The following is a 72,089-nucleotide window of genomic DNA, read 5'->3' as shown; positions in this document are numbered from 1 at the left end:
ATACAAGAGCAGTCAAATCGAGCCTCGAAGCTCACGTTCCTTAGTAATAAATACAACAATTATATATCTTAGTTTTTAATCCATAACAATCTTCACTAACCCACACTCTGAAAATTCCCACACACGCTCTATATATTTTATCTAAACAAATTTCTTAAAACAATGATATGTGATTATATAAATGTCTCATATGTTAACTATAAAATATGGTTGTAATTGAACATATATAAAGGACAATGGTGGATGTGACTAATGATGAATGTATATTACTCTTTAAAGTTGGTTTCTTTTAAAAATCGTGGAATTTGTCTCAAATGAATGGTTGTAATTCTGAATGAACAATTAATTGGTAGTAACACAATTTTAAAATAACATGTAATTAGAAACAACATAACTCTTATCACTTGACATAGTCTTTACTATAAAAATTGAACTGCAAACATAAATATATATTAGTACATGTATGAACTTAGTTATTCTGGAAACGCTATGTTAATTTGGAGCATTTATAATTGTTTATGGAGAATCCATGTTTCAACCATCTATTTCATCAAGTATCCTGTATAAAAATTTTTTGCAAAGTTCAAAGCCTACCACAACTAATAGTTCTTCAGGCTGGGATACACTTGTAAAAAAGGTAAAAAGTCTCGCAAACGGGGAATGTGTAAAAATTGTAGATCGAACTTCGAATGAAAGAACTATTATGACCTCTTTAGAATAAGTTTATTTATATAACATTTTTTAAAACATAAGAGAATGTCTAAATCTTCCGAGATATAAATCTATACCTTCTCCTAAGATCATTAACATCAACATAATCAATGTTGATAAAAGTTGAGCTAGAATAAAGAATAAAAGTGAGAAAGTAATTCTTTTCAAAAATTTATAAATTAAGTTGCGAAAATGAAAGACTTACTTGTAAACTGTTAAGGAAAAAAATTTTAATTACGAAGATTAGGTCCAACCACATCAACATATAAAAAATTTATAAATTAAATTGCGAAAATGAAAGACTTACTTGTAAACTACTAGGGAAAAAATATAATTACGAAGATTAGGTTCAACCACATGAACATATAAAAAATTAAAAAAATAGAAGAAGATAAGTTTTAGATTTAAAGGTAAACTTGTTAGATGACTAATGTAATATCTCATATTTTCAGATATTATTATTATTATTTGAAGTTGTTTATGTGATTTTTATGTGAATTTTAGTGAATTATATGATAATTGGAGTTGATGTTTTGGAGGTTTATATATGATATTCTTTGAGTATACTAATTTTTATACGTTCAGAATAAAGTATAGATAATTATGATATTTTTCTGGTAATTTTTGGGCTATTATATGAATTTGCAATGATTTATGGATTTATTAATTATTTTCTGAGTAGTTACAAAATTATTTTGTGAAGCCGGGAATCGTCCAACTTCAACCGTTTTTGCGTTTTTATAACTTGAATTTCTTCAGAGAACTCCTTCCTAACCTAATCTGCATATTCTGAACATTTTCTGTGTTTTAACTTTTTTGATCCGGATTACAATTTGAACCGTACGCGTCCCGGCGCAAAATTTTCGATTCGATAATCGTTTTGATAAAACAACAAAACTCGTATTATCGAAAGACGGGATATTATTATATTATTTTCGTATAAGTGTTTTATAAGAAATCCGGTTTTGATAATTATCCAAATCTGATATTAAATCGTATCGTTTTATAGTTACTTAGCGGGTAAGTAATCTATTTTCGAATCCGATATGATTCAATAGGATACTTGTTACGTGTTTAAGATGCATTTATGTGAATCGATCCGTAATTTGGACGCTTGTATATTTCAGTCTTTATCGAGTTACTCGTTTTATCTCGTTTTATGTGTGTTGAATGTATTTTATATGTTTTCGAGACTTTCTGTTTATTTAGGAAGCGTTTCTGTTTTTTCAAAAATCAACGGTCCGGGACCCCACCGGGACGTCAAAGCCATAAATTTCATGTTTGTATTTTTTATAGAATCATTCGTATTTCAAATACCCGTTATTTTTTTATTTTTGAATTATTCGCAATTTTTGGGGAATTTTGGGGCCTAGTTATTTTAATTATGGGAATAAAAATACCCTTATTTAATTTTGGGTAATTATTTTCCAGATATTAAAAATAGCAGAATTTATTATTTTACTTTATTTTATTTCATTTTATTTTCAGAAAATAGAAAAATTCAAGGACAGGGGTTGGGGGTGTTTTGAACTGCAAGAATTAATCCATTGATTCTTAGTGATTCTGATTTCGATTTTTGAAGTTTGAGCATCCAAGTCGAAGCCTGAATCATCAACATCCTATTCGTACCATCAGATTCAACAAACGATAATCAAATCGAAACTTCGATTTTTGATTGGAATCGCCTGAATTTGGGATTTTAATTTTTACTGATTGTTGGTTGTTTAAAGTGTTATAGTTAGCTTTATCTTGTCTTTTAGGATCGATTTCATAAATTTCTCGAAATGTTTAAGTCCCAGATTAATAGGTTGAGTTCTTATATTTTCTCAATTTTGATTTTAATTTATTCTAAGTTTATTGTTAATGGGTTGTTGATTATAAGGATAACATGAAATTCTACATATGGTGAGCAATGTTTTAGTATATAGAACGTCAAATTTGGGTTAGAATTCTGAAGGTTGCTAGTTTGGTCGGAAGAACACTCGAAGTTGGCCGGAATTAATGGCGAATATCGTCGGAGAAGACGAACCATGTTTCATTTGTAGTTAATAATGATCGATTTGTGTTCTTGGAAGTGTGTAGGGTGTTAGGTCACACTTTCACTGTAGAGGGGGTGAATACAGTGTTTATTACAATCAAATCAAACTTCAAGAACTTATGTAACAGAAAACAAACTTTATTGAAACAATAAACTCTGTTACAATCTGGAACTGTTATCTCTCAGTGATGAACAAAATATCACGAGAGCTGCTAGGGTTACAGTAAATAATATTCTCGATAATGATAACACTTATAGTGTAAACCCTATGTCTGTGTTTATATATTACACAGTTACAAGATAATCGCTAATTGATATGGAATATAATTCTGCTTCCTAATATATATCAATCAGATATCTTTCCTTCCAAGTATTCCATTCTTTACGGAATTCCTTCTTCATGCATATCTCTTCTTATGTTTATCTTGATCTTCTTAACTTTAATCAGCTACTGTCCTTATCTGATCGTCCTTCAGCACTTAAGTTCTGATATCTATCTCCTGATGCTTATCTCCTGATAACATAAGTACTGATATCCCTTAAGTTCTGACGTCCAGTATAAGTACTGATCAGTTAAGTACTGATTTGTTCTGTTCAAATAAGATCTGAAATCTAAACATAAAACATATTAGCCATGACATTATCAAATATATCTAACAATCTCCCCCAACTTGTAAATTAGCAAAATATACAAGTTTAACAGATATTTGATGATGTCAAAAACATTAAGTTCAAATGCATGAGAAATAGACAAGATAACTACAACTTACAGTCCTTAAAGCTTTTACCAATTCGACTTCTGATAACAACTTTAGTCTGTATACACATCAGAATTTAAGTAGTTGTAGATCTTTGACTTGGCTTCATCATTTTCTGATCTCTCTGATGTCAGGAGTTGTTCTGAGATAATTCTTCAACAAACATTTCTCAGCATATCTGAGTTCCTCAATCATTCTCCGTTTGACATCTTTAAGCTCTGCAGTATCTTCACCAGTTTGAAATATTGCAGCTCTGAGATCATTAATCTTTGCTCTTCTCAACTCCCGATCTAGTCTTATGACATAAGCTTTGTTAGACTCTAGATTGAATTCAAGCCCCTTAATACCAAGATATGTTTTGATCTGTGCAGTATTAGGCTTCATATCAACAATATCACCATTGTGATTTCTGTACTTTGGAACATATATGCTGTCAGACTTAACAGAATAAAGTCTTTTCTGCCTCTGAATCTGTTCTTTCAAATAATTTGCAGCAGTCCCTGTCAATCTGTCATCCACTTGAAGTAAGAATAATACATGCTCCAATTCTTCAAAATACTTCAATGGAATGGCATTTTGTCTTATATGATAAACCCTACCATCTGTCATGAAATACAACAAGATGTGTTCCTTCAAGTAGGTATGGTAAACCATTTGTACAGATTCCAATTGATTCAATCTTTCAGGAGTTGCTCCAATTCCTGGTTCACACAAGGAAGTTGGATCATTGGTAGTGTTGTGTACTCTTCTTTCATCAGCACTTCCCAATCTAGTTTTATCTCTTGCTTCCTTTCCAGTAACTACTCTAGCTTCAAAACGACTTGCAGTAGTCTTCAAAGGTTGAGTTTGTTTTGCTTTAGTGAATCCTGGTAGGAGTGTATTTGATCTTCCTTCTGATATCAAGTTAACTTGAGCTGTGTCAGAGGTTACTTGCTTCTTTTGAATATCAGAACTTTTAATTTCTTCACTCTGAACAACTTGAGCTGTGTCAGAGGTTGTTTTAAGAACTTTTCTTGAAGTCAGAGCAAGATTATCTTTGTCATCAGTAATTTCTTCATCTTCAGGAGGTACATAGACTTTAACAGGTTCACCAACCTTTTCTTTACCCTTGGATCTTGGATCTATCTTTGGTTGTGATTTAGCAAATGTTGCTTCAGTTTGTGCCTTTTCTTTAATCACAATACCTTTCAGTTTTGGAAGTGACTTTTTACCAGAAGCTTCGGATTTAGATGTGACTTTCTCTGATTTAAGTCTAGCTTCTTCTTCCTTTAAACTTTCCAAGTCCATTCCTGGATTTTCTTGAAGAAATAACTGTCTTGACATTTCTTCATCAAGATCTAGAAGTTCATCAGAATTTATTCTTTTACCAGTATCAGAACTTAATCTCTTCCCAGTATCAGAACTTATCCTGTGACTTGCAATTTCAGCATTTCTTGATGAGAATCTTTTACTTTGACTATGACCTCCACCCATTCCAGAGTTTCCTTGGTCATCTTTTTCATCATCCTTTCCTTGCAGTGTCTTGTCATCCTTGCATTTGGACTTAATCACTTTCTCCCCCTTTTTGGCATCAGCAGGAAGTAGAAGAGAGATAAGCAATTCCACTGAAGATTGGATTTCTGTCAGTTGTGATTGCTGAGAAGCTTGATTTTGCAGAATTTTATCAATCTGTGCTTGTTGGCGATCTTGAGTCTTCTCAATATAAGCAATCCTGTCCATAGATGGTTGAAAGAACTTTTTCTTATCAAGTTTCCAAACTTGTTCTTGTTTGGTAAAGTTCTCCTGAATCTTGTGTATTTCGGCATGAGTAGTTGAATGAAGACCTTGTAGATGTTTAGTACTCAATGCAGTGACACGAAGCTGAGCTTTGAAATCATCAGAATTTAACATTTCATCAGCTTTAGTAAAGTGCTCAGTAAGATGTAACGCAGATGGAATACATGAGACTGAGTTCCATTCCTTAGTCCACTCCTGTCCTGCAGGAGTTTCACTCCAAGGCACTGGTGGTTCCTCTGTAACATACTTCTTTACTAGTTCAGACTTTGAAAGAGGAATGTGTCCTGAAGGACCTGCTGCATCAGTATTTGCAGTTGGAGCAGTATCACCAGTATCTCCAGCATGTGCAGCATCAGAACTTATAGAATCAGCATCATCTGATATAATAGCAGTGTGAGTAGCAGTGGAGGCGTCAGCATCCTCTAATTGCTGATCTGATGCTAAGTTCTGATCAACAGCCAAATCCTGATGCTCACCTAAAGTCTGATCATCAGTGTCTAGATGCAGAGAAGGTGACTTAGATAATTCCGGAGTTTTAATAGCATCAGTAACAGTTGTTGGCAAAAGATTTATTGCTGTTGGAGCTTCTAAGAAAATTACTCCTGGCACAACTAAGTGTTGATCAGCATTATCAGCACTTGTACCTTGATGACCAAGAGACACAGATGGGAAATTAGCCTTGTCAGATACAGTTTCCTGAGATGGAGTGGATGGAGAAGAAGTAACTGGAGCAAATTCTTTTTCTTGTGAGATCAGAGATTCCTGATCCCCTTCCTTAGCTGCTTCCTCATCATTATCTGAAACTGGCCTTTTTGCCCTCTGTTTCTTGTATGTCCTTGGTAATTTAGAGTCCTTGGAAGTGTCAGGAATTGTCATTTTTCTAAGCCTCTTGAGAAGCTTAGATCCTCCAAGTTCAGAATCCTTCTGAGAAATCTTTTTCTCAGCTGCAGTTACCACAGGTTCTGAAGAAGGAATCGGTTCCTCAGAATCTGAGTCATCTCTCAAAGTGATCCTCCTCTTCTTCTGAGGTGTGTGAGAAACAGTCTTTGTTCTCTTTGGCTTGGAAGATGTAGGTTTCACATAGGACTTGAGATATGTTCTGAGAGATGGTTGAGAGGTTTGAGGTGGCTGAGTAGAGATGGTAGGTGCTGATGAACCAGGTTCTGATGTTTGAACATCAGGATAAAGTGCAGTGTACTTAACAGGATCATAGGTGATTAAGGCTTGTTTGACAGATAAAGGTATTAAGAGGGGTCTTAACACAGCCTTTTTATTATCAGAAGATAATAAATCAGTAAAAGCTCTCTTAGCTATTCTGAAAGATGGAATGAGATCACCAAAATTTTGGGGGGAATTACAACAAAAATTATAAATAAGCTGACAAAATCTTGCAAAATATACAGTATTGCGATCTTCTGTCATCCTATCCCCAATAGAACCCAAAACTGCACGTGCATAATCAAAATCAGTGTGATTTAGAAGTGCATACCCGATTTGTTGGCTGAATATGGGAATTGCATCAAAATTTGAACATTTGTTGGCGAAAGCTTTGGTAATGCAATCAAAGAAGAAACTCCATTCCCTCCGTATGAAGGATCTCTTCAACTGTCCAAGCTTGGTCAATGTCCCTTCATATCCCAGACTAACCATCATATTTTGAAGAACTGAGTCATCAACAGTAGAATAAACACAGTCCTCAGGAAGCTGTAATGCCTGTCTAACCGTAGACAGAGTCACAACATACTCATTTTCCCCTGATGAAAATATTAAACTTGGGGACCCGTGAGCACCACCATTGTCATATACTCCACTCCTCCAAAACTCCAGTACTTGAACCCCAGAAATTGATGTAGGCTCAGTTAGAGCAAACCCAATATCAGAACTTGTGAGAAAGTCTTGAATAAAATGAAATTCAGAGGGTGCCTCTGTAGTGTGTAGTATAGCAGAGAAGTTATTAGGAACAAACTTTGCTCCATCAAAGAGAATGTCCTTGGGTGCCATTATGTTTTGATAAGAGAACGGTAACCTGTAATGTGTTTGAGAAAATGCCTCTGAAAAGAAAATCGTCAGGAGATGAGAGAGATTAAAAGTAAAGAGAGAGATAAAATATAATGGTAAATAAAAGATTTGACAATCTTTGCTCTCTTTTACTTATACACAAAAAGTAACCGTTGAGGACACATGGCAGACATGCATTTAAAAGTAGTGGGAAATACCTTGACACCTGTTTTACATAGAGAAAGCAAAAAGTAATGGGCACGGTAAATAAGGAATAATTACCACCCACTTGCAGTTTTTCAAGGAAAAACAAACCGTTTCACTTACCTAGATTCCATTAATCAAGGTGAATCAGTTTTAATTTAAAATTGAAACTGTTCCCACTAATTCAAATATTTTACTCTGCAAAAAAATGTGTGTGAGAATGAGTAAAATCAATCAGTTAAGTAAGTACTGATAAAACAGTATCAGAACTTAAAATCAGACACAATTTATACGATCATCAGAATATTTATCAGAATTTATCAATGCGTATCAAAATTTCTCAGAGACAAGATCATAAGACTTAAAACAAATTCCATTAATATATCAAAATAATACATTGATGAAATTGAAATTACATCAGAACTTTTACATTCTTGTCCTAAGCTTCTAAATCTAACATCAACAGCCTTAGTCCTAGCTAAGAAGCCTGACAAAGCTGAGGATGAAGAAGAACAGGAAGAAGACGAGATTAAGTCATCTTCCTCTTCCTATCTTCGACAAACAAGATAGCGAGTCGAATGATTCGCTCTTGCTGACGGATAGCTTCCCGCCGTTCCGCCTCCAATCGATCAAGATGAAGCTGGTAGTCCATCTCGAAGAACAGAAGTTGGTTCAGCACCTCCTGTGGGACAGAGCCCCATATCTCTTCAGGAATGGAAGTTACATGCCACTCCTGCTGCCAGTCGGCGCAGCTAAGCTCCATATGAAAATTTTGGTAATTCAAAAACATGTTGTATCGAACCATGATGCTTTTGAAAAAGAATATGAAGTTACGATTGTGAGAAAAATTGATGAAAGGGCTAAAGTGAAGTGGCTGATTATATAGGCAAGAGAATGCCAGGAGACGCGAAGATATTTAATGCTGACAGATAGAGTTAAGTCTACCTCGTCTCCCTAGACTTGAAAAAGAATAATAGTCATTGGAAAGGAATGTGCACATGTAACAAGAGTGAACTGTTCAAGGAAGAGTGCCATTATATTTTAACCATAGACTATTAATCTTCCACTTCAACATTTCGAAATTAATCTGAGACTGTTACCAAATTTTACTCACAGATAAGTCAAGTAAAGGGTTAGACTGAAAAATCAGAACTTAGACCTATACCAGAACTTAACAGTCATCAGAACATAATGTCTTAACTCGAACAAGGAATATCTATCTTAGTAAGTTTTCATACAAGTTCTGAGTTATAGTCTTCAGGACTTAATCATCAGACCATATAACTAGAACGTGTCCTCAGAATTTGTGCAAAGGGACACAGTGACTGTTTGTCTAAAAGAACATAGACCACCACAAAAATTTCATCATTCATATGGAGTGATTTGTGTGTGCATTAAGCTAAATAACTAATAAAGAGTAAAGTCTGATTTACTTCAGTACATCTTAGAAATAAGTCAGAATTAAAATTTTGCTAAAGAGCTGTCATTATCCTGAAACCTACTGATAAATGAGTTCATGCATGAGTCCACCTCAACTGTTTTTGTGCTAATTTTATGCATCTTTAAAATTCTCTTTTACAGTGGCTTCTCAGTGTAAGTGAGTCACGACTGCTTATCAGAATTTATGCTATTATCAGAGTATTTCTCCAGTAATCATAGAGTGTGAACAGTCACCAAGAAAAATATTTTGCTTTTCTAATGCATATTTACTTAATACCAGCTATGCACTTGGGTCGTCCCATTCACATTTTTACTCTAGATCTCAAAGGAGTACCTGATATTATTCTTTGATTTTTTTTTCTTTTGATAAGTGAGGTTGATCAGCACTTAGTACATTCAGCAGTTTTACTAGAATCAGAATTTAAACAGATGAGTAGCATTATTCTAATTTGGGACTTAGTAATAAGATGAACAAAGTAAACTAAACTAAGCTCAAGTATCAGAATTTGCTTGTGTCATAAGATTTCCACAGAAATAATTACTTCTTTCATGGGATCATTTGTTTATTGAAGACTAGTAGGTCAGTATCTAGCACAATTATCCTCATAGGATAGAATGATTACTTAAACAGATATATCACTTATTAGAGTTAAGAGATATGTATCCGACAACAGTCAGTACTTAAAAACATTTATCAATTAATGCACAGAATATACAAAGAGATTAATTCTGTAAATACTGATCATAAAGTCTGATAACATAGAACAAGTTTAAGCAGATTTAGAGAAAGAACCTGAAATCATTCCAAGTTCATTTACCAATTTTGTAAAGGTAGCTTCACACAGTGGTTTTGTGAAGATATCTGCTACTTGTTGATCTGTGGGAACAAAATGCAATTCCACTGTACCTTCATCCACATGTTCCCTGATGAAATGGTACCTGATGCTGATGTGCTTTGTCATAGAGTGTTGAACTGGATTACCTGTCATAGCAATAGCACTTTGATTATCACAGTAAATAGGGATTTGGAAATATGTTAACCCATAATCCAGTAACTGATTCTTCATCCAAAGAATCTGTGCACAGCAGCTTCCTGCAGCAATATACTCTGCTTCTGCAGTTGATGTGGAAATTGACTTTTGTTTCTTGCTATACCAAGAAACCAACCTGCCTCCAAGAAATTGGCAGCTACCACTTGTGCTTTTCCTGTCAATTTTGCAACCTGCAAAATCTGCATCTGAGTAACCTATTAATTTAAAATCTGATTCTCTAGGATACCATAATCCTAGATCAGCTGTTCCTTTAAGATACTTAAAGATTCTTTTTACAGCTGTTAAGTGAGGTTCTCTTGGATCTGCTTGAAATCTTGCACAAAGACAGGTAGCAAACATGATATCTGGTCTACTAGCAGTTAGATAGAGAAGTGAGCCAATCATACCTCTGTAATCAGTAATATCTACTGAATTACCAGTATCCTTATCCAGTTTTGTTGCAGTGGCCATGGGAGTGGATGCACTTGAACAGTCTTGCATTCCAAATTTCTTCAGCAAGTTTCTGGTGTACTTAGATTGACAAATAAAAGTTCCTTCTTCACTCTGCTTGACTTGAAGGCCCAGAAAATAACTAAGTTCTCCCATCATACTCATCTGATATCTTGACTGCATTAGTTTGGCAAACTTTTTGCAAAGTTTGTCATTTGGAGACCCAAAAATAATATCATCAACATAAATCTGGATCAAAAGTAAGTCCTTGCCATGGTTGAGATAGAACAGTGTTTTGTCAATAGTTCCTCTGTTGAATCCACTTTCCAGAAGAAACTGAGCTAAAGTCTCATACCATGCTCTAGGAGCTTGCTTAAGTCCATAAAGTGCTTTATCAAGCCTGTAGACATAATCTGGATGTTTGGAATCTACAAAGCCTGGAGGTTGTTCAACATATACTTCCTCTTCCAATTCTCCATTGAGAAAAGCACTTTTCACATCCATTTGAAAGACAGTAAACTTTTTGTGAGCAGCATAAGCCATGAATATCCTTATGGCTTCTAACCTAGCAACTGGCGCAAATGTTTCATCATAGTCAATTCCCTCCTGTTGAGAATATCCTTTTGCAACCAGCCTTGCCTTGTTCCTTACAATTATGCCATCACTGTCAGTTTTGTTTCTGAATACCCACTTTGTACCAACAACCGATCTATTCTTAGGTCTTGGCACTAAGGTCCAGACTTTGTTTCTTTCAAATTGATTCAACTCTTCCTGCATTGCTTGCACCCAATCAGCATCTTGAAGAGCTTCTTCCACTTTCTTTGGCTCAGACTGAGAGAGAAAAGAATTGTAAAGACATTCATTCGAAGTACCTGTTCTAGTTCTGACACCTGCCTCAGGATTTCCAATTATCAAATCAGGTGTATGTGATTTTGTCCACTTCCTTGCAGATGGAAGATTTTCTCTAGAACTGGATGCTCCCCCATGATTCATGCTGTCTTCGGTTTCATTTTCTGATGCTCCTCCTGAAACTATGCTCTCTGAGTTGGATCCTTCAGTATTTAGATTTTCAGTACTGTCAGTACTTGGCTTATCAGAACTTGACGAATCAGAATTTGAAGAGTCAGATGTATGTTCTGATGCTTCTTGAGATGTGATAATATCTTGAGTATGCTCCCCCTGCATTGGTGCATCTTCCTTTGACGTAGTCACCACAGTTTCAATAACATCAGAGTTTAATCCATCAGAATTTACAGTATCAGGGCTTAGACTGTCAGGACTTGAGGTATCAGAATATGAATCTTCATTTTCAAATCTCAGCTGATCATGATCAATGCAATCTTCAAGTCCAGTGATCTTCTTGTCATCAAAAGAGACATTGATAGATTCCATGACCACTTTTGTTCTCAAATTATAGACTCTGAAGGCTTTTGTAGAAAGTGGATATCCAACAAAGATTCCTTCATCAGCTTTTAGATCAAACTTGGATAGCTGTTCAGGATGAGTCTTGAGAACAAAACACTTACATCCAAATACATGAAAGTATTTGAGATTTGGCTTCTTGTTTTTCACCATCTCATATGGTGTTTTTCCATGCTTGTTAATGAGTGTTGCATTTTGAGTAAAACAAGCAGTCTGTACAGCTTCAGCCCAGAAATAGGTTGGAAGCTTTGCTTCTTCAAGCATTGTTCGTGCAGCTTCAATGAGAGTTCTATTCTTCCTTTCAACAACTCCATTTTGCTGTGGAGTTCCAGGAGCAGAAAATTCCTGCTTTATTTCATGATTTTTGCAGAACTCTTCCATTATCAGATTCTTGAATTCAGTGCCATTATCACTCCTCAAAATTTTCACAGAATCTTTGATCAATTTATCCAGATGTTTGACATGATCAATCAGGATAGATGCAGTTTCACTTTTTGTGTGCAAGAAATACACCCATGTGTATCTGGTGAACTCATCTACTATGACCAACGCATATTTCTTCTTTGCAATAGACATGACATTCACTGGACCAAATAGATCAACATGAACTAGATAATAAGGCTCAAGAATTGATGATTCAGTCTTGCTCTTGAATGAAGATTTTCTTTGTTTAGCCTTCTGACATGAGTCACAAAGACCATCAGGAACAAACACTGATTTTGGCAGTCCTCTCACAAGATCTTTCTTGATCAGTTCATTTATCTTGTTGAAGTTTAAATGAGAGAGTTTCTTGTGCCAATTCCAGCTTTCTTCAGTTGAGGCTCTACTCACTAAACAGATTGCAGAACCATCAGAACTTGTTGAAAGCTTAGCTTCATAAATGTTACCACGCCTGAATCCCTTCAGAACAATTTTTTCTTTAGATTTACTAACTATTTCACAATGTTCTGCAAAGAAATTAACATGATAACCTCTGTCACAGATTTGACTTATACTCAGTAAGTTGTGTTTAAGTCCTGAGACCAGAGCTACATCTTTAATGATGACATTCCCAAGATTGATATTGCCATATCCCAAAGTTTTTCCAATGTTGCCATCTCCATAAGAAACACTTGGGCCAGCTTTCTCCACAAAGTCTGATAGCAGGGCCTTATTTCTAGTCATATGTCCTGAACATCCACTGTCCAGAACTAAAATATTTTTCCTGTTGCCCTGCAATCAAAAAGACCACTAATTATTAGTTTTAAGGACCCAGACTTGCTTGGATCCTTTGGCCTTTTTAGGTTTGTTAACATTTGCAGCGGATTTAGCATCAGATTTTATGTTAACAGTGTTCTTATCAGAACTTATACTACCAGACTTTGAATCAGAACTTACACTAGAAGGAACAACAGAAACTTTCTTTAAAGAAGGTTTTATTTGATAATAATCATAGTACAAACTATGATATTCCTTACAAGTATAAATGGAATGCCATAAACTACCACAATGAAAACAAGGATCTTGTGGTTTGTATCTAACAGACTGACTCTTAACTCCTGATTTTGTAGATAAGGAGTTAATATTCTTATTTTTCCTGCAAAAAGAAGCCAGATGGTTAGAACTTCCACAGTTATGACATGCTTTCCTAGGAGCATCAGGAACAGATTTATAGTTATTGCTTTTATTCACACCTTCCTTTCCATTCCTGTTTTTCCTAGGTGATTTTACCTTGTTTGCATTCTTAACATCTTTCAGCTTATGCTTAAGCTGCTTCTTTGTTATTAAGCCTATGTTAACTTCAGCTGTCTTTTCCTGTTTTAGTTTGTCAGAAGCTAATTCCTTTTTAACTTCTGATTTCTCATTTTCAGATTTTTCAGTTACAAACTTAACAGGTTTTAACTTTGGCTTTTGCTTATCAACAGGCTTAATTTCTACAGTTCCTTTTTCATTTTTATTTTCTCCATAACCTAAGCCCTCTTTCCAGTTTCCACTGCTTAGCAAATTTTGAGTTGTTTTGCCAGAGTTAGTCCAAGTTCTGATAATCTCTCTCTCCTTTTCTAACTCAGTTTTTAGAGATTCATTCATTTTTAGCACTTCATCCCTAACATAAAAAGCATCATCTCTATCCTTCTGAGTTTGATGGAACATGACTAACTCTTTTTCTAAGAAATCATTTCTTTTCCTAAAAGCAAGATTTTCAGAAGTTAATCTTTCACATGTTAAAGTTTGATCTCTATAACTAACAAACATGGTTTTAAGATATCTTCTCAACTCATTAATATCATCAGTATGAAAAGCATAAGTAGTCTGAGGTACCTTTGTTTCAGCAGCTTCAGAACTGCTCTCAGAACTTGATTTATCAGCATTTGCCATCAATGCATAGTTCTCCTCACTTTCAGAGTCTGAGGTGTCTGTCCAGCTTTTCTGCTTTGTGACAAGAGCTTTTCCTTTGTCACTCTTGGTCTTCTTGCAATCAGGAGATATGTGGCCTTTCTCACCACAATTATAACATTTAACATTAGCGTAATCTCCTCTGTCAGACTTTCCTCCTCTTCCTTCAGATCTTCTGAAATTCTTCTTATCAGAACTTATGCCTTTCCTGGAAAACTTCTTTCCCTTCCTGAACTTCCTGTATGCAATCTTTGTGATTCCTTTCACCATAAGAGCACACAGCTTCATCATCTCCTCATCAGCATCAGTTTCAGGCAAGCTTTCAGAATCTGAGTCATCATCACTCTCAGAACCTGATGACTCAGTATCAGACTTTATGATAAGAGCTTTACCCTTGTCTTTCTTTGAGGAAGGTGGTTTGGGGGATTCCTCTTCAGCCTTGAGAGCAACTGTCCTTGACTTTCCTCCTTTCCTCTTGCTTCTTTGTTCCATCTCAAGTTCATGAGTCTTGAGCATTCCATAGATTTCATCAAGAGTTGTTTCATCAAGATTGTAGTTGTCTCTTATTGTTGTTGCCTTCAAATCCCAACATTCAGGAAGAGCTAACAGGAATTTAAGGTTTGTATCTTCAAGATCATACTCCTTATTAACCAATGACAAGTCATTCAAGAGTTTGACAAATCTATCATATACATCAGTCAATGACTCATTAGTCCTAGAGTCAAAGTGTTCATACTCTTGAGTGAGTATTGTCTTCCTGTTCTTCTTAACTGTTTCAGTTCCTTGACACCTTGTCTCCAGTGCATCCCATATCTCCTTAGCAGTCTTGCAGTTGATTACCCTGTTTGACATTACATTATCAATGGCACTATGCAATAAGTGTCGTACCTTGGCATCCTTAGCAATAGATGCTATATCTTCAGCAGTGTAATCACTCTTTTCCTTTGGTACGGTCTTTGCTGCTTCACCTGCAACTACAACAGCGAGCTTGGTAGGTTTGTGAGGCCCTTCCTTGATTCTATCAAGGTATTCTGGATCTGTTGCTTCCAGAAACATGGTCATCCTTACCTTCCATATGGGATATTCAGATGGTCTCAATATGGGAACTCTGATAGTCTCATATCGACTCTGAGTTGATGTCTTTGATGATTCCTCAGTTTTGGTAGGCTTAGTTGGAGTTTCTGTGTCAGACATGATTGTGTTTGGATCTTTAACTGTATGTGTGTTAACAGAAGGCTCTGATACCACTTGTTAGGTCACACTTTCACTGTAGAGGGGGTGAATACAGTGTTTATTACAATCAAATCAAACTTCAAGAACTTATGTAACAGAAAACAAACTTTATTGAAACAATAAACTCTGTTACAATCTGGAACTGTTATCTCTCAGTGATGAACAAAATATCACGAGAGCTGCTAGGGTTACAGTAAATAATATTCTCGATAATGATAACACTTATAGTGTAAACCCTATGTCTGTGTTTATATATTACACAGTTACAAGATAATCGCTAATTGATATGGAATATAATTCTGCTTCCTAATATATATCAATCAGATATCTTTCCTTCCAAGTATTCCATTCTTTACGGAATTCCTTCTTCATGCATATCTCTTCTTATGTTTATCTTGATCTTCTTAACTTTAATCAGCTACTGTCCTTATCTGATCGTCCTTCAGCACTTAAGTTCTGATATCTATCTCCTGATGCTTATCTCCTGATAACATAAGTACTGATATCCCTTAAGTTCTGACGTCTAGTATAAGTACTGATCAGTTAAGTACTGATTTGTTATGTTCAAATAAGATCTGAAATCTAAACATAAAACATATTAGCCATGACATTATCAAATATATCTAACATAGGGTGATTATGGTGCAAGAATCAGTTGGAACAAACCCGTTTTAGCCCTGGTCAGTGTCGGCCATAACTTTTTCCTGTGCCAGTAACCTTGCCGGAAACTGGGTTCTTCGCAACCCGTTTCCGTTCTTGGTGACCCGGAGTTCGACCCGGTTGCGACCCAGGTTCGATCTTCCTAAACCCTAGCCCCAATTTCAAATCTATTTTTGCAGATTTTCCTTTTAAATATAAATCAAAATTCAGTTTTTAATTCTAAAAATCATTTTAATTTCCAAAAAAAATAAATGAATTTGGTTAATTATTTAATAATTGATTGAATTATTTTAAATTCCAAAAATCATTTTCTTTTATTATTTTTAAAATCCAATTTGATGTAATTATTTATGATTCGTTTTAGTTAATTATTTATGAATCTAATTAATTGATTAAATTATTTGTTTAATTGATTTTATTTATAAATAGTTAAATAAAATATAAATTATTTATAATTAATTTAAATAATTCCTAAAAATTAATTTTAAGCTTTTTAAAATTATATTTTGGTATTTAAAAATTAATTAATGTTATTAATTAATTTATTCTCATTTATTCTTATTTTATTCGTAACAAATAGACCATTTGTCCGTTTAATACGAAACGAGCGCGTCTAGACTCAGAAAAATATTCCGCTTTCATTAAAAATACTTTTGAGACCCAAATTCTTTTGTTTAAAAAGATCACTTGCTTTACGAGTCATTTTGAGTCGATAATTGATCGATAAATCATATTTTTGATCCTATTTCTGTTTTAAACGTACCGAGTCGGACCTTTTGACGAACCAATCCATGTGTTATATGAATGGTATGATATGTGAGTTATGTGCATACATGCTATGTGAATTATGTGTGTACGTGGGTCAAGAGTCCTGTATTTGACTGTTATAATTATGTGTGGGCTATCCAGTTTTTTTGTTTTGAATAAAAGGTGAAATGCAGTTTTAATTCAGTTGCTGATTGATGTTGATATTTAAGCTGTTGTTAAATATCAAAGGTGGTATTTATACAGATGATTGATGTTGACTTCCATATTTTAGCGCGGGTAGGTTGTGAGCATCAAAGTTCATATTGATATCTAATTTGATATGACATCAAAATGAATATTAAGATCAAGAGTTGAGTTTTGAATGAGTTTATGATCCACTCCATAATCATTGTTTCATGTTATTGTTGTTTACGATATTTCCGTAAATACTGTTTTACGAGTTTTATTCTCGTCAAGATTCAAAGTATTGCTGAATCATTTCGCTCGAAATTATCCAAAGGGTTTTGAATATAGTGAGAAACAATTATCTGATTTTAACTAAATTTTTTGATTCATCAATTATGATATTAAATGTTCTGCCCTAGTGCAGATGTCGGTTTTATATCAAAAGACCATCTATATGCTATACTGAACTTGCTGAGCATTTCTTCCGCTCATACTTGCGTGTTTTTAAAATTAACCTCCAGTGAGGATTAGCTTGCGCTGTTTAGCCGCGTAATTCGAGAAAGCGAAGGAAGAAGTTTTTGGAAGGTGGTTGCTCCAGGGTTTGCGGAACTAGTGTAAGTTCTATTATGTAAAGCTTTTTATATATATTATATTACAATTGTGTATTGTATATTTGGGCCTAGTATACTTCTTTTCAAAGTTATACTAGCGGGTTAAGTTTTGAGTTTTGGAATCTGTTGGAAAGAGTTTTAAGAGAAAGTAAAAGAAAGTGAAATTTTTTTGTGGAATTTGTAATTCTTATTTCTAGAACTGTAACCTTAAAAGATCTTGGATTAGTTTGGGGTCATAGATGCTAAATATCTTCCGCTGGCATTTGCATTTTATTTAAACAGGTTAATTTGGATTGAGGTTTCATCGTGACAACCAAATCCTCTGACCCCGGATTTGGGGGCGTTACAGGTTGGTATCAGAGCTGAGGTTATAGTAAACTAGAAACGAGAGTGTGTATAGATATGTGAGGACGCTTGAGCTCATATCGAGTTCCTGTTGGATTATTGGATATAGTACCAACAAGTAAGTTAAGATTGGCGCATTCGTTTGAGATGATTGTGCTGAGCTAGATGGAACTCCGGGAAGCTATAAACTTCTATCATGGAATCTTCCGAGGCTACTACGATTCAACGATGATGAAGATTATCGATATCCTTAGAACATGAAGAAGTGTCTAGAATTGAATGACGAGTCAACAGAAGAGTTCAAATAGAAGATAAGAATTAAGACTTTGGCAATACCTTCTCCTTCTATAAATTCTTTTGACATCTCTCAAAAAGAGATATTGGTTAAATGATATATTCCCTAACATCCGTTTTCAATCACGTACCGTGTAGAGGTTGTCGTGAAACCTATTTATAGGTTTTGATAACTCCGCCAAATTATGATAATTTAACTTCCACTTTTCTTATACGGTGGACAGTTTCTTGGTGATGTGACTTCACTTGCTCATTTTGTGCCAAGATTTTGTTATCTGGATTTCATTTCCTTCAGAAATATCATCTTTTAAATCTTATCAGTTTTATTCATTTGATTTTGGATTCCGTTGATATTCTTTCATTCTGACTGAGATGAACAACCCTAATTATATGGGACACAAGGTATACCTGTCTGTGTGATAGAAGTTGGATGGGACGCCATCACTTGTGTGTGTTGTGACTACAAGAAGGTTAACAACCTTTAGTAGTGTCTTAATTTAGGTACACAATACCAAGTTCATTTGATCATATTGATCTCTCAGTTATTCTTTTATTTCAATAATAAATTTTTCACAAATTCAGATTTTGGCCCTGTTATGATATGAAATTCTTTTCTCTTTGAAATTCCATAATTTTACCATCTGAAATATTCGAAGGTATGCCAATCAAGTTGGGTTGAGTTACCTTGGTCAAGTCAAAGCAAGGCTATGTGTTGGGATTACCAACAACAACAGTGGATTGCAATGTGATTAAAATATTAGTGGCGTATAGCGAAGTCAGTCTATTTCTTTATTTCTCTATCTATTTATTTATATTTCTCTTTCTTTTTCTTTTTCTTTATCTTTCTCTCCATTCTTCTTTCTCGCAATCAGTAAAAGTAATTCCATTGAGAAATTGGTCAAAGGATGTGAATTGAACAATGGTGCAGAGTGAAGATTCCGTGATAAATATGTGACATAAGAAATTTCAGTGTTATTTGAAATTTTGAGAAAAGTTACATATGCAAGATTGGGAAGTGGTAACAAAACCCTTAGTGCTTTCTTCTACTGATTCCGAGGACGGAATCCTTATAAAGGGGTAGATTGTAATATCCCATATTTTCAGATATTATTATTATTTGAAGTTATTTATGTAATTCTTATGTGAATTTTAATGAATTATATGATAATTGGAGTTTATGTTTTGGAGGTTTATATATGATATTCTTTGAGTATACTAATTTTGATATGTCCAGAATAAAATATAGATAATTGTGATATTTTTCTGGTAATTTTTGGGCTATTATATGAATTTACAATGATATATGGATTTATTAATTATTTTCTGAGTAGTTACAAAACTATTTTGTGAAGCCGGGAATCGTCTAACTTCAACCGATTTTGTGTTTTTATAACCCGAATTTCTTCGGAGAACTCCTTCCTAACCTAATCTGGATATTCTGAACATTTTTCGTGTTTTAACTTTTTTGATCCGGATTACGGTTTGACCCGTACGCATCCCGGCGCAAATTTTCAATTCGATAATCGTTTTAATAAAATAACAAAACCCGTATTATCGAAAGACGGGATAATATTACATTATTTTCGTATAAAATGTTTTATAAGAAACCCGGTTTTGATAATTATCTAAATCTGATATTAAATTGTATCATTTTATAGTTACTTAGCGGCTAAGTAATCTATTTTTGGATCCGACATGATCCAATAGAATACTTGTTACGTGTTTAAGATGCATTTATGTGAATCGATCTGTAATTTGGACGCATGTTTATTTGCGCCTTTATCGAGTTACTCGTTTTATCTCGTTTTATGTGTGTTGAATGTATTTTATGTGTTTTCGGGACTTTCTGTTTATTTAGGAAGCATTTTTTATTTTTCAAAAATCAACGGACCGGGAATCCACCGGGACGTCAAATCCATAAATTTCACGTTTGTATTTTTTATAGAATCATTCGTATTTCAAATACTCGTTATTTTTGTATTTTTGAATTATTCACAATTTTTGGGGAATTTTGATATAAATTCTATGTCTTATTACTTTTAAAATTATTCCCCGTAATCATTATTTGGGGCCTAATTATTTTAATTATGGGAATAAAAAACCCTTATTTGATTTTGGGTATTTATTTTCCAGATATTAAAAATAGAAAATTTTATTATTTTACTTTACTTTATTTTATTTCATTTTATTTTCAGTAAATAGAAAAATTCAAGAACAGGGGTTGGGGGTGTTCTTGAACTGCAAGAATTAATCCACTGATTCCTAGTGATTTTGATTTCGGTTTTGAAGTTTTAGTATCCAAGTCGAAGCCTGAATCATCAGCTTCTTATTCGTACCATCAGATTCAACAAACGGTAATCAAATCGAAACTTCGATTTTTGATTGGAATCGCCTGAATTTGGGATTTCAATTTCTACTAATTGTTGGTTGTTTAAAGTGTTATAGTTAGCTTTATCTTGTGTTTTAGGTTCGATTTCATAAATTTCTCGAATTGTTTAAGTCCCAGATTAATAGGTCGAGTTCTTATATTTTCTCGATTTTGATTTTAATCTTTCTGAGTTTATTGTTATTGGGGTTGTTGATTATAAGGATAGCATGAAATTGTACAGATCCTGAGCAATGTGTTAGTATATAGAACGTCGAATTTGGGTTAGAATTCTGAAGGTTGCTAGTTTGGTCGGAAGAACACTCGAAGTTGGCCGGAATTAATGGTGAATATCGCCGGAGAAGACGAACCATGTTTCATTCGTAGTTGATAATGATCGATTTGTGTTCCTGGAAGTGTGTAGGGTGATTATGGTGCAAGAATCCCTTGGAACGAACCCATTTTAGCCCTGGTCAGTTTCGGCCGGAACTTTTTCCGGTGCCGGGAACCTTGCCGGAAACTGGGTTCTTCGCAACCCGTTTCCGTTCTTGGTGACCCGGAGTTCGACCCGGTTGCGACCTGGGTTCGATCTTCCTAAACCCTAGCCCCAATTTCAAATCTATTTTTGCAGATTTTCCTTTTAAATATAAATCAAAATTCAGTTTTTAATTCTAAAAATCATTTTAATTTCCAAAAAAAAATGAATTTGGTTAATTATTTAATAATTGACTAAATTATTTTAAAAATCCAATTTGATGTAATTATTTATGATTCGTTTTAGTTAATTATTTATGAATCCAATTAATTGATTAAATTATTTGATCAATTGATTTTATTTATAAATAATTAAATAAAATGTAAATTATTTATAATTAATTCAAATAATTCCTAAAAATTACTTTTAAGCTTTTAAAAATTATATTTTGGTATTTTAAAATCAATTAATATTATTATTAATTGATTTATTCTCATTTATTCTTATTTTATTCGTAACAAATAGACCGTTTGTCCGTTTAATACGAAACGAGCACGTCTAGACTCAGAAAAATATTCCGCTTTCATTAAAAATACTTTCGGGACCCAAATTCTTTTGTTTAAAAAGGTCCCTTGCTTTACGAGTCATTTTGAGTCGATTATTGATCGATAAATCATATTTTTGACCCGATTTTAGTTTTAAACGTACCGAGTCGGACCTTTTGACGAACCAAGCCATGTGTTATATGAATGGTGTGATATGTGAGTTATGTGCTTACATGCTATGTGAATTACGTGTGTATGTGGGTCAAGTGTCCTGTATTTGACTGTTATAGTTATGTGTGGGCTATCATATGGGTAGACAATAGGGTTTTGACGCGCAGTTATTTGAGTAATTATCGTTTAGACGATTAAAGTGTATCTCTTAATTACAGATGCCGATTGCTCGAGTTAATCAGGACCAGATGGAATGGATGAAGACTAGGGTTGAATAGTATGAAATATTGGGTTGCAACACTGCATGACCAGCATATCAGAAATTTAGCGAAGTAAAAGACGGCGATGCCTTGAGATGCCAGACTGAGATAATTGTGTTTTACGAGGGTAACTAACCGCTAAAAACTCTACGGCAAGTATCCCTATCATCATTTATTGTTCAAGTGATATTTATTTTGAATCTTATTATGCAAGTATTCCTCTCTATTTCCACTTCAGAATAGATAAATATTTTACATATCGCTGAAATAAATGATTCTGTTTATGCAAGTACTCATCTGTTATTCTATGTTCACAATAGTCAAGTGTTTTTACTTAACCAACTATCAGATTTAAAAATGTTTACTTTGAGAAAGATGATATTGTTTTGAGTTTAAGTGAATGGGCGAATAAAATTTATAAGGGTGTCGATTATTATGACCCCTCTCAATAAAAGGTTTTAAAATTGGATCAATGCTTAAGTGACCGGGGCGGACGGTCCAGCGGAGGGCTATGCATCATATGAAATATTATGATAAAACTTCTGCCACAGGCATATATATTGCCTTTTTATTTGAGTACTCGTGTTTTTGGGACATGTTTCTATGAATCATGACCTTGTGCTATCACACGGGCTGATCAGCATGTTATAGTATGTTCGTCGGTGAAAGATCCCAATCTAAAATTATTACATTATTTTTGACAATCATATACTAAATGATTAATCCAGTGTTTCTGTTTTGAATAAAAGGTGAAATGCAGTTTTAATTTAGTTGCTAGTTGATGTTGATATTTAAGTTATTATTAAATATAAAAGGTGGTATTAATGCAGATGATTGATGTTGACTTCCATATTTTAGCGCGTGTAGGTTGTGAGCATCAAAGTTCGTATTGATATCTAATTTGATATGACATCAAAATGTATATTAATATCAAGAGTTGAGTTTTGAATGAAATTATGATCACTCCATAATCATTGTTTCATGTTATTGTTGTTTACGATATTTCCGTAAACACTGTTTTACGAGTTTTATTCTCGTCAAGATTCAAAGTATTGCTGAATCATTTCGCTCGAAATTATCCAAGGGTTTTAAATATAGTGAGAAATAATTATCTGATTCCTAACTAAATTTTCTGATTCAACAATTATGATTTTAAATGTTCAGCCCTAGTGCAGATGTCGGTTTTATATCAAATGACCATCTATATGCTATACTGAACTTGTTGAGCATTTCTTCCGCTCATACTTGCCTGCTTTTAAATTTAACCTCCAGTGAGGATTAGCTGTCGCTGTTTAGCCGCGTAATTCGAGAAAGCGAAGGAAATTTTTTTTGGAAGGTGGTTGGTCCAGGGTTTGCGGAACTAGTGTAAGTTCTATTATGTAAAGCTTTTTTTTATATATTATATTACAGTTGTGTATTATATATTTGGGCCTAGTATACTTCTTTTCAAAGTTATACTAGCGGGTTAAATTTTGAATTTTCGAATCTGTTGGAAAGAGTTTTAAGAGAAAGTAAAAGAAAGTGAAAAATTATTTGTGGAATTTGGAATTCTTATTTCTAGAACTGTAACCTTAAAAGATCTTGGATTAGTTTGGGGTCATAGAAGCTAAATATCTTCCGCTGACATTTGCATTTTGTTTAAACAGGTTAATTTGGATTGAGGTTTCATCGTGATGACCAAATCCTCTGACCCCGGATTTGGGGGCATTACAACTAAAGACGACACCTTACTCGAATAATAATTAAAAATATTTAGAAAATAAAATTAGTAAAATTTAAGAATGAGATAGGACGTGTGTCTAATAACCTATTTTTATAACTTACAAAAATTAGTTTATAAAAAAGTTAATCAATTTATTATATTAGTAACTGCTTCGAACCTGGATAATAAATGTCACGGAGTAGTATGTTTATGATGAAACATTGATTGTATGTTGTTTATACTTATTTGTAAGGATCTTATTAATATTTATGGCTTATCCTAACCTAATTTTACAATATTTTCTCAGTCAATTTCCCGAAATATACATTCAAGAAAATGATAGTGAAATAAAAGAAGACGAGGTGACTGCAATCAAAGCAAAAGGAGATGAAAGTTGGGATTGCCGATAAATGATGGTAAAGCAAGGTTGCCTGCTGGTTGGAGTAAGTTTGTAAAAAATAACGGAGTAAGGCTATAGAATAACATACTATTCAATAAGAATTTGTAGACAGAGCAGATGGAGTGGATTTCAAAGAATAATTACTTAAGAAACCACATGACATCAACAACGAATGAGATCGAATCAATGTTTAGATATCTATCTTGTGAAAAAATTCTTCATGTATTAATCTGGATTAAGTTTAACTGTTTGTTATATAATTATTATGGCGAAAGCAATTTCGCATGCTTATTATTGATCAAATTATTAATAATGAGAAATGTACTATTCCACATGAATATCGAATGTCCTATTCATACAATATTAATTTTGATCGTCCAAGTCAGCTAAGTTTCAATTAGATATGAATCATTCTTTTACAGTTATTTAGAATTATATATTTGCATTGATTTACTGGTATACTTAGAATCATGATAGTAATATTGCTCGTGCTTCGCACACGGGATTTATTTAACATCCTATATTTAGTTTAATTATTTGTTTACATTTTTACATATTATTTAATTTTGATACTTTGTATTTATATACAATGTTTAGAACACATAATGCGTGTAATTTAAAGTTGTACGTGTTCACTTGGGTCTAATACAATGAAACTTTTATAAATCATATTTCCTTATCGATAAATTTTCACATTTTATTTTAATTGTCGATGATTTTATAGCAAACTCTATGACTCTATAATCTTCACTCACAATGTCTGAGAGGCCAAACATAAAATTTAGTAAAAATTTATATTTTTTATTTTTTATATAATTTGAGATTTAAAGATGATTTTCGTAAATTTGTACTTAATTTTCCCCTCAATTTGACTCTTACTCAATATAACAATATAATTAAATCTTAAAGCATTACTGAACGTTATCTCTCGGCATCATCTCGTATTATGTGAAATTAACTTTACAGAAATATTAGTTGAGCATATTTTTTTTGAATGAAAAATATTCATTTGTACATCAATTGTTAATGTAAAATAATTTTAATAAAGAATGTAATATGAACATATTTTTATTAAGTAAAAAACTTCATCATAAAATAATTGATGTCTTTTTTAATAATCATCATGATATTTATTAATTACTAAATATTTGTTAATAATTTTTAATCCCTTTGTTGTACAAGACATGCATGTACTATAACAAGACTAAGTCAAATTGACAGTCCTAAGAATTAGTTGTATGATAATCTAAATTTATATTTTGTACTTTCATTGAAATCCATAGGTTAAGACTTATTACAAGCCCAAAATGATTACTTAATAAGTTTAAAGTTTCTTTCCATCATCCAACACAAGTTATGCCTGGTCTACAGATAGATCTACCTCTGCAGTAATGGCGGCTAAGAACCCAACAGATAGACACAGGATGCTTCCCACGCTCTTGCGTGGGATCTTCTTGAGTCTGTCTATCATTCCTAACTATTTTTGTATGATGAAGAAATGAAGTAAGAGTGAGCATTACAGCTCGCAGAATAATATATAGTTTAATCAATAGTGCAAGTATCTGAAATGATAACTTACTGACAACTTAATCAAGTGTAAGATAATTACTTACTGAATATAAGTTTTTAAAAAGATGAAGTTTACAAAATACTTCAATATACTTATCCTCTCTTACAAAAAAACTACTTGAATTACCACTGTTCAAAATATAAAAGTTCTCTGGAGCTCATCATATAGATGGAGCTACAAGATAAAACTTGTATAAAATCAATCTTTGAGATATCATTTAAAAGAAATGAAGTTACGAGATATTACATTAAGTTTCGATATATATATATATACCTATATATATCTCTCATACACACCTCTGTTATGAAAATTATAAACAGAGTTGTCATTCCCAAGAATTTTAAAAAGAAGAAGTTTTGGCATAAACCTGATATATTGCTGAACAGGCAAATATATCAATCAAGTCACCATTTCTAATAGTAGATGGATGATTTACCCACTGGTCATCACCCTGGCCGCATTTGGACCTTATGTTGGACTGCCACTCAACCACTTATGCTTTGATGGACTCCCACTGAGCCCATGTCACCTATGTTGACGCATTCTGATTGGACTTACTTCCTGAACGTTGGGAAAATAATCAAACTCTTTTATCAATCAGCAACTTCATTGCAACAAAAATACACCACGGAGCCAGATCCCTTAGGTTTTGAGCGACTATTTATATCTAGACCTGGCAATTCGGATAACCGGTTCGATTTCGGATCGGATCTACTTTCAGATTATGATATATTACAAGATCATTCGGATCGGATCGGATTTGATTCAGTTCAGGTCTAATTCGGATTAAAATCGGATAAAATTCAGATTAAAATCGGACAAAATTCTGTTCGGATTAAATTCGGTTCGGATATTTTCGAATCCTAACTTATTTATTTTTTCAATTTTTGAGATTTAAAAAATTTCTTTTTTATTTATTTAGTATTTTTAATATAATACAATGTACTTTTACAAAAGAATATGATTAAATAAATATGTTATCATAACCATAAAATTGTTTAAAGTATAAATTTTGCATATTTCGGGTCATATTCAGTTTGAGTAATATATTATTCGGTTTTAATCGGTTCTAAATTATAATCGGATCTTGTATTTCGAATCATTTTCGGTTAAATTTTCGGTTCGGGTATTTTTCGGATCGGTTTAAATCGGTTTTCGGATAATTATCAGATTGTATGATTCAGATCTCGGATCGGATCTCGGTTTCATAATTTTCGGTTCGGCTCTTCGGATCCGGACCCATTTTGCCAGGTCTATTTATATCCCCTTCGAAAGGAAGATATTAAATTAAATTGAGTTTTGGGTTCCGCTCTAATTTTTAAAATCATTTTGAAGATTCAAAAATATTTTTGAAAATGTTTGGAGTAAGGATGATTTAATAAAATAAATCAGTTTCGAAATACTAAAAAAAATATCTGAATATTATAATTTAAATAATATTCCCATAAAGAATAGTTTTTATAAAAAATAAATCAAGTACATGTTTCGAAACTAATACTTGAAACGAATACTAAATAACAAAAGATATACTTATATGAAAGTAAGATCTTTATTTGAATAATCGAAAATAATGTTTAATTATTATTCAAAGTTATCGAATATACCTTATTCGATTAATAGGTATGGAAAACTATATTTATATACATATATAATTTATACACGGGGGTAGCGCCTCCCGGTTTGGGAAAATATTCAACAGGTCCCCTATACTAAGGGTATATGCAAATAATGCATAACTCTAGCTGATAGGGATAAATAAGTCCTGGTTTTATAATTAATGGGCTGCTAGGCCCAATAAGAAGATGTATGATATTCAGACCAGAAAGGTTAAGCCTGACGGACCAGATCAGGCCTGGTGGAATAAAAAAAAGGCCAAAAAGCCCTGATTATTAATTAATTTCGTAATTAATTAATAAGGGAGAAATCAGATGTTGAAAAGAGTCCCGATGAGGATATAAGTCCTTAGAGATTAGCCTCAAGGGGACCTAAAAGGATAAGGAATCAGCTTCCTACTTCCTAGGACTCCTAAGTCTATCCTAATTCAGAGGCTTATCCACCAAGTCTCCTATACCAAGTCCAATTCAAGGACTCCCACATCTATATAAGGGGTCTCACCCCCACCAACCAAGAACTACGTTTTTTGACTTGATCCTTGGCAATCAGCAAGGTACGTAGGCATCTTGTTAAGGCAGATTGAGTCACGAAACACAAGAGCAGTCAAATCGAGCCTCGAAGCTCACGTTCCTTAGTATTAAATACAGCAATTATATATAGTAGTTTTAATCCATAACATTTGGCGCCGTCTGTGGGAAAATACGCAACAACAACCATGGCGAGAACACGGAGAACAACCAGCACTCTGGAGGAGGGAACACCATCAGGGACAACCCAGGTGATTTCATCAACCGTGGAGGTTCCTCCCCATTCAACTTATGCATCTACTCAGGGGGAAGCCCAGACAGGGGCAACTCATCCTCAGCCACAAGGGACAACTCCCCCGACTGTTCAAGGTACGAATCCTCAAGTTCAACAAATACATATACCTGTGAATTCTCGACCCGTCGGGTATGAATACTCAACTATTGTTACTACTAACCCCCCTTATGGGATGCCCCTTCACCCTGAGGTTGGAGGAAGTGGATATGCTGGGCGAAGCGAAGCACGAGGGCGGTCGCCCCCCTATATACGAGGTTTGGATCCTATCCCTGAGGATCGGGAATTTTCTGGTCCATACACTGAGAGAGACTCCGAATCTTCGGATGATGAAGTGGCCCCGAGAAGGAGGCGTCCTGGAAAAGAGCCAATAGCCGATGGAAGGCAACGCCCCCAAAGCACCCCAGGGGCGAATCCCCAAGAAGTGCAGGAAAAGATCAGGGCTCATGAGGCTGAAATCCAAAGGCTGAGACGGGACTTGGAGGCTCACCAAGCCACCAGAACCCACATATCTCCTAGGGGGAGAAATCCTCCTCCCATCATAGACCTGGATGGTCCGGTAAGAAGAAGGGCTGCTGTCCCAAGAACTGATCCAAGCAATCTCCTTCCCCTTGGAGATCCTGATGATCCAACTCCACCCTTCACAGAAGAAATAATGAATGCCCATATCTCAAGGAAATTCAAGATGCCCACTATCAAAGCCTATGACGGCACGGGAGACCCCGCTAATCATGTTAGGACATTCTCTAATGCACTGCTGCTGCAACCCGTGAACGATGCTATAAAATGTAGGGCCTTTCCTCAAACCCTGTCGGGTATGGCTCAAAGATGGTACAGTCGCCTACCCCCAAATTCTATTGGATCATTCAGAGAATTAAGTCAGGCTTTTATTAAGCAATTCATCAGTGGAAGAGTCCATGAGAAAAGTTCAGCATCTCTTATGAGTCTTGTGCAGGGAGCTAAGGAATCCTTAAGAGATTACCTGAATCGTTTTACAAAGGAGGCTTTAAAAGTCCCAGACCTTGATGATAAGGTAGCCATGATAGCGCTGCAACAAGGAACTAGGGATGAGTTTTTCAAGATGTCTTTGGCCAAACGACCCCCTGAGAGCATGTTGCAGCTCCAAGAGAGGGCAGGGAAGTATATCAAGGTTGAAGAGAGTATGAGGAAGACCGTAGTAAGTAATGAGCCCACTGGAGGCAAGAAACGAAAGACTGATTTGGAGTACATCGCTAAGGATAAGTATCCTAGAACTGAACAAAACCCTGATTCAACCCCCAAGAAGGGAGGACCTGGGCAAAAGTTCACTGAATACGCTAAGCTGAATGCCCCCAGAAGTCAGATTTTGATGGAGATTGAGAAAGACAGAGATATTCGCTGGCCTAAGCCCTTGAAGGCTGATCCCGCCAAGCTAGATAAGGGCAAGTATTGCAGGTTTCACAAAGATGTTGGTCATGACACCGATGAGTGTAGGCAGTTGAAAGATGAAATTGAGTTTTTGATTCGAAAAGGAAGGCTGAACAAGTATACTGGAGATGGAGGAGACAGAAACAATAATGGAAGGAAGAACTTTGAAGATCGTAGGAGAGACCAAGATGATCAGGGGCGGAATCCCCAACCTAGAGGACCAGTTATAAACACCATTTATGGAGGGCCGAGACCTCGAGGGCCTGTGATAAACACGATCTTTGGAGGTCCAACTGCTGCTGGATTGTCCAAAAATTCCAGAAAGGCATATACTAGAGAGGTTATGCATATTGTTGGAGAAGCCCCGAAGAGGGCCAGGACAGAAGTAACACTGGCTTTTGATGATTCCGACCTAGAGGGTGTGAAGTTTCCCCATGACGACCCGCTGGTCATAACGCCGATAATAGGAAATAGTCCGGTTAAGAGGGTCCTTGTGGATAATGGTGCTTCTGTGGATATCTTGCTCCACGACACCTTTCTAAGGATGGGGTATAACGACTCCCAGTTGACACCAACCGACATGCCGATATATGGATTTGCTGGAGTAGAATGTCCTGTGGAAGGGATAATTAAATTACCAACCACCATAGGTACGGAGCCAAGGCAAGCAACGCAGATGCTGGATTTTGTGGTGGTAAAGGCTAGTTCAACTTATAATGCTATAATGGGGAGAACAGGGATACATGCCTTCAAGGCAGTCCCCTCTTCCTACCATTCAGTCATGAAGTTTCCCACCCGAAACGGGATTGGAGAAGAGAGGGGAGATCAAAAAATGGCTAGAAGCTGTTATGTGGCCTCTTTGAGGGCAGATGGAGTCGGGGGGCAGGTTCTTCCTATTGAAGATATGGATGTTCGAGAAAATGATGAGAATAGAGGAAGGCCAGCAGAAGAATTGGATTCGGTTCCTTTAGATCCCAAGAATCCTGAGAGGATGACTTTCATTGGAGCTACATTAGAGGAGCCCCTTAGAGGGAAGTTAGTGAAATTTTTGCAAGAAAATAGTGATGTGTTTGCATGGTCAGCAGCTGATATGCCAGGCATAGACCCGGGGTTAATTACCCACAAGTTAAACGTGGATCCAAGCCGGAAGACAGTGAAACAAAAGAAAAGAAATTTTGCCCCGGAAAGACAAGAGGCTATAAAGCAGGAAGTGGAAAAGCTCTTAGAGGCTGGTTTCATTGAGGAGATTCAATTTCCGGAGTGGTTAGCAAACCCTGTAATGGTGAAGAAGGCTAATGGAAAGTGGAGGATGTGTATAGACTTCACCGATCTGAATGATGCATGTCCCAAAGACTGTTTTCCGCTGCCTAGAATTGATACTTTGATTGATGCTACCGCTGGACATGAGATGCTGAGTTTCATGGATGGATTTAGCGGATACAACCAGATCAAAATGCATAAGGATGACATTCCAAAGGTATCATTTATCACTGACTTTGGTGTTTATTGTTATCTTGTTATGGCGTTTGGTCTCAAGAATGCAGGAGCCACCTATCAAAGGTTGGTGAATAAAATTTTTAAGGATCTTATTGGGAAGACTATGGAAGTCTATGTTGATGACATGCTAGTCAAGAGTCTAGTAAAGATTGATCATATAACCCATTTGAGGGAAGCTTTTGAGGTCCTGAGGTACCACAAGATGATGTTGAATCCCACGAAGTGTGCCTTCGGAGTAGGATCTGGAAAATTCTTGGGATTGATGGTCTCAAAGAGGGGAATTGAGGCTAACCCCGATAAAATAAAGGCAATCCTGGACATGGAACCCCCAAAAACTGTCAAGGATGTTCAGAAACTCACAGGAAGGGTTGCTGCGCTAGGGCGATTCATCTCCAAGTCAGGAGACAAGTGTTTGTCATTCTTCAAGTCATTAAAGAACATTAAAGACTTTGTATGGAGTGAGGAAAATCAGAAGGCATTTGAAGAGTTAAAGAAGTATATGGGCCAGGCCCCGTTGTTGGCCAAGCCAGTTCTGGGTGAAGTTTTATTCTTGTACTTGGCTGTTTCAGAAAGCGCCTTGAGCGCGGTGTTGGTTAAGGAGGAACTGAAAGTCCAGAAACCCGTATACTATGTCAGCAAAATTTTGCGTGGTGCTGAGTTGAATTATTCAGCCATTGAGAAATTCGCTTTAGCCTTGGTGATGGCTTCAAGAAAGCTGCGTCCTTATTTTCAAGCTCACCAAATTGAAGTGCTAACAAATCAGCCACTGAGAAATATCATTCACAGTCCCAAGGCAAGTGGGAGACTAATTAAGTGGGCAATAGAATTGGGAGAGTTCGATCTCAAGTATAAGCCACGTATGGCCATAAAAGCCCAGGCACTAGCTGACTTCGTGGTGGAATGTACCATACCCAACCAAGAAGTCGGGGGGCAGGAAGATACCACACCTCAAGACAAGGGAGTCGACAATGGGGACAAGGAGAAAGAATATTGGGTTCTCTATTTTGATGGAGCATCAAAAACAAATTCCAGTGGAGCAGGGTTGGTTTTGCAAAGCCCTGATGGATTCTTAATTGAGTATGCCATGAAGCTAGACTTCCCAACCACAAACAATGAGGCAGAGTATGAAGCCCTGATTGCTGGCCTTGGTCTAGCTGGGACACTTAGAGTCAAAAACTTAAAGGTCCGTGGAGACTCGAAGTTGATCATATCCCAGGTAAAGGGAGAATTTGAAGCAAGGGATGATACGATGGCAAAGTATGTTCGCCTAGTAAGGGCTGTGATGACCCAATTTAATGAATGCCATGTTGAACACATTCCAAGGGAAGAAAATGCTAAAGCAGATGCGCTATCAAAGTTTGCTTCATCTGAGATTGAAGAAAGTTCAGGAAGTGTGTACTTCCGTGTTTTGAAGACACGAAGCATAGATGTTAAACTTGTGGCTCCCGTAGGCTTGGGGACGTCATGGATTGATCCCATCAAGGCTCACATTCAGACCGGTTGGTTGCCAAGCGATACAATTGAGGCACGGAAGTTAACTGTTCGAGCACTAAGGTACTCTTTGATAGATGGGATTCTATATAAAAGATCTTTTGTGGTTCCTTACTTGAGGTGTCTCAGGCCCGATGAGGCACGCTTGGCTCTTGAGGAAGTGCATGAAGGCATTTGTGGGCAACACTTGGGGGGCAGGGCCTTGGCTCATAAGATAACTCGTTTAGGCTTCTATTGGCCAGAAATGATGGCTGATGCCAAAGAATATGTAAAGAAGTGTGATCGTTGTCAGAAGCATGCACCAGTCGCCAGACAACCCCCCGAGATGCTAACCTCTATCAACTCGCCTATTCCCTTTGCAATGTGGGGAATGGATATTCTAGGTCCTTTTCCTATGGCCACGGCACAAAGGAAGTTTCTGATTGTAGCCATTGATTATTTCACCAAGTGGATCGAAGCCAAACCTTTGGCCAAAATCACAACTAAGCAAGTTGCACAATTCCTGTGGGAAAATATTATGTGCCGATATGGAATTCCCCGTATCCTCGTCACTGACAATGGAACGCAATTCAACAATGAGGAATTCAAGAAGTATTGTGAAGAAAATGAAATTGAGTTACGATTCACCTCTGTGGCTCACCCGCAAGCCAATGGGCAAGCGGAAGTAGCAAATCGGATAATCCTGGATGGACTAAAGAAGAGGATCGAAAAGTCGAGAAATAATTGGGTAGATGAGATACTTCCCATATTATGGGCTTATAGGACTACCTGTAGAGTCACGACAGATGCAACTCCTTTCATGTTGGCATATGGGGCGGAAGCAGTAGTTCCCGTGGAGATATCACATTCTTCTCCAAGGATTCAGGCTTTTGATGAAAAAGAAAATGAGGAAGGGCAGAAGTTAGCCCTGGATTTAATCGATGAAGTATGAGATAAAGCACACGCAAAGATAGTAGAATATCAGAAAAAGGCTTCATTCTACTACAACCTAAGGGTTAAAGAGAGGTTTTTCAAACAAGGTGACCTAGTCTTGAGAAAAATAGAGGCTTCTGGTGTCGGACAGAAAGGAAAGCTTGCCCCAAATTTGGAAGGGCCGTATAGAGTCAAGAGCGTTCAGGGTAGAGGAACCTACAAGCTGGAGACTATGGATGGTTTTGAAGTCCCGAGAACCTGGCACGCACAAAACCTGAAGGTTTACTACGTGTAAGATGGTCGAAGTACGATTCTCACTCGTCAGGATGGCGAGTAGGTTGAAAAGCACCTTGAAGCTTTGCTTGCTTAGGATTTATATGTTTTAGTTTTATTACGAAATTTATTAAGACTTGTGTAAGGGACGAATCCCAGACAATTTTATGAAATTCATAAGTTCTTCAAAGTATGATTGTGGCCTAACAAATAAAAATCAAATGCATGGATGCAAAGCATAAAAGGTGATAAATGAGATAGATCTGATAGATGTTACAAAAGTTTGATAAATAAAGTCTCGAAAATAAAAAAAGCCACGCAGGGCTGAAAAAGCTCTAAGGAGCTGAGGTGCCCTCGGCGTCCATATCATCGTCTTCTCCGCTCTCGCTAGATGTCTCCGTCGTCTCGGAGGAGGAAGAGCTGTCATCCTCAGCAGGTCTGGAAAAAGACTCGGGAGGAGGAAGAAGTGGATCCTGAGGAACATGATCCGAGACAACTACTCGGGTACGAAACCTCTGTAGCAAAGCCTCATCGTCAGGGCAGATGTAGTCCGCCGGGTTAATATCAGGACAAGCCTCGTTCACGGTCCCAAGGGCCGTGTCCCAGCCAGTCCTAAAAAACTCGGGAAAGACTGAATCATCCCTAATCCTCATGGATTGGGCAAACTCCTCCGAGTCCAGATAATTGTCTATAGCTTTATCCTTCTCCGCCCGAAGTACCACCAGCTCGGCGTTAGACTCTCCGAGTTCTTCCTCCTTGCGCTTGAGCTTCTTCTCCAGGGTAGCATACTTCTTCTGCTGCCTCCTGAGGGCATTATCGGCCTTATCAGAAGCCCGCTTCCATGATTCGGCTTGCCTCACAGCGCCTTGAAAGTAGGCGTTAGACTGAAACAAAACAATTAACAAAGTATAAGGCAAGAAAGTGCTACAAGAACGAGAAATAAGTTTAAAAAAGAGAAGGCATACCGAAGCCAGAGACTGGGCTCCCATGAGCTTAATCCTCTCAAGGTCAGGGGTGGCCACCACATCAGTAAAGTCCTTTGGGGTCACGCTATGGTAGGACCAATCCCAAGCATGCTTCGTGGAACCAACCACGGTATCCCCTCGGCGGAATCCCCAGAGAGGCTGAAAGGCGCCTGTAGCAGCAGCAGCAGGGGCAGCAGCAGTGATAGGAGCATTATGGCCCTCAGCTCCTTCAGTTGAAGCCTCCCCCATAGGCTCCTTGTGCTTTCTCAAGAAGATAGGCTCTGTCGCCTTTCCTCTGGTGTCTAGGCCTGCTAACCGAGCTTTCTTCATCCTAGCTGTTTCCTCGACCAAGGGGACATTGTCCTCGTTAATCTCCTTAGCAGCTGAAACAAAGCAAAGGACAAAATAAGTGATGTTAATAATGCGTGAAATAAAGAAAAATTGAGAAGGGAAGAGAAATACCCTGTTGAGAAACAGAGGATAGTCCCACATGAATCAGGGAAAACTCTTCTAAAAGAGTCCAGCTGGTGGTGGTGCCATCATCCTGAGTGAGCCCATTATAAATGATAGTTTCTTCAGGAGTTAAGTGAATGGATTTGAGGCTACCATCACTGACCTTCCCGAAGGAAGATCGAAAGAGCGTGCCCCAATCGCCATTCTCCCAACGTAACCCGACGAAACTATTCCTCCAATTTGGATTATTATCCGGAATAGAGGCGCTGTTAAAGATATGTTTGCTTTTGGGCCTTTGTTTGACATAAACCCAGCCACAAATATTGGAAGAACTATTGTAACATTGAAAGACTTTCCTAAAAACGGCTACAGAAAGAGGAAAGCCCTCCCTAAGACAACAAACCATAAAACATAGAATATTCCTCCAGGCGTTTGGAGGAAGCTGACACGGGTTAATTTGTAAGTCAGCCAAAAGATGAGGGATAAAAGGATGAAAAGGGAACCTGAGCCCAGCATTAAGGGCGTCGGTGTAGATGAAGAGAGTATCAGGCCTCCAGTGGCAAGTACGGTCACCACCAGAGACTGGAACTAGTCTAAAGGGAGGAGGGACGTTATAACGAGCATTTAGTTTATTGAAATCTATGTTATGCCAAGTATTACAGTGATTAAAGGAGTCGAGATGTGCAGTGGAAGGATATTCATCCCCCCTAGTATTAATCATATCAATTAAAGACATATATGAAGAGCGGATCTCGATATCCTTACCTCGTTTTGAAGCCGAGGCTATCTTGGCCGCCCTCTCGGAACTCTTGTCGGCCATCTAGTAAAGACTGGAAAAGACTTGGGAGGAAGAAGGAGTGGATTTGAGAGAGGAGAAGATTAGAAAGTTGTAGGTGAAGAGAAATGAAATGAGAGGTGTGAAGAATCACACTCTCATCCCACCTATATATAGGAGAAATAAATGGGTAATGGACCTTAAAAAGCCCATTTGGGCCCAAAAGTTGGAAGGTTCTGGAAGTTCCTGGAAAATTCAAGAGAATTCTAGTAAAAAAAAAATCAAAAGAAAAACTTGAGTTTTTTCAAGATTTTGGAAGAATCCAGAAAGATATTAGAAGAGTTTGGAATTTGGGCTTAGAAATGAGGCCCAATTCTAAAAAAAAAAACCTTAAAAAAAATAATAAAGCCCAGCTAAGGGCCCAAGTGTTTAAAAAGCCCAGAAAAGGGCCCAGATATTTAAGGTTAACAGCCCATAACCCAAAATCCAGTCATAATGGGCCAAAAGAATGAAGGCCCAGCTAAGTGAAGGTGGCCCAAAAATAAAGTCCAGGGAGAAATGGATAAAAAGATCAGGAATATGACCCAATTCGACCAGGAATCATGTGGAAATCCTGGTCGAAATACAGGAGGTCGAAATTGCTTCGACCTGGGCAACAAATGAAGGTTAATTCGGTCAAAAAGCAGGACTCCTGACCGAAAGGAACAAAATTTCTGGTCGAAAATTTTCTGGTCGAAAATTGTAAAAAAAAAAAAAAAAAAAAAAAAAAAAAAAAAAAAAGGAGGAAGGGGTGAAAATCCTGGCCGAAATTCGACCAGGATTCCTGATCGAATGAGCCCTGCCCGAATTTGCATCGACCTGGGCAACAAATGAAGGTTAATTCGGTCAAAAAGCAGGACTCCTGACCGAAAGGAACAAAATTCCTAGTCGAAAATTTTCTGCTCGAAAAATTCCTAGTCGAAAATTTTCTGCTCGAAAAATTCCTAGTCGAAAATTTTCTGCTAAAAAAAAAAAAAAAAAAAAAAAAAAAGGGGGGGAAGGGATGAAAATCCTGGCCGAAAATCGACCAGGATTCCTGATCGAATAGACCCTGCTCGAAATTCAGTCGACCAAGGCACACTGAAGGGTAATTCGACCAGGATCCTGGCCGAATGGATTCCTGGTCGAATTTTATATTAAAAAAAAAAAAAAAGAGAAAAGAAAATCTCTGAAAAATTACAGAAAAATAAGGAAATTCCTTAAATATTTTCTGAAAAATTCTCAGAAATAAGGAATAAATCCAGAAAAATTAGGATAAATCCCAGAAATTAAGGGAAAAATCCAGAAAAATTGGATAAATCCCAGAAATTAAGGGAAAAATCCAGAAAATTAGGATAAAACCCAGAAATTAAGGGAAAAATCCAGAAAATTAAGGATAAATCCCAGAAATTAAGGGAAAAATCCAGAAAAATAAGGAAATTCCTTAAATATTTTCTGAAAAATGTTAATATTCTCAGAAATAAGGAATAAATCCAGAAAAATTAGGATAAATCCCAGAAATTAAGGGAAAAATCCAGAAAAATTGGATAAATCCCAGAAATTAAGGGAAAAATCCAGAAAATTAGGATAAATCCCAGAAATTAAGGGAAAAATCCAGAAAAATTGGATAAATCCCAGAAATTAAGGGAAAAATCCAGAAAATTAAGGATAAATCCCAGAAATTAGGGAAAAATCCCAGAAAATTAGGGAAAAATTCCTGGAAATTAAGATAATTTCTGAATAAAAGGAAGATTCGTTGTAAATGTGTAGGTCGCTCCACACTTTACGCAAAAACGAAACCCTATAAGGGAACGAATAGATTTAACTTCTGCGAAACCTAATCAATGTTTCCCAAAAGTTGGGGGGCAAATGATAGGGATAAATAAGTCCTGGTTTTATAATTAATGGGCTGCTAGGCCCAATAAGAAGATGTATGATATTCAGACCAGAAAGGTTAAGCCTGACGGACCAGATCAGGCCTGGTGGAATAAAAAAAAGGCCAAAAAGCCCTGATTATTAATTAATTTCGTAATTAATTAATAAGGGAGAAATCAGATGTTGAAAAGAGTCCCGATGAGGATATAAGTCCTTAGAGATTAGCCTCAAGGGGACCTAAAAGGATAAGGAATCAGCTTCCTACTTCCTAGGACTCCTAAGTCTATCCTAATTCAGAGGCTTATCCACCAAGTCTCCTATACCAAGTCCAATTCAAGGACTCCCACATCTATATAAGGGGTCTCACCCCCACCAACCAAGAACTACGTTTTTTGACTTGATCCTTGGCAATCAGCAAGGTACGTAGGCATCTTGTTAAGGCAGATTGAGTCACGAAACACAAGAGCAGTCAAATCGAGCCTCGAAGCTCACGTTCCTTAGTATTAAATACAGCAATTATATATAGTAGTTTTAATCCATAACACTAGCATAGGTATTATGCAGTTTATAAGTAACCGAATCAACAATGAGATATCAAGATTACGAAACAGGCATGCATATATATATATATATATATATATCAACATGCTCCAATATATCGCAAGACTTGCTAATAACAACCATGCACTTATCTCAAGATAATGCATAAATAAATTTACATCACAACAACAGTATATGGGTAGAAAACTTGCCTGAGCGACTGGGGGTGGAAAAAGGCTTGGGATGAGTCTGGTAACCTATAAACAACATATAAGTTGGAATAAACCACGATCGCTTAAGAAACTAGGCTATAACCATTTAGACCCTGGCGTTCGCTTTTACGCTTAACGATTCACATGAGTCGCTCGAGTACCCTCAGCTCCACCATTTTTATAAAATTAACCGTTTAAGTTTTTAAGGTGAATCTTTCACGATAATCTACCCACTGACTAATTAACCTTACATAATTATTTCGTACTCCAATTAGTCAATTAAAGGCTTTAAACAAGGTTTCAAAGTAAAATGAGGGGTAATGGTTCGTTCGCAAAACACAGTTACTTAAAATGGTCGTTTATCCTAAACCGTACATCGGATCTAAGCGAACCACAGATCAAAATGAAGCATACGACACGATCTAGCTAAATTGGCAAAGTTGCACATTGGTCAGTGAGCTTTCTGTCCCGAACACTAAGTACAAACAGTTAAAAGAAAATGGGCATTACGACGGCTATGTTTACGCAGTTTTCAATTTTTATACTACTCCAACTAATCACCAAACAACCCACAATCACCAACACATCAAAACCTCAACTAAATAATGCTATAAAAGTCCATATTCTCGGAATGTTTCAACCAAAACAATCAAGTAATATTAACTATAAACAAGATCCATTCACCAAATCACTCCAAATTTAAAGCAAACTACTAATAATCATAGCTCATGCCTCTCATTCATAAAACCAATCATCAAACTCACTAATAATCAAAGTAAAGACTAGGGTTTGAAGTTTATACCTTCCTTGGTGTGTGATAAGTTACTAAGAAGCCTTAGGGAGCCTTGATCTAACCTCCTACAAGCTTGATCTTTCCAAAGAATTCAAGATCACAAAGTTAATTTTCAAAAAGTACTATTTATCATCTTTTTCGATGATTTAATAGAAAATAAAGGGAAGGAATTGGAAGCTAAAATTCACAGGATATGTTTATTTAAACATGAGAAAGCTTACATAATTACCTTGGAATTGTTTATGAAGTGAAGCTTGAATCTTGAATTTTTCTCCTTTGTTTTTCATGAAAGGGCCGGGAGTTTTGCGAGGAAAATGAGAGATGAAAATGCTTCTTGTTAACTTGATGAGTTTGTGTGGTGATTTTGTTGTTTGGTTAACCACTAACCATGATTTAACTAAGGTCTAAATACTTGGCTATAATTCATTTCCAGCTAAATATCTTTTAATCATGCTTACGTCATCAAGAACATGTCATCTTACCTCCACTTGTTCACACCTTGTGGTTTGATGACTCACTTGGTGATAATCTCTTGATTAGTGCTTAATTGCTTGGCTAATGGTCACTAATATGTTTTATGGTTCACTTAACTTTTGTTCTCGTTATCCGTTTGAGGGATCATATCCGGATCTCATTATTTGAGCTTCCCTAAACCTTTCCTAATATTTTATATTCCTTTAATAATCCTCTCATATAATTCTTGAATTTAAATCCTTTTAATCATGTTACCTTATACTCAATTCTTTCGGTATCTGGTCGATTTTCGGGAAAAAATCAAAGTGGTCGAATTCAAATTCTTTATATACACTTATTTACTTAATGGAATACTAATACGATCTCAGAATTCCCATATCAGTACTTTTCTATAGTGTGGCATGAAAATTTCCTTAATCGGCATGATTAGCAAACAGTTACTATTCATAAGTGTTATACAAATTTCAAACATTTGGGGTTATGACAATCACCATAATTGATTGTTTGAGAGTAATAGTTTTTGTTGACTGTTATTGGTGTTGGTTGTTGGTACAGTACTTGTTTCTGTACGAGAAGGGCTAATTATAGTAAAAAAATCACAGAGAATTTTGACCGCACTACATATATAACCGCCAAAATTATCCATTTCTGGGCAACAAAAAGTCACCGGATTCAACAAATATCGATCATGTTCACGAGAAAAATGACAACCTCAATAAGAAGCAGTCAATATTGGTTTCGTGTTATTAGGTTAACCAAAAAAATTAAATACTAACTCGATAATAATCGATTCGATCGCTTATTATACCGACCAACTATATCGAATAAATATCAGTCATAATACATTTACGTTAGATATATTTGATAATGCCATGGCTAATATGATTTATGTTTAGTTTTCAGATCTTACTTAACAGGACAAATCAGTACTTAACTGGGAATCAGTACTTATACTGGAAGTCAGGACTTAAGGATATCAGTACTTATATTATCAGGAGATAATCATCAGAAGTTAGATATCAGAACTTAAGTGCTGAAGGACGTTCAGATAAGGACATCAGCTGTTTAAAGGAAAGAAGATCGAGATAAACATAAGAAGAGATATGCATGAAGAAGGAGTTCCGTGAAGAATGGAATACTTGGAAGAAAAGATATCTGATTGATATATTTTAGGAAGCAGAATTATATTCCATATCAATTAGCGATTATCTTGTAACGGTGTAGTAATAAACACAGATATAGGGTTTACACTATAGGTGTTATCATATTCGAGAAGATTATTCATTGTAACCCTAGCATCTCTCGTGATATTTGTTCATCACTGAGAGGTAACAGTTCCATACTGTAACAGAGTTTATTGATTCAATAAAGTTTGTTTTCTGTTACTTAAGTTCTTAAAGTTCGATTTGATTGTACTATACACTGTATTCACCCCCTCTGCAGTGTGTGTGTGACCTAACAATTGGTATCAGAGCCTATATGTTAACATATATACAGTTAAAGATCCAAACACAATCATGTCGGACACAGAAACTCCAACTAAGCCTACCAAAACTGAGGAACCACCAAAGACACAAATTCAGAGTCGGTATGAGACCATCAGAGTTCCCATACTGAGACCATCTGAATATCCCATATGGAAGGTAAGGATGACCATGTTCCTGGAAGCAACAGATCCAGAATACCTTGATAGAATCAAGGAAGGCCCTCACAAACCAACCAAACTCGTTGTTGCAGTTGCAGGTGAAGCAGCAAAGACCGTACCAAAGGAGAAGAGTGATTATACTGCTGAAGACATAGCATCAATTGCTAAGGATGCTAAGGTATGACACTTACTGCATAGTGCCATTGATAATGTAATGTCAAACAGGGTAATCAACTGCAAGATTGCTAAGGAGATATGGGATGCTCTGGAAACAAGGTGTCAGGGAACTGACACAATTAAGAAGAACAGGAAGACAATACTCACTCAAGAGTATGAACACTTTGACTCAAAGACTAATGAGTCATTGAATGATTTATATGATAGATTTGTCAAACTTTTGAATGATTTGTCATTGGTTGATAAAGAGTATGATATTGAAGATTCAAACCTTAAGTTCCTGTTAGCTCTTCCTGAATGCTGGGATTTGAAGGCAACGACAATAAGAGACAACTACAATCTTGATGAAACAACTCTTGACGAAATTTATGGAATGCTCAAGACTCATGAGCTGGAGATGGAACAAAGAAGCAAGAGGAAAGGAGGAAAGTCAAGGACAGTTGCTCTTAAGGCTGAAGAAGAATTCCCCAAAGCAGCTTCCTCAAAGAAAGACAAGGGTAAAGCTCTTTTCATAAAGTCTGATACTGAGTCATCAAGTCCTGAGAGTGATGATGACTCAGATTCTGAAAGCTTGCCTGAGACTGATGCTGATGAGGAGATGATGAAGCTGTGTGCTCTTATGGTGAAAGGAATCACAAAGATTGCATACAGGAAGTTCAGGAAGGGAAAGAAGTTTTCCAGGAAAGGCATAAGTTCTGATAAGAAGAATTTCAGAAGATCTGAAGGCAGAGGAGGAAAGTCTGACAGAGGAGATTACACCAATGTTAAATGCTATAACTGTGGTGAGAAAGGCCACATATCTCCTGACTGCAAGAAGGTAAAGGGTGACAAAGGCAAGGCTCTTGTCACAAAGCAGAAAAGCTGGACAGACACCTCAGACTCTGAAAGTGAGGAAAACTATGCATTGATGGCAAATGCTGATAAAGAAAAAGCTGAGAGCAGTTCTGAAGCTGCTGAAACAAAGGTACCTCAGACTACTTATGCTTTTCATACTGATGATATTAATGAGTTGAGAAGATATCTTAAAACCATGTTTGTTAGTTATAGAGATCAAACCTTAACATGTGAAAGATTAACTTCTGAAAATCTTGCTTTTAAGAAAAGAAATGATTTCTTAGAAAAAGAGTTAGTTATATTCCATCAAACTCAGAAGGATAGTGATGATGCTTTTTATGTTAGGGATGAAGTGCTAAAAATGAATGAATCTCTAAAAACTGAGTTAGAAAAGGAAAGAGAGATAATCAGGACTTGGACTAACTCTAGCAGAACAACTCAAAATTTGCTAAGTAGTGAAAATTGGAAAGAGGGCTTAGGTTATGGAGAGGATAAGAATGATAAAGGAACTGAAGAAATTAAGCCTGTTGTTAAGCAAAAGCCAAAGTTAAAACCTGTTAAGTTTGTTATGGCATTCCATTTATACTTGTAAGGAATATCATAGTTTGTACTATGATTATTATCAATTAAAACCTTCTTTGAAGAAAGTTTCCATTGTTCCTTCTAGTGTAAATTCTGATTCAAAGTCTGACAGTATAAGTTCTGATAAGAAAAATGTTAACATAAACTCTGATGCTAAATCCGCTGTAAATGTTAACAAACTTAATAAGGCCAAGGGATCCAAGCAAATCTGGGTCCTTAAAACTAATCATTAGTGGTCTTTAAGATTGCAGGGCAACAGGAAAAATATCCTAGTTCTGGAAAGTGGATGTTCAGGACATATGACTGGAAATAAGGCCCTGCTATCAGACTTTGTGGAGAAAGCTGGCCCAAGTGTTTCTTATGGAGATGGCAACATTGGAAAAACATTGGGATATGGCAATATCAATCTTGGGAATGTGATCATTAAAGAAGTAGCTCTGGTCTCAGGACTTAAACACAATCTGCTGAGTATAAGTCAAATCTGTGACAGAGGTTATCATGTTGATTTCTTTGAAGAACACTGTGAAATTGTGAGTAAATCTAAAGGAAAAGTTGTTCTGAAAGGATACAGGCGTGGTAACATTTATGAAGCTAAGCTTTCAACAAGTACTGATGGTTCTGCAATCTGTCTGATGAGTAGAGCATCAATTGAAGAAAGCTGGAATTGGCACAAGAAACTCTCTCATTTAAATTTCAACAATATTAATGAACTGGTCAAGAAAGATCTTGTGAGAGGACTGCCAAAGTCAGTATTTGCTCCTGATGGTCTTTGTGATTCTTGTCAGAAGGCCAAACAAAGAAAATCTTCATTCAAGAGCAAAACTGAATCATCAATTCTTGAGCCTTATCATCTACTACATGTTGATCTATTTGGTCCAGTAAATGTCATGTCAATTGCAAAAAAGAAATATGCATTGGTCATAGTGGATGAGTTCACCAGATACACATGGGTGTATTTCTTGCACACAAAAAGTGAAACTGCATCTATCTTGATTGATCATGTTAAACATCTGGATAAATTGGTCAAAGATTCTGTGAAAACCTTAAGGAGTGATAATGGCACTGAGTTCAAGAATTTGATAATGGAAGAGTTCTGCAAAAACCATGGAATTAAGCAGGAATTTTCTGCCCCTGGAACTTCACAGCAAAATGGAGTTGTTGAAAGGAAGAATAGAACTCTCATTGAAGCTGCACGTACAATGCTTGAAGAAGCAAAGCTTCCAACCTATTTCTGGGCTAAAGCTGTGTAGACTGCTTGTTTTACTCAAAATGCAACACTCATTAACAAGCATGGAAAAACACCATATGAGATGGTGAAGAAAAAGAAGCCAAATCTGAAGTACTTTCATGTATTTGGATGCAAGTGTTTTGTTCTCAAGGCTCATCCTGAACAGCTATCCAAGTTTGATCTAAAAGCTGATGAAGGAATCTTTGTTGGATATCCACTTTCCACAAAAGCCTTCAGAGTCTATAATTTGAGAACAAAAGTGGTCATGGAATCTATCAATGTCTCCTTTGATGACAAGAAGATTACGGGTCTTGAAGATTTCATTGATCATGATCAGCTGAGATTTGAAAATGAAGACTCAAATTCTGATACTGAAAATCCTGACAGTCTAAGTCCTGATACTGTAAGCTCTGATGGATTAAACTCTGATGTTATTGAAACTGTGGTGACTACGCCAAAGGAAGATGCACCTATGCAGGGGGAGCATACTCAAGATCTTACCACATCTCAAGAAACATCAGAACATACATCTGGCTCTTCAAGTTCTGATTCGTCAAGTTCTGATAAGCCAAGTTCTGATAGTGCTGAAAATCTAAATTCTGAAGAATCCAACTCAGAGAGCATAGTTTCAGGGGGAGCATCATAAAATGAAAATGAAGACAACATGGAACATGGGGGAGCATCTAGTTCTAGAGAAAACCTTCCATCTGCAAGGAAGTGGACAAAATCACATACACCTGATTTGATAATTGGAAATCCTGATGCAGGTGTCAGAACTAGAACAGGTACTTCAAACGAATGTCTTTACAATTCTTTTCTCTCTCAGACTGAGCCAAAGAAAGTGGAAGAAGCTCTTCAAGATGCTGATTGGGTGCAAGCAATGCAGGAAGAGTTAAATGAATTTGAAAGAAACAAAGTCTGGACCCTAGTGCCAAGACCAAAGAATAGATCTGTTGTTGGTACAAAGTGGGTATTCAGAAACAAAACTGACAGTGATGGCATAATTACAAGGAATAAGGCAAGGCTGGTTGCAAAAGGATATTCTCAATATGAGGGAATTGATTATGATGAAACATTTGCACCAGTTGCTAGGTTAGAAGTCATAAGGATATTTTTGGCTTATGCTGCTCACAAAAAGTTTACTGTCTTTCAAATGGATGTTAAAAGTGCTTTTCTCAATGGAGAATTGGAGGAGGAAGTATATGTTGAACAACCTCCAGGCTTTGTAGACTCCAAACATCCAGATTATGTCTACAGGCTTGATAAAGCACTTTATGGACTTAAGCAAGCTCCTAGAGCATGGTATGAGACTTTAGCTCAGTTTCTTCTGGAAAGTGGATTCAACAGAGGAACAATAGACAAAACACTGTTCTACCTCAACCATGGAAAGGACTTACTTCTGGTCCAGATTTATGTTGATGATATCATTTTTGGGTCTATAAATGATAGACTTTGCAAGAAGTTTGCCAAACTGATGCAGTCAAGGTATCAGATGAGTATGGTGGGGGAACTTAGCTATTTTTTGGGCCTTCAAGTCAAGAAGAATGAAGAAGGCACTTTTATTTGTCAAACTAAGTACACCAGAAACTTGCTGAAGAAATTTGGAATGCAAGATTGTTCAAGTACATCCACTCCCATGGCCACTGTAACAAAACTGGATAAGGATACTGGTAAATCAGTAGATATTACTGATTATAGAGGTATGATTGGCTCTCTACTCTATCTAACTGCTAATAGACCTGATATCATGTATGCTACCTGTCTTTGTGCAAGATTTCAAGCAGATCCAAGAGAACCTCACTTAACAGCTGTGAAAAGAATTTTCAAGTATCTTAAAGGAACAGCTGATCTGGGATTGTGGTATCCTAGAGAATCAGATTTTAAACTAATAGGTTACTCAGATGCAGATTTTGCAGGTTGCAAAATTGACAGGAAAAGTACAAGTGGAAGCTGCCAATTTCTTGGAGGCAGATTGGTTTCTTGGTTCAGCAAGAAACAAAAGTCAATTTCCACATCAACTGCAGAAGCAGAGTACATTGCTGCAGGAAGCTGTTGTGCACAAATTCTTTGGATGAAGAATCAGTTACTGGATTATGGGTTAACATATTTCAAAATCTCTATTTACTGTGATAATCAAAGTGCTATTGCTATGACAGGTAATCCAGTTCAACACTCTATGACAAAGCACATCAGCATCAGGTACCACTTCATAAGGGAACATGTGGATGAAGGTACAGTGGAATGGCACTTTGTTCCAACAGATCAACAACTAGCAGATATCTTCACAAAACCATTGTGTGAAGCCACTTTTACAAGATTGGTAAATGAAATTGGAATGGTTTCAGGTTTTTTCTCTAAATCTGCCTAGTCTTGTTCTGTTTTATCAGACTTTATGATCAGTATTTACAGAATTTAATCTCTTTATGTATTCTGTGATTAATTGATAAATGTGTTTAAGTACTGACTGTTGTCTGATATATGTTTCTAAACTCTGATAAGTGATATGTCTGTTAAAGTAACTATTCTATTCAATCCTATGAGGATAACTGTGCTAGATGCTGACCTAGTAGTCTTCAATAATCAAATGATCCCATGTAAGAAGTAATTAATTCTGTGGAAATCTATTGACATAAGCAAATTCTGATAATAGAGCTAAGTTGAGTTTACTTTGTTTGTCTTATTACTAAGTCACAAATTAGAATAATGCTACTCATCTGTTAAGTTCTGATACTAGTAAATCTGTTGAATGCACTAAGTGCTGATAAACCTCTCCTATCAAAAAAAAGAGAAAAAGCAAAAGGATCAAAGAATAAAATCAGGTACTCCTTTGAGATCTAGAGTAAAAATGTGGAAGGGACGACCCAAGTGCATTGCTGGTATTAAGTAAATATGCATTAGAAAAGCAAAATATTTTCTTGGTGACTTTTCACACTCTATGATTAATGGAGAAATACTCTGATAATAGCATAAATTCTGATCAGCAGTCGTGACTCACTTACACTGAGAAGCCACTGTAAAATGGAATTCAAAAAGATGCATAAAATTAGCACACAATAGTTGAGGTAGACTCAAGCATGAACTCATTCAACAGTAGGTTACTGAATAATGACAGCTCTTTAGCAAAGTTTTAGTTATGCCTTATTTCTAAGATATACTGAAGTGAATTAGACTTTACTCTTTGTCTGACATTTAGCTTAATGCACACACTACTCACTCCATATGAATGATGAAAATTACTGTGGTGGTCTATGTTGTTTTAGATAAACAGTCATTGTGTCACTTTGCATAAACTCTGAGGACAAGTTCTGATTGCATGTTCTGCTGATTAAGTTCTGCAGAATATAACTCAGAACTTGTATGAGGACTTACTCAGATAGGCATTCCTTTTTCGAGTTAAGAAATTATGTTCTGATGACTGTTAAGTTCTGATATAAGTCTAAGTTCTGATATTAAAGTCTAATTCTTTACTTGACTTATCTATGGATAAAATTTGATAACAGTCTCAGTTCAAACTAGAATATGTTGAAGTGGAAGATTAATAGTCACTATGGTTAGGGTTAATGGTATTCGTACTTGAACAGTCAACTTTTACTTGCTTCTTGTGCGCATTAAACCATGTTTTCTCTTTCTAATGAATGTTTTTCTTTTTCCAAGTCTGGGGAGACGAGGTAGAATTCATTCTACCTGTCAACATTAAATTCCTTTGCGTCTCCTGGCATTCTCTTGCCTATATAAGTAACCACTTCACATCAGCCTTCCCATCAAATCTTTTCTCTCAACATCACCTTACCTTCATACTTTTTCTTTCAAAAACACCATGGTCAGATACAACATGTTTTTGAACTACGAAACTTTCAATATGGAGCTAAGCTGTGCCGATTGGCAGCAGGAATGGCACGTCACTGCCATTCCTGATGAGATATGGGACTCTGTCCAACAGGAGGTACTCACCCACCTCCTGTTCTTCTATATGGACTACCATCGCCATCTGGAGCGATTGGAGGAGGAAAGGCTGGAAGCTCTCCGCCAGTAAGAGCGAATCATTCGACTCGCCATTCTGTTTGTCGAGAGTAGGAAGAAGAAATGATTTATTTTCTTCTTCCTATTTTTCTTCATCATCAGCCTTGCCCTGCTTCTTGAGCTAGGACAAAGGCTATTGACGTTAGGTTTAGCAGCTTAGGGAAATCTTGTACAAGTACTGATGTAATTTCAATTTCATGAATGTATTCACTTGATATATTAATGAAATTTGTTTTTGTTTCAAGATTTTGTCTCTAAGTTATTTTGTAATGCATTGATAAATCCTGATAAAGATTCATATTCTGATGACCATATAAATTCTGTTTTAATTTAAGTTCTGATTTTCCTTTATCAGTACTTACTCATCTGATTTATCTTGGTCATTTTCACTTGATTTTTTTTCAGAATATTAATGATGCATTGAAAAATAATTAAATCAGTGGGAACAGTTTCAATTTTGAATTAAAACTGTTTCACCTTGATTAATGGAATATCTGGGTAAGTGGAATGGTTTTTCCTTGAAAAAAGGCCAGTGGGCAGGCAATGATTACTATTTTCTCGCGCCCAGTAACTATCCGTTATTACTGAGGAACAGGTTCCTTCTTCAGAACCTGTTATTGATGAAGCTGAGAAAGAGACTTCTCAGAAGGATTCTGGAATTGGGGGATCTAGGCTTCTCAAGAGGCATAGAAGAATGACAGTTCCTGAAACTCCCAAGGAATCCAAATCTACAAAGAGATACAAGAAACAGAGGGCAAATAGGCCAGTTTCAGATGATGAAGAGGAAGCAGTTAAGGAAGGGGATCAGGAATCTCTGATCTCACAAGAAAAGGAATTTGCTAAAGTCACTTCTTCTCCATCAACTCCATCTCAGGAAGCTGTTTCTGAAAAGGCCAACACACCATCTGTATCTCCTGTTGATCCAGGCACAAGTGCTGATATTGATGTTCAAAACTTGGTTGTGCCTGAAGTAATTTTCCTAGAAGCTCCAACATCAAATAATCTATCAACAACACCTGTTACTGATGCTGTTCAAACTCCAGAGTTATCTACTACACCTTCTCTGCATCTAAATGCTGATGATCAGAATATAGGTGAGCATCAGGAAATGGCTGATGATCAGACCTTAGAACCAGATCAGCAATTAGAGGATGCTGAAGCCTCCATTGCTACTCACACTGTTGTTTTATCAGAGGATACTGATTCTGTAAGTTCTGATGCTGCAAATGCTGGAGATACTGGTGATGCTACTCCAACTGCAGATGCTGCTGAAGCAGGTCCTTCAGGACATGCTCCTCAACAGACTATTCTTAAGTCTGAACTGGTTAAGAAGTTTGTTACCAGAGAAGCACCAGTGCCTTGGAGTGAAACTCCTGCAGGACATGAGTGGACTAAGGAATGGAACTCAGTTTCCTGTGTTCCAAATGCAATGCATCATGCTGAGCACTTGACTAAAGCTGATGAAATGTTAAATTCTGATGATTTCAAAATCCAGCTTCGAGTCACTGCATTGAGTACTAAACATCTACAAGGTCTTCATTCAACTACTCATGCAGAGCTACACAAGATTCAGGAAGAATTTATTAAGCAAGGAGAAGTTTGGAAACTTGACAAGAAAAGGTTCTTCCAACCTACCTTTGACAGGATTGCTGATATTGAGAAGACTCAAGAAAAACAACAAGCTCAGATTAATGATATTTTGACAAATCAAGCTTCTCAGCAATCTCAACTTACTCAAATCCAATCCTCAGTGGAATTGCTTATCTCTCTCCTATTACCTGCTGATGCCAAAAAGGGGGAGAAAGTAATTAAGTCCAAATGCAAGACTGATAAGACACTGAAAGGGAAGGATGATGGAAAAGATGATCAAGGAAGCTCTGGAATGGGTAGAGGTCAAAGTCAAGGTAGAGGATTCACATCAAGAAAAGCTGAAATCACAAGTCACAGGACAGGTTCTGATACTGGGAAAAGAATAAGTTCTGCTACTGGTAAAAGGATAAGTTCTGATGAACTTTTAGATCTTGATGAGGAAATGTCAAGACAGTTATTTCTTCAGGCTAATCCAGGAATGGACTTGGAGAGTTTAATGGAAGAAGAAGCCAGGCTTAAATCAGAGAAATTCACATCTAAATCTGAAGCTTCTGGTAAAAAGCCACTTCCAAAACTCAAAGGCATTGTGATCAAAGAAAGGACACATTCTGAAGCAACATTGGCTAGATCACAACCACAGATAGATCCAAGATCCAAGGGTAAAGAAAAGGTTGGTGAACCTATCAAGGTTTATGTGCCTCCTGAGGATGAAGAAATTACTGATGAAAAGGATGAACTTGCTCTGACTTCAAGAAAAGTTCTTAAAACAACCTCTGACATGGCTCAAGTTGTTCAGAGTCAAGATAAAGTAAGTTCTGATATTTCAAAGAAGCAAGTAACCTCTGACACAGCTCAAGTTAACTTGATATCAGAAGTTAGACCAAAGACACTCCTACCAGGATTCACTAAAGCAAAACAGACTCAACCTTTGAAGACTACTGCAAGTGGTTTTGAAGCAAGAGTAGTTACTGGAAAGGAAGCAAGAGATAAAACTGGATTGGGAAGTGCTGATGAAAGAAGAATAAAGAACACTACCAATGATCCAACTTCCTTGAGTGAACCAGGTATTAGAGCAACTCCTGAGAGATTGAATCAACTAGAATTCGTACAAATGGTTTACCATACCTACTTGAAAGAACACATCTTGTTGTACTTCATGACAGATGGTAAGGTTTATCATATAAGGCAAAATGCCATTCCATTGAAGTATTTTGAAGAACTGGAGCATGTACTATTCTTACTTCAAGTGGATGACAGATTGACAGGAACTGCTGCAAACTATTTGAAGGATCAGATTCAGAGACAGAAAAGGCTTTATTTTGTTAAGTCTGACTGCACATATGTTCCAAAGTACAGAGATCACAAGGATGATATAGTTGAAATGAAGCCCAACACTGCTAAAATTATAACTACCTTTCTAGGTTACAGGGCTGTGGAATTCAATCTTGAGTCCGATAAAGCTTATTTGATCAGACTGGATCACGATATAAGAAAAGCAAAGATTAATGATCTCAGGGCTGTAATCTTTCAAATTGGTGAAGATACTGCAGAGCTTAAAGATGCCGAAAGGAGAATGATTGATGAACTTAGATATGCTGAGAGATGTTTGTTGAAGAACTATCTCAAAACAACTCCTGACATCAGAGAGATCAGAAGATGAAGCCAAGTCAAAGATCTACAACTGCTTAAATTCTGATATTTGTACAGACTGAAGTTGTTATCAGAAGTTAAATATTGGTAAAGCTTTAAGGACTGTAAGTTGTAGTTATCTAGTCTAATTCTCATGCATTTGTACTTAATGTTTTTGACATCATCAAATATCTGTTAAACTTGTATATTATGCTAATTTACAAGTTGGGGGAGATTGTTAGATATATTTGATAATGCCATGGCTAATATGATTTATGTTTAGTTTTCTGATCTTACTTAACAGGACAAATCAGTACTTAACTGGGAATCAGTACCTATACTGGAAGTCAGGACTTAAGGATATCAGTACTTATATTATCAGGAGATAATCATCAGAAGTTAGATATCAGAACTTAAGTGCTGAAGGACGTTCAGATAAGGACAGCAGCTGTTTAAAAGAAAGAAGATCGAGATAAACATAAGAAGAGATATGCATGAAGACGGAGTTCCGTGAAGAATGGAATACTTGGAAGAAAAGATATCTGATTGATATATTTTAGGAAGCAGAATTATATTCCATATCAATTTGCGATTATCTTGTAACTGTGTAGTATATAAACACAGACATAGGGTTTACACTATAGGTGTTATCATATTCGAGAAGATTATTCATTATAACCCTAGCAGCTCTGGTGATATTTGTTCATCACTGAGAGGTAACAGTTCCATGCTGTAACAGAGTTTATTATTTCAATAAAGTTTGTTTTCTGTTACTTAAGATATTAAAGTTCGATTTGATTGTATTTTACACTGTATTCACCCCCTCTACAGTGTGTGTGACCTAACAATTTAAATGACAGAGAAGAGGTCGTAAAAGTCAATCGGGATTTACCTACTTAATTGACGTGTAGGGCACGTGCTTGTGGGTTTCACTATCATGGGGCACTTACACATTGCTAGGTGGCCCGCGACACGTGATATAGGTTGTTGTGCATATATTGTGTACTTCATGATTTCATAAACAAAACATCTAAGTAGATTTTACTTAGTGAAATTATGTAGCACTCGACGGATAAGAATTATAGTCCTGACGGATAACTCATTATAGTCCCGACGGATGATTAACTTATTATGCATCGAGTGAGTAGCTTATGTAATAATAAGTTTGTAACACAGTTATGTATGCACCTTTGTATAGAATCTGTAGTAGCATATAAGTCATGTTGACTTTAACTAGATATGCAGAATAGGTTTATTAATTGTACATAATTGATGTCTTGTAATTCTGCATAAGTGATATAGAGTCAAGTGCCAAAATAGCTACCGACGGATGATTAACAAAGCCTTTGACGGATGATAAAATGACTATCAACGGATGTTTAATATAGCAGTCGACGGATGATCAATTAAATCATCAACGGATATTCTGAAAGTCGACGGATGATCATATGAAGAATTCAAACAACAATTGAACAGTGAAAGCTGACACACAGCCGTCAAGATGTATACAAACACACTGTGGAAGCCCATTAACTGGGTAATAGAGGACGAAAAGCAGCAAAGCTTAAGACTGCTAGATTTTATATTTGTTCAGTCTTTTTGACTTTGGAATCTTGGTATTATATAAACCAAGAGAGTAGCAAATAGAAAAATAACTGAGATAGCTGAAAATACATAAACAGAGAAATCTTTGTAAGCAGAACCTTTAGCATTTCCTGTATTCTCAGTAGTTCCATTTGTAAGCAGCTGTGAGCATTTCTGCACACAGAGTCCTCTCGATATATTATATATATCTCTGGTGGAATTGTTTAAATCCATCAGAAAGTTTTTAAAGACTCTTGTTTTTAATTACTTATGTTTTGATTCAATTAAGTTTTCATTCCACATTGTGCTAATCAAATCATATATATCTATAATCGAGTTGAACATTTTTATTTCAAGAAAAAGGTTCAAGAATTCCATTCAACCCCTTTCTGTAATTCTTGCTATATTGTTAAGGGACTAACAATTGGTATCAGAGCAAGCTCTTAATCTACCAAGAGTTTAAAGATCAAAACAATTCAGCAAGATGAACAAGAAAGATGTCGGAGTCAAGATTCCTTTTCTTGATAAAGATAATTACCATCATTGGAAGGTAAAGATGCATCTTCATATGCTTTCTCAAGATGATGCCTATGTGGACTGCATAGAAAGAGGCCCTCATGTTCCAATGAGAGCTGCAACAGGAAATGAGCCATCTGTTCCAAAGCCAAGGCATGAATGGTCTGATCCTGACATTGAACAAGTCAGGAAAGATAAAACGGCCATGAACATTCTGTTCAATGGTGTTGATGCAGATATGTTTGATAACATCATCAACTACAAAACTGCCAAGGAAGTTTGGGACACAATACAGATAATTTGTGATGGCAGTGAGCAAGTAAGAGAAAATAAAATACAGCTCCTGATTCAGCAATATGAGCATTTTCACAATGAAGAAAGTGAGTCACTCACTGACATTTTTAGTAGATTCCAAAAACTACTAAATGCTCTTAAGTTGCATGGAAGAGTCTATCAGACTAAAGACTCCAATCTGAAATTTCTCAGATCTCTTCCAAAGGAATGGAAACCAATGACAGTCTCATTGAGAAACTCAAAAGATTATAAGGAGTTTACTTTGGAGAGACTGTATGGCATTCTTAAGACCTATGAGCTTGAGATAGAGTAGGATGAAAGAATGGAGAGAGGAAAGAAGAAAGGAGGATCCATTGCACTAGTTGCTGATCTGGAAAAGGAGAAGGAAGTGAAGATGGAAGCTGTAGAATCAACTTCAAAGGTCTGTGAGAATAAGGGTAAGGGGCTAGCTGATAGTGAAGATTCATTGAGCCAAGATGACATGGAGGACATTGATGAGCACCTAGCATTTCTTTCAAGAAGATTTGCCAAGCTCAAGTTCAAGAAGAACTTTGGAGCAGCCAAGCCAAATAGAAACATGGTGGATAAGTCAAAATTCAAATGTTTCAAATGTGGCTTGGCAGGGCATTTTGCAAATGAGTGTAGAAAGTCAGATTCTAGTAAGAAAAGGTTTGAGTCTATGGATTATAAGCAAAAATACTTTGATCTACTCAAATAAAAGGAAAGGGATTTCATTACACAAGAGAATGACTGGGCAGCAGATGGTTTGGATGAAGATGAAGATGTCAGCTATGTCAATCTAGCCCTGATGGCCAAGTCTGATGAAATATAGACAAGTTCCTCAAGCAATCAGGTAATCACTACAAACCTTGCACATTTATCTAAAGCTGAGTCTAATGATGCCATAAATGACATGTCTACAGAATTGTATCATTTGCGTGTTACACTTAAGTCTCTCACTAAAGAAAATGCTAAAATCAAAGAAAACAACTTGTTTTTAAGTGAGAGGAATAATGTGCTTGAGTCTCAGTTTGTTGAGTTTGAGAAACTAAAAATTGAGTGTAAGATTGCCAAGGAGGAATTAACTGAGTCCTTGAAAAAGGAAGAAATTTTGAAGAAGCAGCTCGAGCGTGAACAAGAGGTGATTAAAGGATGGAAAACATCTAGGGATGTTCATGCTCAAATCACCAAAGTTCAAGAAATTGAGTCTTTTTGTGATGAAGCCTGGAAAAAGAATAAAGAGAAACTAGAGCCTATTTTGGTAGATGGGTTGTTGACAGATGTAGACTCGACGGATGATGAGGACTATCCGTCGGATAACAAAAAGTGTTATCCGTCGAATGATAAAAATCCTCATCCGTCGGCTGTAAGCAAACCCATTAGCAAAGCCAAATTAATCAAGCTAAATGATAAGTATGGGTCTGTTTCCAAGAACTTTGTTTCGGGAGAGTCAAGTCAAGCTAAGAAAGGGAAAAAGGCAAATGTTGGTCACATGACTGTCAAACAGTTAAGTGACAGACTTGAGAAAATAGAGGTAAAGACAGATACTAAAAAGAAAAACAATAGGAATGGTAAAGTAGCGATTAATAAACACAATAACTACACACCTGATAAATATGCCCCTAGAAAAATATGTGTCAAGTGTGGTAGTATAAATCATTTGTCTGTTAATTGCAAATCTGCCATGCCTACTCCCATGTCTGTTCAGCCTCAATTTCCTAACATGAATGCCATGCCTCCCATGCCTGTCAATGCTATGCCTACACAGAACATGAATGCATAGTTTGCTAATATGTCATTTGCACCTAATCCATATTATACTTCATACAACATGCCTCAAATGCCATTTAGCATGCCTTACTGGAATAACATGTTTGCACCAAGCATGTCATTTCCTGTTAGCCATAATATGCATGATAATTCTGTTGCATTAAATGGTTTCAAAGGCCCAACCCAAATGACTAAGGAAGAATCTGAAATTCCTAAGTCAAATGAGATAAAACCTAAGAAACAGAAGAAGAAAGCTAACAAGGCACGACCCAAGGAAACTTGGGTACCAAAATCAACTTGGTTTGATTTTGATGTGTGTAGGGAAACAAAAAGAATCTTTGGTACTTGGATAGTGGCTGTTCAAGACACATGACTGGTGATTCTACCCTCCTCACAGAGTTTAAGGAGAGAGCTGGCCCAAACATTACTTTTGGAGATGACAGCAAAGGTTATACTGTGGGATATGGCTTGATTTCAAAGGACAATGTCATCATTGAAGAGGTTGCCTTAGTGGATGGTCTCAAACACAATCTGTTGAGTATCAGCCAGCTTTGTGACAAAGGCAACTCAGTAACCTTCAACAAAGAAGCCTGTGTTGTGACTAACAATCAAAATAACAAAGTGGTTCTCACTGGTGTGAGAAGAGGAAATGTGTACCTAGCTGACTTCAACTTAACCAAAGCAGAATCTTTGACTTGTCTTCTCAGCAAAGCAAGTCAAGATGAAAGTTGGCTATGGCACAAGAATCTATCCCATTTAAACTTCAAGACCATGAATGAGCTGGTAAAGAAAGAACTAGTAAGAGGCATTCCTCTAGTGGAGTTTACAAAGGATGGACTGTGTGATGCCTGCCAAAAAGGGAAGCAAATCAAAGCATCATTCAGGAAGAAACTTGATTCAGCAATTGAAGAGCCTCTGCAACTGCTTCACATGGATTTGTTTGGACCAGTCAATGTATTGTCAGTTTCAAAGAAAAGATTTTGCCTAGTAATTGTAGATGATTTTTCAAAGTTCTCTTGGACATATTTCCTAAAGTCTAAAGATGAGGCTAGTGAAATCATCATCAATCACATAAGGCAAGTTAACAATCATCCTGATTTCAAAGTTAGAAGAATCAGGAGTGACAATGGAACTGAGTTCAAGAACTATGTCATGAGAGCATTTTGTCAGGAAAATGGGATCTTGCATGAGTTTTCAGCAGCAAGGACTCCACAACATAATGGAGTAGTGGAAAGAAAGAACAGATCTCTTATTGAAGCTGCAAGGACAATGCTTGAAGAATCAAAATTACCAACATATTTCTGGGCTGAAGCTGTAAACACTGCATGCTACACTCAGAACATCTCTCTGATTAATCAAGCAAGATGCATGACTCCTTATCAATTGTTCAAGAATAAGAAGCCAACTCTAAACTTTCTTCATGTCTTTGGCTGTAAATGCTATATTCTGAGAAATCAAACTGATCAAAATGGGAAATTTGATGCTAAAGCAGATTAAGGAATTTTTGTTGGATATGCTGTTGGTAAAGCATATAGAGTCTACAATCTAAGAACCAACATTGTTGTGGAATCTATACATGTTGTGTTTGATGATAAAAAGATTGAAGGACTGAGAGATGAAGATTACCATGAGAGTCTCAAATTCGACAATGTTGAGATGGTCAGTGATGGAAGTGATGATGAAAGTGATCAAGAAACAGTGTCTAAGGATAATGCAGACAAATCTACCACCAATGAAGCACAAAACTCAACATCCGTCGAGTTACAAAATGCTTCATCCGTCGGAAGGCAATCTGTGTTATCCGTCGGTAGACATCCTGCCTCATCCGTCGGTACTCAAAATTCACCATCCGTCGGGTTATCAAAAGAAGCAGGAAGTCAAGGCAGATCACCCATAGAAAGTACCCCTTTCTCAAATCAAAGATCCACAAACTCAGGGGGAGTTTCTAGCAATCAAAACTCAATCACACATCAAGACAACATTGAGGTCTCTTCATCTAGAGCTAATCTACCTCAACTAAGGAAATGGACAAAAGATCACCCCTTTGAACTGATTATTGGTGATGTTTCTTCTAGAGTTCAAACCAGGAGAGCAACTCAAGAAGAATGTCTATACAGCAGCTTTCTGTCAAAGGAAGAACCAAAGAAGGTAGAAGAAGCCTTGTTAGATCCTGATTGGATTTTAGCTATGCAGGAGGAGCTAAACCAATTTGAAAGGAATAAAGTATGGAAGCTGGTACCCAAGCCTAAAGGAAAGAATCCAATAGACACCAAATGGGTATTCAGAAATAAGATGGATGAAAATGGCATAGTAGTAAGGAACAAAGCCAGATTGGTTGCTAAAGGCTATTGCCAACAAGAAGGAATAGATTTTGATGAAACATTTGCTCATGTTGCAAGACTTGAAGCCATCAGAATCTTCTTAGCCTATGCACCACATGCCAATTCAAGGTCTATCAAATGGATGTCAAAAGTGCCTTTCTAAATGGAGATTTGGAGGAAGAAGTGTATGTTAGTCAACCTCCTGGCTTTGAAGATCCAAATTTTCTAGAGTATGTCTATTATCTACTGAAAGCACTTTATGGACTGAAGCAAGCACCTAGAGCCGGGTATGCCACTTTATCAAAGTTCCTTTTGGAAAATCACTTCACAAGAGGTACTGTAGATAAAACTTTATTTTTCAGAAATGTTAATGGCTCTAGCATACTTGTTCAAATTTATGTAGATGATATTATCTTTGGCTCTACAGATGAGAAACTTTGTAAAAAGTTTGTCAAACTGATGCAAAGTAAGTATGAAATGAGCATGATGGGAGAACTAACTTACTTTCTTGGTTTACAAGTTAAGCAAGTTAGTGATGGAATATTCATTAGTCAAACTAAATATATTTTTGATCTTTTAAAGAAGTTTGATCTAATGGATTGCACATCTGTAAAAACTCTCATGGCCACTGCAACTAAACTTGAACTAAACACTACTGAAAAGTCTGTGGATATTTCAAGCTATAGAGGCATGGCTGGCTCACTTCTGTACTTAACAGCTAGTAGGCCAGATATAATGTTTGCTACATGTTTATGTGCTAGATTTCAGGCTGATCCTAGGGAGTCTCACTTGATAGCTATTAAGAGAATTTTCAGATATCTCAAGGGAACACCAAAACTTGGCATTTGGTATCCTGGAGATTTTGGTTTTGATCTAACTAGTTATTCATATGCAGATTATGCAGGTTGCAGAATTGACAGAAAAAGCACAACAGGAACTTGTCAATTTCTAGGAAACAAGTTTGTGTCCTGGTTCAGTAAAAAGCAAAATTCAGTTTCTACTTCTACAGCTGAAGCTGAATATGTTGCCGCTGGCAGTTGCTGTGCACAGATTTTATGGATGAAAAATCAATTGCTAGACTATAGTTTGCAAGTTGAGAGGATTCCTATTTTCTGTGATAACACAAGTGCAATTGCCATCACTGAAAATCCAGTGCAACATTCAAGGACAAAGCACATAGACATCAAGTACCATTTCATAAGGGAACATGTAATGAATGGTACTGTAGAGTTACATTTTGTTCCAAGTGAGAAGTAACTTGCAGATATATTTACCAAGCCACTGGATGAATCCACCTTTTCTAGGTTGGTAAGTGAGTTAGGTATGCTTAATTACTCTTGAATCTAACTGAGTTATTTTGCAAGTTGATATGTAGCCAGAAATCTAACTAATTTTTAATCATGAGTGAAATTTTGGCTAAGTCAAAATTTGCATCTCAACGGATGACCATTATCCATCGAGTTGAGTCATCCGTCGATGTACTATGTGCAAATAAAAATCAATTACTTTTCTGGAATCTTTTAAAACTCGACGGATAACAGTTTAATCTCATCCGTCGAAGTGTCTAAATCTTAACCGTTAATTTCCTGAACATTATCCATCGAGTATACTTACAGTTTGTAAGCATTACATGACAGATAATGGGTGGAATTTTTACAGTTTTTTTTAAACGGCTAATTTAGGCAATTTCTATTGGGTAATTTACTTTTCTTTATTATTTTCATCCATTGTTTTTGAGATAGTATAAAAGCTTATATCATTCCAATTATTTTCTTTTATCATTCTCAAATTCAACTGCTTTTATTTTATTCTCTCTCAAGCAAATATCCTCTTTCTCTTCAAAGCTTTCATTCTCTAACAATGGCACCTGTAGTAAAGATCATGTCTCAGACTGGGTTCATTTATGAGAAGAACAACTTCACTGCTTTGGTCAATAAGGGTATTCAGCAATCAGAAGACTATCACAAGATGATGGACTTCGTGAAGAACTGCAAGTTAAGTTATGCCATGCTTGAATCACCCACAATTTACTGTGAAGTTGTTGAAGAGATGTGGACCACTGCAATCTACAACTCTACTGAAAAAACCATCACTCTAACTATCAAAGGTAATGAGTTCAGTATCAATAGTGATGTGATAAAAGCATGTTTCAAAATTCCTGATGATAATGTAACTTCACCACACACTGACACTGATATTTTCAATATGCTTAATTCCATGCATTATGCACTTCCTACTACTAAGTTAAGTGAGATTAGAAGATTAGGTCTTAGGAAGGAATGGAGTTTCATGTGTGATGTTGTGACTAAAGTTTTCTCTGGAAAAGTCAGTAATTTTGATTCTGTGAACATTTCCATGCTTAACATGCTATACATGCTAATTACAGATAAATTTTACAACTTCAGTGATCTTGTCTTGTATGAGTTAGGCTTTAAACTAGGTGAGTTAGCCAAAAGGGGAAAGAATGTATATTATGCTAGATTTTTCATGATATTGGCTAACCATCTTTGTCAAGAGATTGTACTTGAGAACTCAAACAACAAAATAGCTTGTTGGGTTCAAGAGAGAAGAACCATTACAGATTTGAACAGAGCCACCCATCATAGGGATGTGCCAATATTCTACTTTCCTGTAATGCAGACACCTCAGATAAGTGAGATAAGTTCATCCATACCCTCAACTATTCCAATCACCTCAATTTCTTTAAGTTCAGAAGTAGCTATGGAAACTGTGACAATGACCAAACAGTTGCCTACCAAAGCTGCCAAATCAACTACAATTTCTAAATCCAAGTCAAAGAGAACCCCCTCTGGTTTCTCTCAAAAGGTACCAGTTGAAAAATCTACCAAAGCCAAAAAGGGGAGTGTAAAGGAGGGTCAGTTAGGTGAGGGAAGGGGTGAATATCAAAGAAACCCCAAGGATAAGGTTGGAGAGTTGAGTGAATCCCAGCCTAGCCACACTGCAGTTTCTCAACAAACTGCAGTGCTTAAAAAGGACAAAAGCTCACTTCTAGCTGCATCCTCCCAAAAGGATGTGGCTATTGAACAAAGCTCTCAGCCAAGAGCACAGGCCAAAAGGGTTAGGGACACAAGCTCACCCCAAACTTACGCAAAAAAGAAGAAATCCAAAACAACTGGGGATGCACAGGGCACACACACAGTGCAAACTGGTGCTAAAGACACAGTCCCTGCACTTTCTCAAATTCAGATTGATGTGGCTCCAATAAATGTGGAGTCACAGCCAAAATCTCTAATAATAGAAGCCTCTGAAACACCATACTCACCAACAAACTCTCTGGAAGTGGATATGATAAACACTTCAATTCCTGATTCCCCTTCTTTAACTCTGTTGGGGAAGCCAAAATCTAGTGCAAGTGAGCATCATCTTTTAGATGATTTGTTGGCTCACTTGCCAATTCTTTCAGATACTACTGTGACATCTGTGCCTCAAATAACTTCAATCAACATAGAGTCAACAATAGTTTCTCTTCCCACCTCATTCATTTCTACTCTCTCGATGGATATTGCTCATCCATCGAGTAGTGATTGTATCCCGACGGATAAGCTTAACAGTGGTTATCCGTCGGATAGCTTTACCACTCATCCGATGGATATCACTTATCCATCGAGTGTCTCTGCACAACTTCAAACTTTAATTATTTCTAGTACAGAAGATTTAGTGGTAATACAGTCACTCTTAGGACTGAGAGAGGAGAGTGGTTTGAGTGAGAGGCTGGGTTGCTCCCAGGCAAAAGGAGAGGAAAATAGTGAATCTCAGCAATCCATTTATTCAGGATTGGCAAAAGTGAGTGAGAGGAGTCCCATCTTAGTAGGTGAAGGTGAGGGTGTGAGGGTGGGGAGCCAGGGTGAGACCTTGATGTAACAAAAGAGAGATTATGAGAGAAAGGCATATACAGGAGAAATAAGGATGGATCCAGCCATTGCTAGTGAGTCAATGATTGTGGATGATGCTGAAAAGGGAAGACAATTTCAGCAACATTACAAAGCTGAAATTGATAACATTTCCTTGGATGCTGACACTTTTACTCATCCTGTGTCAGCCTATCAATTATTGGCTGCTCAGGGCAATGTGGAGGCAGAACAGACTTTGAATTTAGTACACACCTCAGAATCTCTTCAAAGAGATAAAGCTGCTGTCAATAAGATGCCTTCTCAAGCTGGTGAGCCATCTGAAGAATTTGGAGTAAATTCTAATGATGATGACTCTGTTTCTTTGGATGGAAGCATGAACTTAGGGGGAGATGAAGGCCCAAGTTTTGTTTTAAATTTACCTGAATGAGCATGGACAAAGGAATTTACACCAGGACAATTTGATGTGTCTTTGGTCAAGCAAATGGTGGCTATTCAAAAGACCCTTCAGGAAACTTCAGATGCTGGTACCAAGGCTATTCTTCAAGCTCACCTAGACTCTCTACATCTCATAAAGATCCAGCACTTAAGACATAATATGAGTGTGGATGAACTAAAAAGAGATATAGCTGACTTGAAGACATACAATTCTGAGAAGCTGGATTCAGTAATGCCATATGGTACCATGCAAGATCTACTACTGAGATTAAGGAGAGAATCAGATTCTAAAAAGAAGCTAGCCAAGCTGGAAAATAGAGTTCAAGTTATTGAGAATTCAGTGGATATCCTTCTTCAAAATCAACAGACTCAGACAAATCTTCTCATGCAACTGGCTAAAGCAGAAGGCCTAACTCCTCAACTGGATGATAACAAAAAGGGGGAGAGAGAATCAAGTAAGGGGGAGAAAGGACCAACTGAGGGGGAGAAACTTCAAGTACAAATCAGCAAAGTAATTGTACCTTCAATTACAATCTCCAAGCCAACAGTTGCAGATGGTATAGATCTAATTAAAGCAGCAGTAGCAAATTTGAAAGTTGCTGAAAAAGGAAAGTTGAGTTTGATCAACTGGAATAAGATTGATGAGGAGATACACAAAAAGTTTGAACTAGTCAAGAAGCCAGTTCAGTCAGCCATCCATCACTCTCATGTCAAGCCAATCAGTGTGAATGAGATGGGCATAAACTATCTGGAAAAAGGACAATCTTCCTGCATCAAGTCTACAAAGGCTGAAACAATTCTTAAACCAAGGGCAAATTATCCAAAATCATCTTGGAAGAACCCTATGAACACTGTGTATGAGACACCTAAGCCTGATGAAAAGAAGCTTCTGTCAAGATCTATTGTCTTCTATAAAGATCCAGCTGATTCAGCTTCAAAAAGGAGAATTGCTAAGATATTTAGAAATGGAAAGGAAATTTGTGTGCTGGCTGGACATCCACAGTTTGCTCAAGCAAAGAAAGAAGAAAAAGCTAGATTAAAGCAGGAAAAGAGGCAAGTTGCTCTAGATGCAAAGAAGTCTAAACAAAAGAAAGAACAGATTGCTATCTTGGCCAAGCTACAGGCTGTGAATTCTTCTCAACAAATTCCCTCTCAAACATCTGAAGCTGCTGAATCAAAGAAGAAGATTGAAGAATAGAAGAAATCCCCAAGGAAGAAAGAATTGGCTAGAAGAACAAAAAGGAAACTGGATGTTGTTGACAAGGAATTAGAAGATCAATTTCCTAAGGAATCCATACCAATAGAACTCAAGCATCAAAGCCCTCTATGGTATTTGAAGACATAAGGGTGGTGGATCCCTACAGGAACATACATGGTGAACCTATTGTGCCAAAGGATGAGCCAATAGAGTGGGATAACATACCAATTCCTGACTTCAACTTACCAATCCTTAGCAAGCCAAAAAGGACAAAGTCAAGGGCAGTCAAGAAAGTGAAGCTGTCACCTCTTAAATCCAAGTCAGTAGTTAAAGCTCAACCCAAGGTCAACAGGGGAGACTACTTGTACTTGTGTGACATCAAAGAATTTTCAGATCTAAACCTTTATCTGGATGAACTGGATGAAGTAAGGGCAATTGATGCATACAGAAACGTTCCTGAAAGGTTGGTGTTTAAGTACAAAGGAGGAAGGGAGATTTAGTGGCCACTTGACAGGATTCTTTAAGAAAGCCAAGCTGTGCTGATTAAAGTCTATTCATCCTTCAAGAAAAACTTTGGGTTCAATGTAACTGCAAGAAGAATAGTATTGAAGAAGATTGAAGAGCTGAGGAGTGTTAGAGCTAAAGATGCACTCCCAAAGATTCTAATCATCCCATACACAGGGAGAAGAGTGCATCTAAGGCCCTACTGGCTGATGGAATTCATGGATGACATGGGTGTGAGAAGATTCTTCAGATTAGAAGACCAACTGAGTATCTCTAGCAATGAGACTCTCTTGGAAATGAAAGAAAAGCTAGATCTCTCAGAATCTGATGAACTAGAATTCCACAGGCAGCTCCAGAATCAAATTGAAGAAAATAACAGAAAGCTTGGAAGAAGATCTAGACCTTCAAGGAACTAGAAAAATCTGCTCAGGCTAGAGGAGCATCTTGAATTGACTGTGAGCCAAACCTTGCACATTTTAATTAATTGAAGCACTTTCAGTTTATCTACTTATCTTTAAAGATATATGTTCAGGATGTTTTGTTATCATCAAGTATCTCTTAATTTATGGCTACAATTCCAGTAGACATAAATTGGGGGAGATTGTTGTGCATATGTTGTGTACTTGATGATTTCATAAACAAAACATCTAAGTAGATTTTACTTAGTGAAATTATGTAGCACTCGACGGATAAGAATTATAGTCCCGATGGATAACTCATTATAGTCCCGACGGATGATTAACTTATTATCCATCGAGTGAGTAGCTTATGTAATAATAAGTTTGTAGCACAGTTATGTATGCACCTTTGTATAGAATCTATAGTAGCATATAAGTCATGTTGACTTTAACTAGATATGCATAATAGGTTGAGTAATTGTACATAATTGATGTCTTGTAATTCTGCATAAGTGATATAGAGTCAAGTTCCAAAATAGCTACTGACGGATGATTAACAAAGCCTTCGACGGATGATCAGATGACTATCAACGGATGTTTAATATAGCAGTCGATGGATGATCAATTAAATCATCAACGGATATTTTGAAAGTCGACGGATGATCATATGAAGAATTCAAACAGCAGTTGAGCAGTGAAAGCTGACACACAGCCGTCGAGATGTTTACAAACACACTGTGGAAGCCCATTAACTGGGTAATAGAGGACGAAAATCAGCAAAGCTTAAGACTGTTAGATTTTATATTTGTTCAGTCTTTTTGACTTTGTAATCTTGGTATTATATAAACCAAGAGAGTAGCAAATAGAAAAATAACTGAGATAGCTGAAAAACACATAAACAGAGAAATCTTTGTAAGCAGAACCTTTAGCATTTCCTGTATTCTCAGTAGTTCCATTTGTAAGCAGCTGTGAGCATTTCTGCACACAGAGTCCTCTCGATATATTATATATATCTCTGGTGGAATTGTTTAAATCCACCAGAAAGTTTTTAAAGACTCTTGTTTTTAATTACTTATGTTTTGATTCAATTAAGTTTTCATTCCGCATTGTGCTAATCAAAACAAATATATCTATAATCGAGTTGAACATTTTTATTTCAAGAAAAAGGTTCAAGAATTCCATTCAACCCCCTTTCTGTAATTCTTGCTATATTGTTAAGGGACTAACATAGGTCCCAACATAACCAACAAAAAATTTCAACCAAAAAAGTAAATAACAAACCACGGATAATCTGACCATGCTTATTTCGGTTATTTATGAACACTGGCTGATTTTTTCCTTATAACGACCAAATTAGCGTTCAATACGGGCATGTTTCTTGCAGTGAAGTATGCGCATTGATAAAAGTTAACAAAAGAGTAGAATGTTATAATCTGTACGAGCGATTTCAAATTTAATTTATGATTTAGAATGTCTGTTTTGCTAATTATATGTTACAAACAATAGAGAAATATCGATGAAAAAATAACAATTATTTGCAGCTCAATTTATAAGAGTACAATTTAGATTTAAAAAAAATGAAAAAAAGAAAATTATACTCCATTTTTTATAAAAAGAGAGAATTTAATTGTTGTGTAAAAGAAAACTCGGCTCGGTTATTTAAGAAAAAACAATAAACTCGGCTCGTTAACGACAAAACATGGATCAACTCGGCTGGTTCAAAACCTCAATATTTGTAGAACAATAATTATAGATCAAAGCTTTTGCAAAATAAAAGATAAAAATGAAAATTACCGGAAGAAATAGATACACAAAAGAAGAAGATTAAATTGGTAATTTTAATGTTCTCAACTAGTTAAAAATTAGAATATTAAAAAAAACAAAAACAAATTTTGTTTTGGTTTTCTATTCTCAGAAACAAAAGAGAATTAACACAAAAAGAGCTCATATGTTTACGAGTTTTGTATTGCTTTAGCTAGCTAAAGTATAATGAATAAAGCTTATTATTAGTAATTAATAATCTCGAATATGAACAGCTTCTTGAATTGTAGTCAATCTCTGGAATGAACGAGTAGGAAATAATTTAGGTCGACGTGTAGAGTATCTTGGTAACTTTGTCATTGATCCTGATCTCGATATTCCAAGACCTCCCCCTGAACTCTTTGTAATCTTCGTACTCATATTCAAATTCATGTCTCCTTTTGTCGCCAATTGAATCGATGCCATCAGCGGAGATATCTGCGACTTGCCACTAATTTTGTTGTTCATCGATGAGATTGCAGTGCTAGCTTTAACTACCAATGCAGCCATATCAGATGCACTTAATGGATAATTAAGCTTAAATTTGGGAAGTAGAAAATAAATTTATCCAGATTGTAATTGTTCGGTTGAGTTTAAGTCTGGTATGTTTTCATCGTAGTACAAGCTATGTGAGTTGCATATAAAGAATGAAGAGGAAGACAACGATGATTCCAGCTGCAAGAGGAGTTGAGAGACTGTGATAGGAGTTGGGAATTGACAGAGCTCACTGTTTATTGTGATAACATTAGCTGCTGTAGATGATGTAGATAGGTAAACGTTGCGAGTAGAATCGAGAAACATCCATGTTGACATACAAGTGTGAAGGGTTTTTAGCACATAAATGCAACGAAAACATAAATTTAAATCTTAAAAAAAAAACCGAAACCCTCCGCAGGATCCATGCGAAAAATAATATTTAATTCGTAGTTCAGTATGTTTACCAAGAAGCTTTACGTTAATGGAAAGATGGAGGACTTTAATAGCAATCCAAGAACGATGAACGGAGATCCCTGGCAGCTTCTCCTCAAGTGTGAAGCACTCCACCGGTATCCACCAAGAGTACAATGTGATGGAGGAGGAAGAGGTTGAGAGAATTAGTTGCCTCCCTCTTGTTCTAATTTAGAATTAGGGTTAATTATTTGGGTTGAGGCAAATAGGGTTTATAAAAATATATTTATAGGCAAAATTTTCAGCTGAAATTTTTCCATAAAATATTATTATTATTAACCCTTTAATTGATTATTCTTATTAACCAATTAACTAATAATTAAACCACCTTTTAATCAGTAATCCCTTTTCTAAACACTTTAGAAAAATAATTCTCTCACTTGCTTTAATTTCCAAAATTAAATTCTTAATTAATAATATTAAGAATTAATTAAATCTCATTTAATAAATTATTAAATCTGCTAATTAATTATTTATTTCACAAATAAATAATTACCAGCCATTATTAATTAATTCCTCCACCATTAAATCATTCTCTTTTATGGTGTGACCCTGTAGGTTCAATATTAAGCCGGTAGTAGAAATAAATAATAATAAAACTATTTTATCATTATTTATATAAATTCTCTAATTCATTAAAAATGATTAATTAATAAATTAATCATATTTATTCTACATCGTGAGGGATACTTCTCATCCGGATAATACGAATTCACTGCTTAGAATACCAAGAACCTATTCAGTGAGTAGTTACCGTACAATCAATTCCTTCTATCCTGCAATGTCACGATTAAATACATGGTATGGAACTTATGTCAAGCCGATCTTATTTAATCATTTGCTTTCCCATTCACTATGCTTAGTTCTATTTAATATAAATTAGAAACTCCTTTCTAATTTCATTCACTCTGGCCAGAGATTCCTGAACTAGCATAAGTGGATCAGTATTGAACATTCTATTCCTTCACTGGAAGGGGTAGATCCTTTATTGATCATACACTATCTTCGTGTACAAATTCCTATACCCAGTAGAGCCCTTATAAATGTCCCTGGAGACTAAGAACTAAACCAAAGCATAGTTCAGTATACACAAGATGACTATGATGACCTCAAGTCTAAGGGTACTTGTACAACTATCATTATGTGAACAACTACTGACACGTGAGTGAAATCCATCAGTTGTTCAGCTGTGTGAGTCATGTTCAGTGAACCTATTCTATAATAAGCACCTACATACTAGCTATAGTGTCACAACACAAATGTCTATGAGAACAGACATCCTTCATAATGAAGCAAGCATAGTATGTACCGATCTTTGCGGATTACTAATTACCAGTTAGTAATCCTACGACCAGGAAATATTTAAGTTTAGAGTTATAATCTTTTAGGTCTCATTATTATGATCTCATCATAATCCATAAAAAGCTTTACTCTAAACTATGGCGTATCTTATTTAAACATTTAAATAGATAAAGCCCGCAATAAAACCAAAACAAGTCTTTTATTAATATCAATGATATCAAAACAGATTACATAAAAGTTATTCCTAAATCATCATATATGATTGGACTTAGGACACATCTCAATCTCCCATTTGTACTAAAGCTAATCACTCTGGTATCTAATACCCATCTTGTCTTTATGACGATCAAAGTGATTTTGAGAAAGTGGCTTTGTGAGTGGGTCTGCTATATTGTTATGTGTGTCAACTCTCTTGACGTCTCCTCTTTCAATACAATACAAAAAATGTTACCGCGCTCCCACTAACCTTTTTGTAGACACATGGTTCATCTATGTTTTTGATAAAACCAAACTCTTTGATTGTCTCATCAAAACGGATGTTCCATCTACGAGAAGCTTGCTTTAAACCATATATGGTTCGCAGCAGCTTACACACTAGGTGTTCATTTTCCTTGGAAAGAAAACTCTCCGGCTGTGTCATATACACTTCCTCTTCAAGTTTCCCATTGAGGAAGGCCGTTTTCTCGTCCATTTGCCAGATCTCATAGTCGTAGTAAGCAGCAATCACAAGCAAAATCCGAATTGATTTTAACAGGGCTACAGGCAAAAAAGTTTCATCAAAGTCAATCCCTTGCCTTTGTCTGAATCCTTTTGCCACGAGCCTGGCCTTATAGGTCTCCACCTGCCCATCTGCTCCAATCTTTCTTTTGTATACCCACTTGCACCCAATAGGCTTAACACCTTCAGGCGCCTCAACCAGAGTCCATACTTGGTTGGTATACGTAGATTCCATTTCGGATTTCATGGCACTATGCCATTTCTCTGGGTCAACACTACTCATAGCCTCATTATAGGTCACAGGGTCGTCATCATCAATGATTGACAACTCATTGTCATTCTCAATGACAAGGCCATAAACAAGTATGAGCGAAAGAAATGCTCAGCAAGCAATATAAAATGTGCTTGAAATGATAAACCACATTCTGGTAATAACTGAACAACAGAATAAAATCAGTAATATTTGATCAATAATAAAAGCTTCACAAGCTATCAATAATAAACAATAATTTTTAGATTAGAATCTAACTCCGACGGATGTACTATCACATGCTGATCAGCCCGTGTGTTAGTACAAGGTCATAATTCATAGAAACATGTCCCCAAAACACGAGTACTCAATTAAAAAGGCAATATACCTGCCTGTGGCAAAAATGGTGTCATAATATTTCATATAACACATAGAAATAACCCTCCGCTGGACCGTCTGTCCCGGTCACTTACGCATTCATCCAATCCATAAAACATTTTGATCAAAGGAACCGAATTAAAGGACATCCTTAACCATATAACTCCCCATTTCTCATGGTCCAGAGTTATCTCAACAATCGATGGCAAAATAATAGAACAATTAGTTATTCGCTAATCTCAATTCAATGTTTCACTGTATAGAGTAATTTATAGCGAAATATAAAACGTTTAACTATTCTGAACTTAGAATAGTATGGAAATTGAAAGAATAAAGTTTAGAGTCAATATCAATTGAATGATAAATGAATATATAGGTACTTGCATAATATGATTCGAAATAAATGTTACTTGAACAATAAGTGATGTTAGGGGTACTTGCCTGGTATGCTCGATAACCTCTTACTATAACTCTGCTTATAACTGCTGGCTACTATCTCCGTCTAACACTTGACTGCACGCCTTGCTACTTGATTCTATAAACAAAAGGACTATCCTAATTGACAGAACTAAACTCAATCGACGTAACTATACATCTTGACATCTACCCGATCGTTTTTAACTAAGCATGGCATTTTAAACTGTAAACAGATAGCATACATATCACGTAACACATAATCATGGCATTTGTATAACACATAATTATATATTTCATATAACACATAAGTTAGATCATTAAAAGATACGTTTCAGTGCTTTCAGAATGAAAATTAGGTCAATATTATCATTTATCGATCAAATACCGACTCAAACTGATACACAAATTAAATGACATTGCAATACAACAGAAATTAGGTCTCAAAAGTATTTTTATTGGAAGCGCAATATTTTTTCTGAGTCTGTACGCGTTCGTTTCGTATTAAACGGACGAACGGTTTATTTATTATGAATAAAATAAGAAATAAATAGATTTAAATCAATTAATAATAAAATTAATTGATTTTTAAATACCAAAATATAATATTTTTTTTGTTTTTCTAAACCCTTAAAATAATTTTTAGGAATTATTTGAATTAATTATAAATAATTTACATTTATTTAACTATTTATAAATAAAATTAATTGCTTAATTAATTTTTAATCAATTAATTAAATTCATAAATAATTAACTAAAATAAATTATAAATAATTAAATCAAATTGTATTTTGAAAATAATTAAAGAAAATAATTATAAGAATTTAAAATAATTAAGAAAATAGTTTTTTTAGAATTTAAAAGAATTACTAAATGAATTTTGAAGTTAAAGTATTTGATTTTTAGAATTTAGAAATGAATTTTGATTTAAATATAAAACAACAAACCAGAAACATGGAATCAGAAAAGGAACAGCCAGAAAACGGATCAAAGGCGGTAGGGCGTGGCCGGAAGGATCGCCGGAGTTGACGAACACGTCGCCGTAAACTGGGTCTTCCAAAATCCGGCCGACGTCCGGCCAAACTCCGGTGAGCCTAAAACCCCCCCTAAATCGATTCGTTTTGATCAATTTCCAACATCTAATCGATTAAAAACGTTCCCAGAATCACAAACTCATCATCTAAAACATCATTCAACCCCTGGAACACGATATCCGGCAAAACAGCTTCAAAAACCGGCGAAGTCGTCGGAAAAATCCAAACTCGACTAATACTTAACCAAACTTAGCGATTCCGGTCTTAAATTAAAGCTGATATCAATTACAATCTATTCACAACAGTCATGAGTACCCAGAATCAACAGAAATCGCAGAGCATCGATTCAAAAGTTTTCCAGAAAACGAAACTCGATTTTAACAAAATTCTAATCACAATTAACGAATCAATATAGGAAATCATTCCTTAGGAGCCCAGGAACATCAATCAAGCAACCAAAACATCAAACAATCATCATATAATCAAAACCGAGATAAAATAGTAAAAAAATGAAAAAAATGAAATTACAGAAGGATTAACCTCGGTTTAAGATATGGGTATCACTAGATAAAGCTTGATGAGAACTTCACATCGACTATTTGAACTCCAAAAATGGAGGATTCTAGCACCCTCAAAAGATGGATTGATTCTTAGGATTCAAGAACAAAACCCTAGCCCCCAAATTGAATTTCTGAATTTTTATTAATATTTATGAAAATTCTCAAAATAAAAAGGAATAAAATAAGGTTAATCTGGTATTTATATT

At 36.2% G+C, this 72,089-nt stretch overlaps 1 protein-coding gene across 1 annotated transcript; it reads right to left on the bottom strand.

Moving 5' to 3' along the window:
* Positions 1 to 33,948: 33,948 nt before the first annotated feature.
* LOC141695479 (uncharacterized) lies at positions 33,949 to 66,790 on the bottom strand. Its single transcript, XM_074499721.1, has 3 exons — positions 66,628 to 66,790; positions 34,744 to 35,126; positions 33,949 to 34,662 (listed from the first exon to the last, which is right to left on the bottom strand). The coding sequence occupies exons 1-3, from the start codon at positions 66,788 to 66,790 to the stop codon at positions 34,114 to 34,116; spliced, it is 1,095 nt and encodes a 364-aa protein (XP_074355822.1). The 3' UTR covers positions 33,949 to 34,113.
* Between the last annotated feature and the right edge of the window lie 5,299 nt (positions 66,791 to 72,089).

This window comes from Apium graveolens, chromosome 11 (genome assembly GCF_009905375.1).
Source record: "Apium graveolens cultivar Ventura chromosome 11, ASM990537v1, whole genome shotgun sequence".
Classification (NCBI taxonomy): Eukaryota; Viridiplantae; Streptophyta; class Magnoliopsida; order Apiales; family Apiaceae; genus Apium; species Apium graveolens.
Note: the sequence above shows the minus strand (reverse complement) of the source record. Positions and strands in the feature narration are given on the sequence as shown.

Bases quoted from the DNA above. Each gene is read 5' to 3' on its own strand.
- LOC141695479 (XM_074499721.1), bottom strand. From the start codon at position 66,790: ATGGCTGCATTGGTAGTTAAAGCTAGCACTGCAATCTCATCGATGAAC. The intron at 35,127-66,627 runs GTCTTGGAATAT...GCTTTGTTTCAG, and splicing joins TACAAAGAGTTCAGGGGGAG to CTGCTAAGGAGATTAACGAG. The intron at 34,663-34,743 runs GTATGCCTTCTC...GTTTTGTTTCAG, and splicing joins GAGCCCAGTCTCTGGCTTCG to TCTAACGCCTACTTTCAAGG.